We start from the raw sequence: 60948 nt of genomic DNA on the forward strand, positions 1-60948 counted from the left end.
ACCAATGTGAGAAAATGCCTAATAAAGAAATGTTACAGGGGAAGGTACATGCAGACAAGGTCAAGCCTGTAGCATTTGCATGTGTGTAGGGTCAGATCTACATTCCTTTTTGAAAGGGATAAAAGTACAAAATGATGCCCCCCATATATTATATACGTATTTTTGTTTTATATATACATATATAGTCATCGTACATAACAACTTTTTTAAATGGTAGAATAAATTATGTTAATGGATAATTACAGTGTATTGTCGAAGGCTTTCACGGCTGGAATCACTGGGGTGCTGTGTGGTTTCCGGGCTGTAAGGCCGTGTTCTAGCAGCATTCTCTCCTGATGTTTTGCCTGCATCTGTGGCTGGCATCTTCAGAGGTGTACCACAGAGGTAAGTTTGTTACACACTGTATCTAGTGAGAAGATCCTCTGAAGATGCCAGCCACAGATGCAGGCGAAACGTCAGGAGAGAATGCTGCTAGAACATGGCCATACAGCCTGGAAATCACACAGCACCCAATAATTACACTTTTACATTATTTTATCTATAATGTTTGAATATTCCCTCAAACCTTCTGCAGATATAAATACCCAATGCAAGGAGAAAGCTTTTCAGCCTAGCCGTTTCCTGGACACGTGATGGCATATAGTGCATGTGAACAGACTATCCATTCTAGTCTACCCTCCCCCTCCCCTTTTCCCAAGGTTCAAAAATAGGCTTTTGGGGGAAGGCCAAGTCTATCAGATGAACAGCCAGGTCTATTGGTGGCCTTTGGTAAAACCAAGTATAACACAACCAGATATGTACCGGGGGGAAATGGTGCCCAGGGCAACACCTGCTCAAGTGCCCCCTGCCCCCGCACCCCCCGTGCCCCACTTACCTCAGCCAGTGGAGGAGGGTGGTGGCAGTCCTGGGCAGCCTGGCGGGACTGGGCATGACAGGGCTGGGCTGGGCCAAGGGGCGCCCGGTGGGCCAGCAGCAGTGGTCCCAGGCAGCCTGGCAGGGCTGGGCTCGGCCACGCCGGGCCAGGTTAAGGGGCATCTGGCAGGCCTGTAGCAGGCTCCCGGCCTGGGTGGGGATGCCTCTTCATGGGAGAGGTGTGGGGTGATTTTGCGGGGGGGGGGACATGATATAATGGGTGGCATCTGGGTCAATTGACTCCCCATGTCCCTCTGGCAGATATGCCACTGAACCCAACTTAATTCTAAGAGGGATATTATTCTCAACTGAAACTAAGAGTTCACTGGGGTGCTGTGTGGTTTCCGGGCTGTATGGCTGTGTCCTAGCAGAGAATCTGATAGTAGGAATGGAAAGCAAGTGGAGTATATACTATCATGTTGTGGTGACCCCCAACCCTAACATTGATCCCTTTTACAGATGGAGAACACTGATGCAGAGAGTCTTAGGCGGCCCCTGTGAAAGGGTCGTTCGACCCCCAGGTTGAGAACCACTGTCTTAGCAGAAGCCTAATCCACAAAATGAGACCCATGTGCTGCAGATCAAGCCATTTGTGCTGAACGATTTACCCCGCCCCCCTAGCAGTAGCTTAATCGGGGGGGGGGGATGCATGAGCTGCAGAACACTCTATCTTTTCCATGCAATTGAGCCTCAATTTTTCCATGCAATTGAGCCTCAATTGAGCCTCCCTCACCTCCTGCAGCCTTGCAACCTCCCTCACCTCCTGCAGCCTTGACCTCTCTCTCTCTGCCACCTGGGGCTTGTCTCCTCCTTGCCCCCCATAGATCTGACCATCTGTGTGTGGGGGGGGGGGGACCCAACCTTCTGTTCAGGTATGAGTGTCATTTCCTGGGCTGTGGCTCAATGGTAGAGCTTTGCACACAGAAGCTGCAAGTTCAATCCCTGGCATTGCCAGTTTAAAATCTCAGGTAGCAGGCAACGTGAAAAACTTCTAGAAAGCCTGGAGAACCTTGAAAGACCAATGGTTTGGTCTTCTATCCATAGAATGATATCTTGAAGCTAACATGTGGAAACTTGAGCCATGTGGTTAACCCACATTAAAACTGCAGAAATGACCATCTACCGGTAAGTTCAGGCCTGGACTTTGCACACAAAGGGCCCTTGGAACAATAATTTCTTATTTATGTATTTATTTATCTGTACACTTGTTTCCTGCCCCACCCTAACCCTCCTAGAAATACATAACCATGCCTCCCTCATGGATTCTAATCTGGAGAACTGGGTTTGACACTCCTCCACCTGAGTGGCAGAGACTTATCTGGTGAACCAGATGTGTTTCCGCACTCCTGTATTCCTGCTGGGTGACCTGGGGCTTGTCACAGTTCTTCAGAACTCTCTCAACCCCCCCCCCCCACCTCACAAGGTGTCTGTGTGGGGAGAGGAAGGGAAAGGAGCTTGGAAGCCACCTTGGGTCTCCTTACAGGAGAGAAAGGTGGGATATAAATCCAAACTACTACTACTACTACTACTACTACTACTACTACTACTACTACTACTACTACTCTCCTCCTCCTCTCCTTCTTCTTCTCTTCCTCTTCTTCATAATGCCCTCCCAACACACTTCAAAAATTGGGCTGGGGTTGCATCAATAGAGTGCTGGTACAGCAATGGTAGGTAGGTACCAATCACAGGTCATGCCTGGCAGATTGGCATCTAAGGACTGAGAAGCAGGACAGATGACACTCCTTAGACAAGTTTGGTATGATTCCACTTCTCCATTCTATGTCAGCTTCATCCTAAAAGTCTCATTCAAACTATCCTGGAAAATTCTATTTACTGCCAACATTGTGACCATGACATCACTCCATAAAGCTGGTAGACCTTTCCACCTTGTTATAATCTGATTATTTCTCCGTTCTTAGCTTAATTTACATGGTTAGAGTAGTTAGGTAGGGTAATTTAGTTGTAAATTGGGGCTGTTGATTTTAGATGCTAATGTGATTGTTTAGTGGGTGGTTGAATTATTAGTTAACATTGTAAGCAATTGCTGAGCTTAGCTTGTAGGATTAGTCAATTGAATTATATCAGTGGCTGGGCTTGCAGTTTATAGTCTGGGATAGGCTTAGCTTTAGGGTTTTCTGTTGTTTATTGGCTAGGCTGTGTAGTTTGTTAATTAGGTAGAACTTATCCTAGGCTGTAGTTATGGGAGGGGACATCGGAATTACGAGGGCAGTACTATTGGGGCAGGGGATCCCAGTATTGATGGGACGGGGTGTATACGACGGTAGGCAGGGGCCATATGAGAGAAGGCGGGTGAGAGGCGGTTATGCTCACCCCCCTTCTGACCTCCGACCTATCTCGAGGAATGAGGCCTGTGGGGTTCAGGTATTCCCTGCTTCGTCCTTGGTGTTGATAAATGCCAGGTCCATTACTAATAAGACCGTGAAGCTCTAGGACTATCTTGGAGCCCAACAAATGGACCTGGCTTGCATCACCAAGACCTGGATGTGTTATGGAGAGTCGGTTGCCTTAGGCAAGTCTCACCCCCAGGTTTTGCGTGTGTCCACCAATCACGAACCCAGGGCCGGGGAGGTGGCGTGGAAATGTTCATTCGGGATTCGATCTCTTTCAAGGCTCTCCCTGTCCCAAGGATCATCGGTATTGAGTGTGCTGGCCTGGAGTGGATGGCCTCAGAGAGGTTGGCTATCTTTCTGGTGTACCGGTCGCCTAGCGCACCAGGGGATGGCCTGCCACGGCTGCTGGAGGTGGTGGAGGACTGGGCGTTGCAGTTCCCTAGACTTATTATCTTGGGTGACTTCAATGTCCATGTCGATGCTGCCTCATGTTCAGCAGCTGTGGATCTACCCTGTTTCCCCGAATATAAGACATCCCTGGAAAATAAGACTTAGTAGAGGTTTTGCTGAAGTGTGAAATATAAGACATCCCCCAAAAGTAAGACATAGCAAAGTTTTTGTTTGGAAGCATGCCGGACGAACAAAACACAGAAAAATAAGACATCCCCTGAAAATAAGACATAGCGCATCTTTGGGAGCAAAAATTAATATAAGACACTGTCTTATTTTTGGGAAAACACGGTAGTGTCATCCATGGCGATGCTAGGCCTCTCCTTGATAAATTCTGGCCCCACTCATGAGCCTGGTCACACTTTGGATTTGGTCTTTGGGTCAGGAGTTGATATGGTCGTATCCTCTATTGATAGAGTGTCATGGTCCGACCATTATGCCCTGAAAGTCCGGATGGACCTGCTGCGCCACCCCTGTCTAGGCGACGGGCAGATTTATGCCCGCCCCCGGAGACCCCACCTGTTGAATATCATCAATTGCTCCCTTGAGCAAGGAGTGTTTCCTGGTGGGTTGAAGGAGGCGGTGGTCCGCCCACTCTTGAAAAGACCATCCTTAGATCCTAGTGATCTGACCAATTACCACCCCATTTCGAATCTTTCGTTTCTGGGAAAGGTAATTGAGACAGTGGTGTTGGAGCAGCTTCAGGGTTTTCTGGAGGACACATTGGCGTTCGATCCCTTCCAGTCCGGCTTCCGTGCTGGGCATGGGAAGGAGACCGTCCTCGTTGCCGTCATAGATACACTCCACATGCAGCTTGACCAGGGCAGATCAGCACTGCTGGTATTACTAGACCTTACCGCAGCGCTTGGTGTAGTCGATCATGACCTTTTGGCCCACCGCCTGACCATCTCTGGGGCACGGGGCACTGTCCTTCAGTGGATTGCCTCGTTTCTCCAGGGCTGGAGTCAGCAAGTGTGGTGTGGGGATCAGGATTCCCGGAGGTGCCCGCTTCATTGTGGTGTTCCTCAGGGGGCCTTGTTGTCTCCGCTGTTATTTAACATCTATATGCGACCTCTTGCTCAGCTGGTGCAGAGTTTTGGGCTGATCTGTCATTAGTATGCGGAGGACACTCAGCTCATTCTGTTGGTGGAGGGGGGGACGACCTCTGTCCCTGCGGCTCTACAGCATTGTTTGGAGGCGGTCACTGGTTGGTTGAAGCACAGCAGGTTAAAACTTAATCCATCAAAGACGGAGATCCTCTGGCTGGGTCATGGCGGGGGGGGGGGGATTGGGGATTTCCAGCCGCCAGTTTTGGAAGAGGTCTCCTTGGTGCTGACCTCTTCAGTTCGCAACCTGGGGGTCCTCCTGGATTCCTCCCTCTCTATGGAGACCCAGGTGGCCCATGTTACCCAGGTGGCTTTTTTCCATCTTCGCCAGGCCCGGCAGCTGGCCCCCTACCTCTCCCAGGCTGACCTGGCCCAGTTATCCATGCAACGGTCACCTCCAGGTTAGACTATTGTAACTCACTCTACGCGGGCCTTCCTTTGTGGCTGATCCGGAAACTGAAGCTGGTCCAGCATGCGGCGGCTCATCTTCTCGCGGGTGGCTTGGCTTGGGACCATATCTCCCCCGTGTTGCGCCGCTTGCATTGGCTCCCAGTGGAATTCCAGATCATCTTCAAGGTGTTGGTGTTGACCTTTAAGGCCCTTTGTGGCCTGGGGACCTCATACCTTCGAGACCGTATTACCCCTACTCAGCCTCTGCGCACTGCAGAGGCAAATTTACTGATGGTCCCTGGCCCCACAATGATGCAGCCAGCCTCTACCTGGGCCAGGGCTTTTTTGGCCCTGGCCCCTGCCTGGTGGAACGCTCTCCCTCCAGCTGTTCGGGCTCTGCGGGACCTTGGTGAGTTCCGCAGGGCCTGTAAAATGGAGTTGTTCCACCGGGCTCCCCCTCTTGATGCTCCATGTACCATCTGGACATACCATCTGCGGCATTCTGCCGGCCCCCTCCCAAGGGGGAGTATGGAGTAGGATGTTTGTGATTCGGACGCCTCATTTAAATATGGGTTAATTAAGTATGATGGTGCTACTGTTTTAATGGATTTTAATGCACTTTTGTCTTTGCATGCTATGGCTTATTGCCGTGGTGGCGAACCTTTGGCACTCCAGATGTTATGGACTACAATTCCCATCAGCCCCTGCCAGCCTGGCCAATAGGGCAGTCTATTAAATAATAATAATAGGGCAGTCTATTAAATTATAATAGGGCAGTCTATTAAATAATAGGGCAGTCTATTAAATAATAATAATAATAATAATAATAATAATAATAATAATAATAATAATAATAATAATAATAATAATAATAATAATAATAATAATAAAGGAGAACATGATGTAATATTCCATTTTGTACCACTTTTCAACAAGGGTTGGTTGCCAACCCACAGGAAAGTCTCACTGTAAAAACATCTGCCTTTTCTGGGGCAACTTCAGCCTACCGGTCTCTAAATGCCCTTTCCTGTTTAATGTTCAACCTGTAAACTATTAACAGTTTTTCAGTAGGAGGATAGGAAGCAAAGTCTTTTGTCATCATAGATTATGCTAAGAATTGTGGGAGGCACATGGACAAAAACCACGTGAGACAGGAGGAATAGGATGAGTTCAAGAAGAACAGGAGATAGGTTTAATGGTCAAACATTATCTCCCCACTTTTCACCTTATTGCCAAATTCAGTTGACCCTTACAATGGGAGTCCAGCTCCTAGGATTACCGTGAATGGTGAAATCCTCCATACTGGAGGCAGGGTCAGCTGCCTCCAGGGGTGGACCAGGAGGCTAAAAACAGCCCTGAAAGGGCCCCACTGGTGTACAGCTTGGCTGCAGCATTGTTGTGTGAGTCATGGTGGCCATCTCTGGCTTGGGAAATGGGTTGTAAACGGGTACAGCTGAGTGAATCACCAAGCATGCTCACTTCCTCCTCTCATAGACACAATTCTGAGATAATGGAAATCATATAGAGACAGGGTGCAGGCAAGGGTGTTCATTCTTGCTTCTCTGCTCCCAACATGAAGACAGATCAAGTTCTCAGGAGATCCAGTTTGATGTAGCAGTTATGAGCAGCAGACTGTAATCTGATGAATAAGGTTTGTTTCTCCACTCCTAGCATGAAACCTGCTGGGTGACGTTGGGGCCAGACACAGTTCTCTCAGAGTTCTCTCAGCCTCACTTACCTCACAAGGTGTCTGTTGTGTGGAGAGAGAGGGAGGGGAAGAAGTTGTAAGCCACTTGTGGTAAGACGTGGCAGAGAAAAGCAAAGCATAAATCTTTCTTCTTCTTCCAACTGCACCACTTGGTTGGGCTGTAGACTGCAAATAAGCGAATGAACGAGTCGTGAATCCATGAATGGTGAGGGTCTACACAAAAGCACATGGGACTGATGCTTATATACAGGTGCAGAATTTGATATGATTGTCGTTGGGTGGGTTCAGAATGAATGTTCAGGGGAGGAAGAAAGCAGCATGAAGTGTGACTTGCATGTGTGTGAATGGGAGCAAATAGGAGAAAAGGCGCTCGGGGCAATCGGGGAGGGCTTGTTCAATAGAATTAGTTCATGGCTACAGAATTACACCTACACCCCCCATGATGCTTGAGCATGCTCATGGGGTCATGCTGCTTCAAGGAAGCATTAAGAGAAACTAGCTTGCACCTGTCTTACCAAAAAGCAACGGCCGTGTACTAAGAGCAAAAGAGCCAAACAGGTCAAAAGTCAAAGACTGTACGTTTCTGGTTAACTTTGTGTGGCCAGTTTTTCTTTAGCAAATAGACCCTCCCAGTCCCTAGCTGAACATCCTCCTCTTTCACCCACAAGACAGTGTTGCCAAATGCCTCCCTGAAAGTGATGTGCAAATGAACATTTTCATTAAAGGGAGACTCTTGCTTCTGTGCACTTGCTGTGGAAAACCCTGGAGAATCTCATCTGAAACGAAAGAAAAAAAACAGGCACAGCTGGAAAGGCACATCTGTAAAAGACAAATTTGAAATCAATGGAAATACATAAAACCAGGGGCAAGAGGGGGAGAAGGAGCAGAAGGTGATGATGATGACAATTTTGGATTTTTATCCCACCTTTTTCTCCTGTAGGAAGATGCAAGATGACCTAAAAGCTCCTTTCTCTTCATCTCCCAAGAAGAAGAAGGAGAAGAGGAGGAGGAGGAGTTTGGATTTATACCCCATCTTTCTGTCCTGTAAGGAGACTCAAGGTGGCTTACAAGCACCTTTCCCTTCCTCTCCCCACAACAGACACCTTGGGAGGTAGGTGGGGCTGAGAGGGCTCTGAAGAACTGTGACTAGCCCAAGGTCACCCAGCAGGAATGTGGGAGTGAAGAAACACACCTGGTTCACCAGATAAGCCTCTGCCACTCAGGTGGAGGAGTGGGGAATCAAACCCGGTTCTCCAGATTAGAATCCACCTGCTCTTAACCATTTCACCACGTTGGCTCTGGTATAGCTATAACAGGTATAAAAAAAATACTAAAAGCAAAGAACAAACCAAACAACCAGAACAAAACTGCATCTTCCTAAAAAAATATGATGTTTTCAGAAAATATTTAGGACAGCCCCACATTCAGCCCCACATTTAACCCTCGTTTTCTTAACCTGCCTCACAAGGTTACTGTGAGAATAAAGTGAATTAAAAATCCTGGCCTAGAAGAGATAATGGTGTTCAAAGTGTACTTGCTCTATTTACTTATTTAGTCAGGAATAGAAGAGCAAGTCAGCAAGTTCAAACTCCCTTCTGTCAATAGTTCACAGCTTGGAACCTGCTACCATAATCAATTACCTCAGTGCTGCTTGCCGTCTCCCACCAAGGAGACAAGATCACACCACTAATTTCAAACCAGCCAGCCCTGTTAGCCAGCCACGTCACCATTAATGCGAGCCTCATGATTAAGTTGCTGTTCATGCCAATCTGGTGTTAATCTTCACAGCGATTTTTGTATCAGATTGCAAATAGGACTGTAATTTTAATCAATTAGAGCTCTAATTACACAATAAAATCTCCCCTCCGTCAACCTCCAGTTAATCAAAGTGGTTGGCAACAAAGAAAGGCTCCGGGATTTGAAGGGCCGGTTCTGCTTTGCAGGCACAACGGATGGGCCGGCTGCCTAGTCCCAGAGCCAAATTAAAAAAAAAATGACTAGTCATTTGTATTGAAATGAGTTAGGTGTTTGCTTTGTTTGTATTTTCCTCAGAGCAAAACTGCAGTAGCTTTCTTTTGAGCCACAGGCCACTAAAAACAATATGGATGCTTCTTTTCTTTTTTTTTAACAAATGTGAATCTTCAATAGCACTTTTTTTTGAAGTTGCATCACCTGTACTAAGAACACTATCCAGGGAATTAACACCACAGAATAATATGGGGTTTACTTCCAAGCAGAGGCGTAGCTAGACCAGAGTGCATTCAGTGCACACTCTGGCTTCCCCGCCCCCCCACCCCCCCGCGGCACCCCACCCCACTTAAGGCAAAGGGCAAACTAAAAATGTCTAAGCTATTGAACAGCCCTAATGTAGAAATTTCTGAAGCAGTTGCTACATTTTTAATTCGTGTTCTACATGATATATAACAATGATCCTGTTATTGTACTTGGAATGTATGGTACTTCTGGTTTTATGCCTAATAAAGTTTTTTGGATTGGATTGGATATACATATGCAGCACAGCTCCTGAGCTTGTTGTGGCTTCACTGGAAAGGAGCAGGCCGGAGAAGAAGGCCAGAAGCCTGCCTGCATTGCTTGGGCCTGGTGGGAACTACATTTCCCAGGAGCCCCTGGGAAATGTAGTTCCCACCAGGCCCAGGCAACGCAGGCAGGCTTCCGGCCTGTTCCATTCCTAAAAGTAGAATGGTGCGCCGCGGAAAAGGTGGTGGCACCTCAGGGGGCACCGTGGGGGAGGGGATTTTTCCGCCCCCCACAGGACTAGAAATGGTGCGTCCGATGCGTCGTGCCCCCCCCCCCCCCCGCAGTCCCCTGATGGCTTCGCCACTGCTTCCAAGAAGAACACTGTCCAGGGAATTAACACCACAGAATAATGTGGGATTTACTTCCAAGAAGACCTGCTTAGGATTGCTCCCTCAGAATAGTCCATATTTTCCAATTTGATTAAAAGGAATGATTAAAGATGGCCTCATTAAAACCAGTTTCAAGAGGTATTGGTCTAAAGAAGAAGGGCTAGATTTGAATCCAGGAGCACTTTAGAGAACAACTTGAGTCTTGAAAGTTCACACGCCGGGAATCTTGTTGGTCTCTAAGGTTCTACTGGACTCAAACCTAGCTCATTAAAACTAGCAGCTTTTTATAACTTAATTGCCCTGCCTCCATTGTTTCCTTCCTTCAGGAACTTCTAGGAGAGCCTTCGTTGAGATCTATTTGTTATATATTTACTGTCATCCACTAATGGATGCACTAATCAGTAACAGCTAGTTAAGCAGTTAACTTTTTTAAAAAATATGTGACAGAACCCATTGCAAGCAAGAGGGTGAAACTGTGATTACTTCCACATAGAACTCCTTTTTCACACACACACACACACCCAATTAAGTAAATTTGGCAGGGTCCTGCATGACATCACCATATGGTCATCCACATTCCAGGCATTCTCCAGCTTCACACTACACTGCACTACACTTAAACCTCATGGTATTATCTTCTGGGAACATTGTGTTTAATCTTTCTGCCATCCCTTTGTTCACTGATGGCTGACTTTATTATTTTTTTAAAAAAAATCAGTGGCATTAAGTACCACCACTTCTAAACTTACGATAAGTTTTTGGGATCCCTTAAAAAATTCACATCATCCCATTTCATTGCCCAACCAAAAATGCAGAAATGTCACATTACTTAACACTAGACCTATCAGTAAGGCATTTTCCTTGTTTAGTATTTATAAAGAAATGGCATTATTTCATGGCCAGTTTGTACCTTTTACAGGGACAAACCCACATCTGACCTTTATCTTCCCAAATCCACTTCATCTTGTTCCCCCCCTACCTTCTTCCTGGTCTCGTGACCCATCTGCAAAAAAGTAACAGCCAGTGGTGGGATCCAAAAATTTTAGTAACAGGTTCCCAGGGTGGTGGGATTCAAACTGTGGCATAGTGCCAGTGGGGCTGGGCGGGGCACGACGGGGGCGTAACCGGGCATTCTGGGGGTGGGGCATTTCTGGGCGGGGCTGTGGCAAGGACGCAGCCGCTGAGCCGGTCCCTGGGCGGGAAACGAATGCACGCAGGCGCAGGCTGCCACACACGCCGGTGCACCTCCTGCTAGTCTGCTTTAAGTTCTGCACGCAACTGCTGGGAGGAGGGGTGTAACTAAGGCAAAAATCACGTGGTAAAATCACCAATTAGTAACCCCCTCTCGGCACACACAAATAATTAGTAACCTACTCTCGGGAACCTGTGAGAACCTGCTGGATTCCACCTCTGCTAACAGCCCAATTTTGGAAGCTGGTCCACAGCCTGAGAACTAGGGCTGCCACCCAAATATCTGCAGATATCTAGGTATGTTTAGAGAAAATGGTGCCACATTCCTGGCATCACTTTTCAACTGCATTACTGCAGAAAACAAACTTCCGGAAGCTTGGACTAACCCTCTCAAGGGTAATACAGCCCAAGAAGAAGAAGAAGATCCGGCTATGTTTTCTACAGGGACAAAGTCAAGGTGGGGCCAGTGAGGCATTGATTCACACCTTTTTTTGCCCTGAAACAGGCATTCTAATTTGTGTCATTTTCATTTAAAGAATAAGATTTTATTTTTTTAAAAAAACAGTCAAATTTCCAGTCACAACAACTGCCACCCCAAAAGGAAAAAATAGTCCAAAATGTCACCCATCAGATCTGCCCACACAAGCTTCCCTCCGGTGGATTTTCCCCAGACCACTATCACCTTTATGCTTAAAGAATCCTGGGAGAAAAAAACCCCATCTGTTTTTAGCATAGCAGGCCGTTAAAAGAAGAACCTTGAGGTAAGAAAGGCCTTCACGGTTGGTAAATACTTCTGTACCTTCCCATTTAACAGGTTGCAGGAGGAGGACCCATGGCTCAGCGGCAGAGCATTTGCTTCGCATGCAGAAGGTCTCATGTTCAGTCCCCAACTTCTTCAGCTAAAAGGGTCAGGTTGTAGGTGATGAGAAAGACTTCTGAGATCCTGGAGAGTCGTTCCTAGTCTGAGAGGGCAGCACTGATTGTGAGTGACCAAAGGCCTGATTCAGTATAATCTATATATATAAAAATCTAACAGTGTGTTTGTCCCTGATGGTCTCCCTCAGAAGCTGCTGGACGGATCACCCCCAAATTTTCACAGGACGCCCCTCCCTGTTGCGGGCAGGTAATGGGACCTTCAAATCGCCGAAAGTCCATTCCTGAGCCAGGTAAAACGTCTTTTTCCTGGCGCACCAGGCCATGAAGCTGCCTCTGTTTAACTGTCACCCTTAGAATGTTCGTGCAGCCTGTCTGTCTGTGGCCTGAGGGCTTGGTATGAGGGCTTAGAATGTTCGTGCAGATGGGCAGAGAGGAGCAGTGGAAACAGTAAATAGGTAATACTGGTAGGTAATACGAGTGGAAGTGAAACACATACATACTTTGCTGTGTGAGATATCAGGTGGGGTCCCCCCCCTTACACGCAGGTAACTTTCATTCTCTGTGCCTCACCCACTGCTACCACACAATACACATCCAGCTCATCCTCACACACCTCACTCTGCCCTCCCTCACATCCAACCACCACTTACCCACTTCCTCACCCATATTTGCCACAGCTCTCTTTTACTAAAAGCGCGTTGGAGTTGGCCTTTTTCCTCTAAGAAAATCCGCGGGATGGGGGCGAACCAACACTACCGGCTCCGCTTCTTTTGCACGTGGCCCTTTAAGAACCCAGGGAGCTGGCCTTGATCTGAGTGCCTCACCACCCTGCCTCTGCTGCCTGACTGGGATAGCCTGCTTGCCCCAGTTCTGCCTTACCCAAGCCAGGACTGTGCGTGTCAACCAGCCTCATGGACAGTGGGATTCACACTCTGGAAAGTTCCTCTGTGGAATGGAAAGGATTACCTTATACTAAAAAAAAAAGACACCACCATATAACGATGTGCATTGAAAAGGGAAAGAGGGATTCCATTGGACCACCCCAAAAGGCTATGCTGGGGATCATTGGACCTGCATGGACATCTGTGTGGGTTGCGGACTGTGATGAGATGGACAAATGCCACAGCAACGCGTGGCTGGGCCCGCTAGTTCAGTATAGGCTATGCTGGGGATCATTGGACCTGCATGGACATCTGTGTGGGTTGCGGACTGTGATGAGATGGACAAATGCCACAGCAACGCGTGGCTGGGCCCGCTAGTTCAGTATAAAGCCCCAAAACAGCCCCCAAAAGGCTGGCAAAAGCTTGAGCTCAGCAGATGAGTGATAGAACTCTGCAGCCTGCAAGGAAATAATTGATTGTCTATTAATGCATCAGGGCGGGGCGGGGCGGGGCGGGGCGTGATCTACCTGGAATTACAGAAGCTACAGCTATGAAGGAAGGCTGGGTATGGCCCAGGCTTTCTTGCAGTGAGTTCTCTAAGACCAGACACCAGGGTGTTGAGCAGCCCTGAACCCACAAGGGGAAGGATGGCCTAAAAATGTAATAAAATAAATAAATTCCAAAAACTATTCAAAGGTTACCTCAAGAACAACAGAAAACCCACTTATGCAAGATGCTGGTGCAAACAGATTCTTTTCAGGTGGGAATAATGGTTGTCTGATGCCAAGAAACAAGGTGATAATTCTTCTTGCCTAGTCACTAAAGCCTCTTTTTCCTTCCCCCTTTTCTAATAAAATACTTTCCCTCTTCCATGTATTTTTTTCCAATGACCCCTTCGTTCTGACCTAGATGGTTCAGGCTAGTCCTAACTCATCAGATATCAGAAGCTAAGCAGGGTTGATCCTGGTCAGTATGTGGATGGGAGATCACCACGGAATACCAAGGAATGTAGAGGAAGACAATCGCAAACCACCTCTGTTACTCTCTTGCCTTGAAAACCCTCCAGGGTGCCATAAATCGGCTGCCACTTGATATCGCTATATGCATACAACCTCTTCTGAGGGAGCAAAGATAAAGCTGAGTGAGTGCAGAGCAGGATGTAGTTCTAGCATTGGGGATACTACAGATGATTATTATTAAGTCAAGGGATTTTTAAAAATGCTATATTTAACATTTAAGACTGTGTGGAATGAGTTGGCTAGTGGAGGAGGAAACAGCTGCAGGGTAAGCAGTGCATGCATAAATGGCCCATATCTGAGCAGTGAAAACTTTGGATGCATCAGTAGAACTCTTAAAAGTGACATGCCTTTGCTTGAATCACTTTGATTTGACCAAAATCTCTAAACAGGCAGGTCTCCTTTTTATGTTTTTTAAAGCCAGGGCAGATATACAGTGTTCCCAAAGATAGAACAGGTCTTTTGACTTTGTGCCCTGCTGGAACCTGAAGAGGAAGCAGGATTCATTGCAGAGACTGCACCTTTTCCATCACATTTCATTGCTGCTGAAAAGGCTATAACTCCAGTATTGTTTCTTGCTGATCACTCATCCTCTGTAGGACATTTTGAAAGTCTGTTTTTCAGCAGACGAAGGGGTGGAATGAACAACAGGATTCAGGGAGGAATGGGGCAAGAATTATGGGTGCCAACTCCAGTTTGGGAAATTCCTGGAAATGTGAGGGCATTGTCTGGGAGCGTAACAAGAATGCCACACCGTAGAGCTTGCCTTCCAAAGTTGCCATGGCCTCCAGTGGAAACAATCTCTCTGGTCTAGAGATCAGCTGTAATTCCAAAATAATTTCCAGCAGCTCCCCAGAAATTGGCGATTTTTCAAAAGAAATGTGCAATTGCCCTGTAGGGTTATCAACTTTCAGGTGGAGCCAAAGGTCCTCCCAGAATTACCTTCTTTAGAGGTTTTTAAATAGAGGCTGGATAGCCATCTGTCAGGATTGCTTTGATTGTGTGTTCCTGCATGGCAGGAAGTTGGACTAGATGGCCCTTGTGGCCTCTTCCAACTCTATGGTCCTTTCCGCACGGGCGGTTTATGGCGCCCTGGGGACGGCAAAAATGCTGTCCCCAGGGAGCCATTTGCACAGGGGGCGCAGCTGCTGCGCAGCCGCATCGCCCTCGCTCCTCGGGCCTCGGGACTGGCTGAAGTCATGCTTCCAAACCTCGCCGCAAGTGAGGTTTACAGGAACGCCGGTTGGAGCTGCTGCCGTGCGAACGGCAGCGGCTTCCAGGCGCCTGGCGTTGCGGCCAGAGGACACGCCCCCTTTGCCCTGCAACCCTGGAGCGGTCACGCAGGGCAGGGGGCGTGTCCCCTGGCCTCGGCGACGTGCTGGAGGGCCGCAGGACTGGCGAGTCGCAGAGCTGCGCCGTCGTCTCGGCCGATTCTGGGACCATCCATGCGAATGGTCCCAGAGGGGTCGGATCGGCGTGGATTACGCCGACCCGACCCCTTCCGCCTCCGGGCAGAAACGGCCCATGATTCTATGTTTCTACAAATAAACTGCAGACTACAAAGATCTGTTTCCTTTCAGGAAATGGCAGCGATGGAGGGAAGACTTGGGAGAAATGGAAGTCCTGCAGTGACATCCTATCCCTGCTGAGCTCCCCTCCTTAGTCACTACCACCAAATCTCCAGGAACTAGGATTGCCAGGTCCCTCCCCAGCCACCAGCAAGGCATAGAGGAGCACAGTTGCCACATCCAGGTTGGGAAAACTCCATGAAATTTGGGGATGGAGCCTGGGGAGGGCAGGAATCTCAGTGGGGAACAATGCCATCCTCCACAGCCGTCATTTTCCCCAGGAGAATCAACAATCTGAAATAAAGTGATTTGATAACAAAGAGAGAATATAACTATTGGATCCCACTAGAAAATGTATATGCAGCCAATATTTTATGGCCCTTATCCATGGCAAGGTTTCTAGAGTTGTTTGGCCCATCTCTAAGCACAGCGCAGCATACGGCACACAACTAGGGAGCCCCATTAGTTTCCGAAGGAATTTGGAATGTAATAAATTAAATGATTTATTTATTGCCGAAATCCAAATGGGGGAACCATACAGTAACAAGGAACCAATCCTAGCATCAAAAACCTTCAAGGCAGCAGGAATGTATTGATTGCCTTTAATGTAGAAAAAGCGATATATTGCCATCATGTTTGTATGTGCCGAGGTAGTTACTGCTAGTCGCTGTGAGGACCATGACAAATTACACCTATAGCAAATGCCAAGATATCGGAAATATGCCACGATATCGGAACCTGCTCAATTTTGTGGCCCTTGATTTGCCAGGACATGGGCTTCCAAATCTTAGCAAAAATGAGTACTTTGGTTTTAACATAGCTAATTTCCAGTCTGTTCTCTTCACAATAATTAGCAAAACTGTACATTAGGTGTTTAAGACCAATACTGGACAAGGACAATAACACTGCATCATCTGCATACAACAGTAAAGGAACATGGGTAAGATGTAACTTAGGACTATGCCCATTCACTGACGCCAAAGCATGAGGGAATCAACAATCTGTAGTCTGAAGATGAACTGTAATTCTGAGGGATTCACTGGTTCTACCCTTCCAGGATTTTCCCAGGCCCAAATATGTGTGTTTGGGAGACAGCAAAAAAAGAGGAAGAACTGGAAGTGACTACTTGATCCAACTGGCTGAGTCAGGTGGACCTGGCCTCCTTTGATCCAAGTATCCCTCTCTCTTGGAATCCTGTTCATTTTGCCTCTGTGAACCTTCCTTCAAAAAAAAGGGGGGGTGTTACAAAAATCAACTGCAAAGCTCGTGCCCAGAGGCATCAGACATAATTTCTGACTTACTGATTAATATTTCTATTTTATGTCTTTCTCCTACATCAAATCAACTTCAGACTTGGCTTTAGTGAATAACTGCTAATGTCTTACCTGCTGCCTGAAGATAAATACTCTTCTCCAGCTACGGAGCTCTGACTTTCTCCAACATTCTTCCATTAAAGTGCAGGGACTACTTGAGAAGATTTAGTTTGAGAGCAGAATGAGAAACCATTTCCTTCAGCATGCGTGTGGTGGGATCTGGAGGGAATTGGATTACCCTTGATCAATGTTCTCTCTTGGACCCCATCCATGAGATTAGACTCTAGATCCAAGGAGACACTCAGAGCTGCCAATTCTGGGATGGGAAATACCTAGAGGTTTTGGGAGTAGAGCTTGGAGAAGGTGGGGCTTGGGGAGAGGAATATAAGGCCATGAAACCACTTTCCAAAGCAGCCATTTTCTTCAGATGTATTGATCTCTTTTGCCTAGAGATCTGTTGTAATCCCAGGATAGCTCCAGCTGCCGCACTGCCTTCTGGGGTGCTCCCCTGTTTCCCGCCCTGTGACAGGGTGGGAAAAGGGGAGCGCCCCAGAAGGCAAAATCGGGACAGTTAAAAAACCCCGCGGGACGCAGGACAGATTGGTTTAAGGCGGGACTGTCCAGCCAAAAGCGGGACGTCTGGTCACCTTAGATATAGGGCACTGCCAGAGATGACACTATATCAGGGCCTCACAACATTATTCTCCCTTCCTTCATTTTCTCCCAACAGCAACTCTATGAGGTAGGCCACGCTGAAAGAATGTGACATGTCCAAAGTCACACTGTGAGTTTTTGTGGCAGAAGTGGGATTTAATCCCAAACCACTCAGATGATAATCCAATATGCTACCTGCTATACCACATTAGCTTTCAGAAGCAAGACTGCACAGTGGCAGCCTTGGCATTATGTTACAGATCTTCTTTCCTTCCATGCTTCTTCTGGCTCCATTTTAGGGCTGTATTATCTATGAGGTTCTTCTTCAGCTGTTGGTGTAGCATGTAGATTAACCTCAGATAATCCCCAGATAGCAGAGCCGGAGTAATGGCATCCAGAGAAATGCAGGGGCACAGAGACAGAATAAGGCAGACACATAATATGTCGCCTGCACTTGGGAAACGGTTAATAAATTGTGCAGGAAGAATTAACTAAAACCACCACAGACTCCAGCACACCTCTCAATCAATCATTTCTTATAAATATGAAACATCCTGCTTTGGACCAAGGCCCAGTCAATTTTGAAACACTAAATGGCTGAATATGCTTAACAACTGATTTAATTATTCTCATTTTTAAACATGTTTATTCTGATTGATGGTCTAGGACACACGAGGAGCTAAGGATTAAAAGTATGCCCATTCAAATATTAACCTATCAAAAGCACTGAAGCATTACCCTTTTATCCTGACACCATGCACATTGGGAGCATCACGGATAATACATGACCGGACTCCTGGAGCATCCACACAACACCATGATCTAGTCACACTCCAATTGTTCTTTCCCTCTTTCCTGGTATGCTCTTTCCTAAACTGCTTTTTTCCAGTATTTTGGGGACAAAGCATGGTCTGAGTGAGTTATCTTCCATCTGGATTGGAAAATGTGCATTTTCAAAGGGCTGTTCATATTGGTGCCTTTTTCATTCTATCAGTCTCTTGTACTGGCACATTGTAATAATTGTCATTTCTTAAAATCCACCCCAGTATTTGCCACTTGGTGCAGAAGGGAAAACAGGGAGGAGGAGGAGGAGGAGGAGGAGGAGGAGAAGGAGAAGGAGAAGGAGAAGGAGAAGGAGAAGGAGAAGAAGAAGAAGAAGAAGGGCTTACAAACTCCTTTCCCTTCCCCGCTCACAACAAATACCCTGTGAGGAGGGGGGGGCTGAGAGAGCTTCAAAGAACTGTGACTAGTCCAAGGTCACCCAGCTGGCATGTGTTGGAGTGCACAAGTTTATCTAGTTCACCAGATAAGCCTCCACAGATCAAGTGGCAGAGCGTGGAATCAAACCTAGTTCTCCAGATTAGAGTGCACCTGCTCTTAACCACTACACCATGCTGGCTCCTCCCTGGGAGCACTGTTGCCATGGCACACCCTGTGAATTTTCAGTTGGGAATCCTCGCTGCGTGGACACAGCCTGCACATGCCCCATCTCATGGTCCGCTAATATCAACAATACCGTCAAATTTATCTTTGAGGTAATCCATGCCACTCCGCCATCCCGTTTGCTGCTATATTCAATCTTCACAAGAGATGGGAATCTGAGCGAGACGCCACACCTTCATTACCACGCACACTCCTGTGATTTCCAGATTTTAAAATGGTGCTTAACGTGTTAGGCTTTCTCCACACTAGGAAACGAAAAGGACCAAAGGTTCAAAGGTGACTGAATGGGTGGTGGTTGATATGGGTTATTAAGCACCTGCACGCGGGTGTTCCAGTTATGGCTTCCAGAGTATTCTATAAAGGAGCTGGACAAAACACTCATTGGTGGTTTTTTAAAAATTAAAATAGAACTGTTAATATGAATCCCGACAAGTGAAACAAAGCCCTCTTTTCATGGGAAATCCAGCCAGGCCACGGCATGCTACAACTTCCTTTTGAAAGGAGTATCAAAGAAAAAAAGAATACCTGGCAGATTGAAGGCAAGTGCGTGCCTGTTTGTGACAAACGGAGGCTGGATGTTTGCATGTTAATGAGCCCTTTCAAGAGAAGGAAAACTGAAGAACACTTGAGACATAGACACAAAAGCGGCTTTTCCCTCTAGCCCTTTTTTGCAGATCCCTCATAGAAAAAGAGTTTGGATTTATACTCCAGTTTTCTGTCCTGTAAGGAGACTCCTTTCCCTTCCTCTCCCCACAACAGACACCTTGTGAGGTGGGTGGGGCTGAGAGAGTTTCGAAGAACTGTGACTAGCCCAAGGTCACCCAGCAAGAACGTAGGAGTGCGGGAACACATCTGGTTCGCCAGATAAGCCTCTGCCACTCAGGTGGAGGAGAGGGGAATCAAACCTGGTTCTCCAGATCAGAATCTACCTACTCTTAACCACTACACCATGCTGGCTCCCATACAGCAATAAGGGCCAAACTACACCTTTGGGTCTCTAACAAATCGGACTTGAGTTTCTTGCAGCTGTGGGAAATAGGGTCACCGGTCTCCATGTAAGGCCTGAAGTTCTCCCAGAATTCCACAGATCTCCAGACTACAGAGATCAGTTCCCACATAGACAAAATGGCTACTGTGGAGGGTAGACTCTATGGCAGTGGTGGCGAACCTATGGCACGGGTGCCAGAGGTGGCACTCAGAGCCCTCTCTGTGGGCACGCACAGAGTCCCTACACACACATCTAGGCTGGCCTGGGCCGCTGGGCTCGATTATTAGCATTAAACCTAAGACCTAGTTTTGGGGAAGCAGTGTAGGTAACCCTGTTAAACCCCACTGATTTTCATGTGAAGAACTAAAGCGCAATCCTTTACCTGGGAGTACGCTTGGTTGCTGGCAATGGGGCTTGCTTCTGAGTAAACCCTCCTAGGGTCGTGATTCACCCGTTGGAAGAGTTGCACAGTTGCTTCAAAGCAAAGTCACTGACTACCACCAAGCTTACTCCTGAGTAACGCATGCCTCGGAGCCAACCGTTTTTTCTAAACTAAAATCTCAGTATTCACGTTAAATTGCCATGTTGGCACTTTGTGATAAATAAGTGGGTTTTGGGTTGCAGTTTGGGCACTCCGTCTTGAAAAGGTTCGCCATCACTGCTCTATGGTATCACATCCTGCTGAGCTCCTTCCTCTCCTTACAACCTGCTCTCCTCAGGGTCCACCTGTTTAAGTGTAGCTCTTCAGATATCGAACCTAAATATGACAGAGGCACCCATTATTCACTACACTCAGAAAACCATGACTGGTTGCTGATCTCTGTTAAATGAACACTGAACGGCACATTTGGACTTGCCTCTGCGGAATGTCGAATGACACCCAAAACAGGCCTCTCCCTCACACCTAAAACAAAACTGTCCACTATCTGATCCCCTTCTCCTTTGCTTTGAAAACATGTTTGTATTCCGTGTATAGCTTACTTCTAATGTGGACTCTATTCCCGTGGCTTAAAATGCAATTTGTCATTTATTTGTATTCTTAAATCAACTTCATTTGTATGCTATGATAAAAGGAGTTAGATCTTGGCAAACCTGTATTCTGCCTGGTGGCGCCTAAAATGCTAACAGGAGGAAATGGGGGGGAGGATTGCAGAATGCGCTGGCACGTTCACATTATTTTCGATAAAACTCACGAATCATAAGAAGGATGTTCTTGGATTTTAAAAAAAAATCAGTGCTGACTGAAAGTACTAGAGCATCTGTAAGCTCTATCTGTGGGTTCTGTGGAGCAGAACTTGGAATGAGTTTGCAACAACACATTTAAAAAAAACCCAAAATGGTTTACTTTCTTAACACATAACATATAACATCAACATTTAACATCACACTTCAAGGTCCTGTTCAGGTTGCATTTTCAAGTCCTTATATTTACAGTCTACTGATATTGCCAAGTCCAATTCTTCCTGCAAGTGGGTTGGCTCCTGAAGACTCCAAGGGCTTGATGAACAGGATTCAACATGATGAAGGTTTCCAGAACTGTTCACCCATTACAACCACAAAAAGAAACCCTGAAACAATAAACTCCAACATTTACAACATAGCAAAAATAAACAACTACCTTCCCAGTAGTTCCCAACAACATTGCATTTACCTTAACAAGGTGTTAAGGGCTTATACCAACCAAGGTCCGAGTCTGGTAGCCTTGTCTCCTCCAAACTACATGAGCTCTGCAGCCTCGTGCTGCTTTGAGTCTCCATCCCTTACTGGGTCAACCCATTCTGAGCATGGGGGTTACACATCCACCGATTTTTTAAAAACTGGAATTGACATCAGCACACCAGCATGTCAGGCCCCGCCTTCTTTTGCTATGCAACCCTAATTGGATGTAGAATTAATTTCACTATTGAAAGATAAGGTACTTTAAACAAAATTTTCCATTCTTACAGCAGCGACTTCTCATGCTACATCACCAGCAAGATATTTTGGGCTGCAGTGGGAGGCAAGGGTGTTCTGCTCCACTGAGGGAAATCCCTTCCATCAACAGAAGCACTGTGTGAGGTCTCTTGCATCCTTTGCAAAAGACATAAGAATAAAACGGCAGCACAATTTGTTTTTTTTGTTTTTTTAAAAAACAGGAACTTACTTTAATAAGTTGGTTCTTTGTGCACAACTGCAATAACAGCAACAACTTACTTTTTCTCTGTTCTTACACTCAGACTTGGAGAGTGGATTCTGATAGTCTAACACTCTGGTCACGGTTGAAGAAACAGATCTGTCACAGGGTCCAATGAAATATAAGTATTTTGAGGCGTCTCCTGCCATTAGTTTAAGTTTTCTTTGAGAAAAGCCTTTGGTTTGCTAAGAGATTGCAGGTATATCTATTTGGATATTAAGTAATCAGAACCCAAACAGAAGATACTTCATTTTGTTAATATAGTTACAATAATTAACCTTTAATGGAAAATTTAAAGGGTGGTTTCTAGTATTCAGAAATCTCCAGCTGTAGCCATTATTCCGGCACCTAGCTGTCCAGATACCAGAAAGAAATTTAATACCTTCGAGCCCTTTGGGGGTGAGGCGGCCTATAAATACAATAAAATGCAATAAATTCAGCAGATTTATAACTGGCAAGGATATTTTCCAGTCAGAAAAGTCACACATACTGTTCTTGCCACCAAAAGAGATTGTATTGATACCATCAATTTTTCCACATTGTTCTTCACACCAGTCATTGGTTCATCGGCTCAGGAAGGGCTTTAATGCCATTATTTATAAACAGCATTGGTTCTTGCTTGCAATTCCTTTCTCTTAGGTGTTGTGCTTGTGCATTTTGAAATGCCATACTAACAATAGTAAGAAAGAACCGTACAAACTTGGACCAACCAGACAAGATAATGACAGCAGCGACCATCGAAAATTGTTCCATTTTCTATATAAGCAGCCGCTAGAAAGGTTTTCCCCTGCAAGACATTTCCCGAATAAGTTACCCTCCGCAGTTGCTATTAGCCACAGCAGGGAGGGAAAGTACAATTTTACAGGAATAAAAATATTTATATTTCCCCAAAATGAGTTAAAAGTGGCCTACAATCAATATCAATTGACATACTTTAAAAGTTACTAAATATACATTCAGCTACAACCAAGAAAAGACTCAACAACCACTGAAAGCCCTCATGAACATAACAGATGGGCAGCCCCATCCAAGACTTCAGGCAACTGGCAGCAGCCCTGCCCCTCTCTGCCGAGAAATCCCTATTAGGTTTAACAGACTTACACCATCCAAAAGGGTTGTATACGTCTGAATCCCCAGCCACTGGCATAACATGCCTAATGGCCATTAGTCGGCTCCTTCTCTGGCCTACTACAACTATACCGATGGTGGCAGGGGTATTGGAATGCTGGCAGCCCTGGTGTGGGCCATGGCAGGTGCAGGCCTTTGACACCACCCCTCTGCCAGGGTGAGTCCTGGGGAGGGCAAATTCCTTCCTTTTTGAATGGGTCTCTTAGGGCGATTCCGCACACGAGTAAAATAGGTTCCACCCAGTTCCCTGAGAAGGGTACTGACCTAGGTCGAAGCCATTGTTGTTCCCCACTGCAACCAGCTTGATCCCAGCTCGGAGGACGGAATCATCCTGTGCCTCTTCGCCACTGCGTTCCGATTGGCTACTACGCCCATGTTCCGTCTATCCCCACACACGTTATTTAAAAAACTGCCACAGGAATGGAGGGACGAAGGTGGCGTTTTTTGATTGGCCAGCTGTATGCATGCCCGAAACACTCAGCTGTGATTGGCTGAATGGGGGACTCCTGGCACCAGAGCTTCTGCACTTTACTGGAATCGAGCTGAGTTCAAGCATGGTTCCCTGAAAAAGTAGTAGTTCCCAACTGGAGTCGGAAATTTGACCGTTACACCGGGCGAAGCTGGTACAAAACCACGTCGATCCCAGTGGTTGTGCAGAGCACTTAGGTCGAACGCAGCTCGAACTTAGGTTGATAACGCGAGTGCGGAATCAACCTTAGTCCTCTTTCAGAGCACTCACAATGAGGGCTACCTCCTTACATCCTCCAGTAGCTCGATATTAAGGTTGTCAAAATGCAGGTGGTAGCTGGAGATCTCCCGCTGTTGTAATTGACCTCCAGGCACAGAGATCAGTTCACCTGGGGGGAATGGTGGCTTTGGAAGGTTGGCTCTACAGCATTATACCCCATTGAAGTGCCCCCCCCAATCCTGCTCTTCTCAGGCTCTGCCCCTAAAATCTCCAGATATTTCCCAACCCGGAGCTCGCAACTCTACTCGTTACATCAGGCCTTGAACTCACCATAACTTTCTGCAAATGGAAAGGGGGGTAACTTTCACACATTCCACTTCCCAGAGCCAGAGGCATAGCTGGGGGAAATGGAGCCCAGGATGGACTCTGAGATTCCCCCCCAAGGGCTCACGTGCAACCCCCCCCATGCCCCATCACTGCACCCCACCCCCCCCACACCCCGCTTTCCTTAGCTGGTGGCGGGGCCTGGCGGGCAGCCTCCACTGGCCCTGACGGGGTGTCCCACATGTTACCGGCCCAGCTTCCCCGCAGCGGCACCTGGGCGCACAGGACAGTCCGCGATCCTATTCCCTCACCAGAGACTTTCAGCTCCCAACAGTGGCAGTCCAATGCTCCTGCCAGGCTACCCAGAGAGGCAAGAAGAAGCAAGCCTACCGCCCTTGTGCTTCCTCTGCAGGGACAAACTGATCAGGGCCACGCCTCCCCTCACCAGTGCTGGCAGAGAGAGAAAGAGGCAGGCCCTGCCGTGCCTGGTGGGGCTCTTGCGCAGCTTGAAGCCCACACCTCCGGCACACCAAAGGGAGGCTGGGGCACCTGGCAGCTGGGCCTGGCGGGGTGGAGCGAGGGGAAGCAGGAGGGGTGTAGGGGCAATTTTCCAACCCTTCGTGACCCCAACGGCTCCACCCAGTGCGCCAGTCCCCACCCCGCCCGCTGGTAGCTATGCCACTGCTCAGAGCAGAAACATCCCCCCACTCACACGATGATCCATTCATGCTGTTCCTAAGGTCCCTGTGCCCAAGCAGCAGCATTTCAAGTAATGCCTCATGCAGAGGGAGAAGCTAAGGAAGTCCTATTGGATGGAAACATTTTGGTTTGTGGAGATTTGCGGTTCCAGGATATTTGTGGATTGTGGATCCAAGGTAGGGTGGGAGCAGAAACTCTTCAGGTTTCTGTAGAAGAACCTTGGGTGGAGAAACAGTGAGGAGAGATGGATTCAAAGAACATATTGGGGGCACAGGCTTGTTTGGGAAGATCTATCCTGTCTCCACAGATAATCAACCCACCAGATAAGTGCTAAAAGACACAAAGGAAAGAAACCAATTAGTTGTGTTTTGCAAGAACAGTTACACAAACCTCTCTATGGTGGTAATTATTTTATAGTGTTTCCCCCCTTTTAATTTGCTTCTTTAAGCCTTGCCCCTCTTTAGTTTCACCTGGGTTATAGTTTCCATTAACAGTGGTGGGATCCAAAAATTTTAGTAACAGGTTCCCATGGTGGTAGGATTCAAACTGTGGTGTAGTGCCAATGGGGCTGGGCGGGGCATGATGGGGGCGTGGCCAGGCATTCTGTGAGCGGGGCCTTCCTGGGCGGGGCTGTGGCAAGGACGCAGCCGCTGCGCCGGTCCTTGGACGGGAAACGAATGCACATAGGCGCAGGCTGCCACGCACGCCGGTGCACCTCCTGCTAGACTGCTTCAAGGTCTGCGTGCTACTGCTGAGAGGAGGGGCGTAACTAAGGCAAAAATCACGTGGCAAAATCACCAATTAGTAACCCCCTCTCGGCACACACAAACAATTAGTAACCTACTCTCGGGAACCTGTGAGAACCTGCTGGATCCCACCTCTGGTTTCCAACCTATTAGGCCTCCTTAAACCTTGTTACGAACTCATACCAGCATCATCCTGTTTGACTCCTGCCCGGGACCATCTGACACATTGTCTGTCCCCATAACAGATGGCACTCAATTGCCTGTTCCCAGTCACACAGTACAAGTGTTTTTAAGATTTTCCAGTGACTCAGCAGCCTGAAAACACAGCCTGAATCAGACCTCACTGCAGAGCAGCAGACAATGGAAGCTGGGAACCAAATGGAGAATGGCAGACAATCACCACAGCAAATAGGCCGTGGCTGAAAAGGTTGCACAATTTTTGAGAAGACACACTAATCCAGAAAGCTGCCTCTTAAGGTAATGAGCTTCAGCATTACAGCTTGGGTGTAATTTTCCCAGAGATGTGTTTTTACAGCTGTGGTTAACATATAACTAATGCTTACTGTGGAGTAACCACATAACCACTCCTTAAAAAAACTGTGCAACTTCATTAGAAAGTTTTTTGGGGGGAAGGGGGAAGTAGGGAGAACGGGGTGGCCTCTGTAAGTGTAGCATCTGCTTCTTCATTACCCCCTTCGCCTCCCTGGTGTTAGCTGTGGACACACTTCCGGCAAGAGTTCCTTTATGACTAAAAAAAGGTCACCAGAGCAAGGAAACTTATATAGGCAAATGCCATCAAATATTATTAGCCGTCATAAAGCCAGCCTTGCTCCAGCCAGCATTCTTTCAAATAATTAGCATGCAGCCGAGCGCCCCAGCACTGCCAACCAACCGCCCAAATCTAATAATTTGGCCTACTTGTTTGAGCACAACAAGGTCTGAGGACAAAAATATGTGAGTTGCTTAAGGCTACCTTCCTTTTTCAGAGCTGCAGTTCATAAAAGACAGCGGAGAGGGGGGAGTCAACCTTGTGGACGACATATGGGAAAGGAAGGAAAGGTTCAGATCCAAAAGAGCTACTTGCAACTTTTTATACACTCAAAAGGTACTTGTTATGTTACCTGCATATATTTATGCACATTCAGGCTTATATACTCCACTTGCTTTCCATTCCTACCATCAGATCCTCTGAAGATGCCAGCCACAGATGCAGGCGAAACGTCAGGAGAGAATGCTGCTAGAACACGGCCATCCAGCCCGGAAACCACACAGCACCCCAGTGATTCCGGCCGTGAAAGCCTTCGACAATAAATTTAAATAATTGTTTACACACACCATTTTAACAACCGGTTCTGCCAAAGTGGTGCGAACCTGCTGAATCCCACCACTGTACGTATTTACAAGTTTCCTCACAAGGCTTGGTAGGGTCATACTCCTGTATTCTGGTCACTAACCATTAGTGTGCTTCTAAGGGATACAAGGGTAAAAGACAGTCTGAAGATGGGGTCTTGGTTCAGTGGCCAACTCTTTGGTTGTGAAGTACCTGAAGATTTTGGAGGTGCAACCTGGGGAGGGAGGGGCTTGGGGAAGGGCAGGACCTCATCATGAATGTGATGTCATGCCATAGAGTCCACCCTCCAGAGCAGCCATCTTTTCCAGGGGAACTCATATGTGCCACCTAGAGATCAATTTTAATAGTGGAGGTGGGCAGCTCTAGTGGCAGAGCGTCTCTTTAAGGTCCCACATTCTATCCCTGGCATCTCCATTTAAGTGGATCAGGTGGTAAAAGCTGTGTAAAACCTCTGGTCAGAGCAGACAAAATAGCCTTCAATAGACCAGTGGTCTGATTCTATATAAGGCTACTGTGTGTGTCTTAGATCTTTGTAGCTGTGTACAAGTCTTGCATTCAAATACGAACAATATTCCTTCAAAGAGGAATGTGACCCAGCTGTGCCACTGTACGTTTAGTCTAAATGCACATATGACCATGTGCAAAAGTCCTCTAGACAAAGTACAATGGTTGGACTTTTATGCCCCAGTAAGTACTAGATAAAAGTCAGCTTCTATATGAGGAAAATTTACCACAGTAAAGGTGAACACATTTTTCCAGGTTTTTAGCCTTTGTGTCAAAGCTTACTTTGTAAGATAATAAAGTCAGCTTTGACTCACAGGTTATATCCCGGAAAATGTTGTTGGTTCTTAAAGTCCTACTGCACTTAATTTTTTATTTCTACTGTTACACATTAACATGGGTAAACACAAGAATGCACATAAATGGTTTCCTTCCGTTCTTATCCATTGTTCAAAATTGGAATATGTTGACCAACTCTCCTGGGAAAGCTTTTGTTTTACCTGATAAATGGGTTTTCAACCAAACTTTTACTCCCATGAAGCAGAAAATAAGAAAAGTGCATTTTTACAGACAAAACAAAATGAACAAAAACACTGGAAGTCTCAGTACAGTATTCCATATTCATATCTCTGGAATGTTTTGCCCAGATCTACTATAAACTGAACTTCTCCCATCAGTATTGACTGGAATACCACCATCATTATTCTAGCTAATAGAGACCACTATAGACTGGAAGTGGGTAAAAGACCAACTTACATCAAGGAATGCAACTTAGCCAGTTTTGTCACAATAAGCAATTTTGTTTGCAACCCACTACCACTATCTAGAAAAGATGATGCTTCAATTACTGTACTTAGAACCCAAACAGACAACAGAAATGGTTAAACTTTACCATTTGTCTTCCTTAGACCCAAAATTGCTTTTGCTGGCTGCTCTGTAAGATTCCATTTTCAAAAGTCTACTCAAAAGTGGGAGAACATTTGTCTTCTGAGCTAAAGCCCTCTAAGATGCTTCAAAGGGAAATTAGAATGTGAGATTGCTGAACTTGAGTTCATTCACAAGTTCAGAACAACGGATCCTCCCAGGCTGAAAAGGATAATAGGATTCTTATTTCTGCTAATTTTCTGTCCCCAAGAATTTCCCCTCTATGCTAATTTAGCTTTACAATACATATTGTACCTTTGTATCACAGTCGGAAGGTAGAAGTGATGCTGTAAAGGATGCAGACTCATATCCCCATTCCTACTTGTATCTGAAAAAGAGGGCTTTGATTTCTCAAAAGCTTAGGCCAGAAAAATCTGGTTGGTCTCTTAAAGTGCTACTGGATTCAAATTTAATTGATTTACATTAGACCAACATGCTACCTTCTAAAACTTTTTAAAATTAAAGTCAGTCAGTTTTATTGCTTTGTCCCAGAAGGACCTTTGGGTGATTTAGAAAAGAAACAAGAACGGCATGTTTGAAACCAGAGATTGTAATTCTACATCCACTTATAAGCCAGTCCAACTGAAAGCAGAGCATACTTCCAAGTAATTACAACTATAATTGCCATAGAATGAGCACCTTATTTCCCTTTATCGTGACTCTAAACATCTGCTCAACTCAGTCGATAATGATCAAGAACCTGTTGATCTGTTCCACTTTCTCTGGTGTAAGGAGGTTTCTGCTGACACAACAGGCTCCTTGTTATTTAAGAAAAGTGTAGGTCATGGAAAAGATCCACAATCCTTGTTTTCTGCTGTTCCAGAGAGTAGAACAAGGAGTAATGGATTCAAAGTACAGGAAAAGAGATTTCACTTAAACAGTAGGAAGAACTTCCTGACAGTAAGGGCTGTTCGACAGTGGAATCTATTTGGCTCCGAGTGTGGTGGAGTCTCTTCAGAGATTTTTAGAGAGGCTGGATGGCCATCTGCCAAAGGTACTTTGATTGTGTTTTCCTGCATGGCAGGGAGTTAGACTTGATGGTCCTAGTCGTCTCTTCCAACTGTATGATTCTACAATGTGCAGCTGTCGCTTCACATAGTTCTGTGTTTCTGCACAGTTTGCCATCTTTGATTCTTATGCTGACAAAACCCGTTTCATCAGTGAGCCGCTAAAATCCTCCACAAGCTTATTGGTCACTACAGATGTAAAACTGGTGGAAATTTCAAAGCCACAGGGGCTTATAAAACAGAATGGAAATTTGTGGAATCAAACCAAAACTTTTAACTTATTTAACATGAAATTAATTACTTATAACTTCGTCAACATACACAGTTGTATTGTTTGGCACATTTATGAAATTCAGAAGTATAAATATCTTCATTTTCTAAGAGAAATTGAAAGCGTATGCAATAGTTGACAAAGAACTGCAAACTGCTACACCCTATGCTATTATAGCAAGTGTATCTTTAATTTCTGCTATCCGAGAGGTAGGGGGGAAAAGATGAAAGTAGAATACTATATTAAAAGAAAATACATTTATTTGAGCAGCAACTCTCAGAGCCATAATTGGCAGGGCTGCCTGCATGCTTAGATACTAAGCTAAAATTTGCAACATTGAACTCCGTAATAATGTGTCATTAAACACATGCTAATTATTGTCAATTGACATTTAAACAAAACCATCTTGTAAACTGTGTAGATGTCTACACTGTATGTTTTTCCCCACGAGTTTTTTCCTCAGAGTATCTCAGGCTCTACATTCCAAATGTGAAAAACCTCACCTTGAGTGTTTTTACTTATTGTTTGAATAGAAAACAAGTCATAGAAGGGGTTTTCCCCCATTGCCCCATATTTTGCACTAGAAAAATGCCTCAGATGAACAGAGAAGAGCTTCTTCCAGAATTTTTGGACACAGGCTTTCATTTGCCATATCTCACTTCAGAGCAGAAGTGACCCAAATGCTGGACACCATGAAAAATTTCTAGGCATGCAATAGCATTAAATACTGTATTAAAGAAGTAGCATTGCTATATTAAGAAGTAGCATTAAAACTACCCCTCGCTGTCTTTGCGCTAGCACAAAGGAACTGAGCACACCATGTAGCACAAAATTATTCTTCTGATACGAAACTAAATAAATGTGCTCTCTTGTACTTCAACAAAACGTTCAGTGAAGTGCTGTGCTGATGCAGCTTTTACGCTATTGCGTGTGCAAGAAGAACTGTGCTAAATACATTTCCTTTTCCACTCATGCAACCCTAAGGAAGGATGCGCTTGGGTTAAATTGCACTGAAATTTAAACCAGGTGAACTAAGCACAACCATTCTGACAGAATTCCACATTAGCCTCTTAAATCTAGTGGATTGCTCCAAGAAGTATCCTTGGAGGGGAGGGAAAAGAAACAATAATGAAACAGCAGTAATGAAACAAAAGGAAGAAAACATACAGGCAATGACATGAGGCAATTAAATTTGGCAGAGTGTCTTTTTATTGCATGTGTATGGTTGTGGGATACAAAAAAAGAGAGAACCAAACTTAAGTACTTGCATTTGGAAATTAGTAGTTCATTTGCACCGTTTACAGTTCTAGGATTCCAGTTTCCACTTGACCGTTAAAAAATTAGTTTTATTGTCAGTCTTCCCAAACACAAGCCACTTCCTATGCCCAAGAATGTCAATGTCATATTTTCACAACATGAAAGGACACACCAACACTTAAAAGAAAATTGTAAAAAGGTAATAATGGGTATTGGTGCTGATTAGATCAAGTTTGAAAGCCACATCTTACACACTGAAACAAGTGTTTAGTCCATCAGCGGAAGAAAGATGAAGGTCTTCGGGGCAGGGGGGACTCAGAAGGCATTGCACATTGTTAGGCTGGCCTTGAAAAAAAAGTTCTTACTGTGGCCTTCCCCCACCGGCTCCCTCACCTTACACACAGAATACCTCAGTGTATTTGCAGGCTTTCTGTCTACAGCCTTTGCCTACAAGCAAAAGTGTGTTGCAAGCCAACAAGTGTAAATAGTGAAATGAAAAGAAAGCCTGTGGTGGTTTGCTATACATATTTTCTGTCTTTTAAAAAAAATCCCCAAATCCCAAAGCCTTTACAAAAAAACCCCACCTGTTTTAGCATAAATCATTTTACATCCATGTCATCCTGTACATGACAGAAATCATACATCTAGACCTATTCTACATCAGCCACTATTTTCAAGAGACAGCCCCTCTCCTAGGCTTAAGCACACAGTGTTCTTAAAATGTTTAAATACTGCTTTGGAAGTGCTGACATTCATGGGCAGGGTCCCACCAATAGACATCCCAACAAGACCCTGTTTTACAGTTTGGGCACACACAGGAGACGAAGGCACATGATTCATCATTCACTCTCTTCTACATAGGATAGCTTGCGAGGACGTTTGCTCTTCGAACCGTATGTTAATGCTCCAGCACAAGTTGGACTGAGATAAAAGCCAAGAATTTACATAACAGATGCTAACTCCCCTAGGCTCTGCATGCTGAGCCTATACTCAGAGAAACTTACTATATAAAATACACTTATTTGCCAATCTAATATGATTCTAGTCCCTGGGTGTTGGCAGCAGAAACAGTTCCTCATTACCTCTTAGCATGCTTGGTCCTGTACGGCTCTGAGCCACACCCCTGCGTTCTAGGGTGAGCTTGGAGTTCTAGTTGAGAAGTAGCCATTATCGCGAAGAGACAATGCAGAAGAGGTAGATAGCCAAGTGGTAGCCCAACAGGGCCACCATGGACTTTATAAACTGCAAACAGGGATAACACCGTCATTAAGACCAGAAGGAACTGGAAAAATGTGCACATTTCAAATTACCCGCTCCCCAGGAGTTGGTGTTGCTTCAGATTCTAAAGCACAGTGTATAAATTTCTCCTCTTGATCTCTCTCTCTCCCTCTCCCTGCCAAGGCATTCTAGAAAAATGCACCCTTGCCTAGCAAGGGCCAAGGGTTAGCAATCTCACCACTTTGGACAATTGTTTCAGCTTTCTGGAGGGACTTTCCTCTTCTCACCCGATTCTCGTGTTGAGCTGCAAGGTAAGTGACTTGGCAATATAACCATTCCACAGTTTTTTCCTTTTCAAGCCACATAGCAGCTTTTCTGATGCATAAAAGAATATTCACTTGTGGCCAATAAAGGTTGAAGAGTGGAGGTCTTTAATATACACAAGTTATACGGTACTAATTTCTTAGCATTTTCTAAGACAACAAGGCTATATACAATCTGGTCTTGATCTCCCCCCAGGAGTCCTCAGATAAGACAAAGATAGCCCCCCCCCTCCCCTCTGTCCAATTTTACAGGTGATCTCTGTGCAAGAAAGCAGGTAAGGGTCTTATTCATCCAGATTGACTTTGGAAAAATATAGTCGTTCTCAGTGGCAAGGGGGCAGAGGTTTTCACTCAGTCTTATGGCTTTTTGTTTCTTTTCCCCCTTTAAAATGCAGCGAGAACGCGCGATGTCCAGAGACAGAAGAGAAATCCAAGCGACAAACAAAGTGTCCTTAAATTCAGTTCATTCATGCATAAAATTCTTCTTGTTTGTGTGGTTTTTGATAGCCTCCATTTGATTGTTTTGGTTCGTCCAGTGAATAGCTTCCTTCATCTTTTTTCTTCATTCGGTACAACATGAACCCCACTAGGAAACCAGCAAACAGTAGGCCTACCAGCCCACCAGCAATGACTCCTGTGGAAAAAGGACAGGATGAAGAGTTGGGGTTTTCTTCCCAAAGTAGCAATAATGAAACAAAGATCCATACTATCCCGGTCATTTACGATCAGCTGGAACTGTGCATAGCAGAGGGATGCTACCAATCAACATGGAGAAGTTCTACAATCCAGGTAAAGCAACCCGCACAGTCATCCTTTGGGAATGACACCCCTTTGGCCTATAGCCAAAAACTCTTAAGGAGTTGTAGAGTGCAACTGAGTTAAGACATTTTTATTCAGTGGCACAATGGAGAGTGGCAAGGTCCCATAAGAGTAAAGATCTCATGTGGATTTTTATTTCAAAAGAAAAATACTGCCACCTTAACACAGCAAACAAAGGAACATGGTGTCCACAGAGCCTGCTCTTAGCTACATCATACTATTGATGCTGAGGTATACTAGCTGCTCTTGGAATTCCCTGTATGCTAAGAACCAGAAAGACTTGAGGATTGCATAGAGCATCTTGATGTCACTTCTGGGTACAACCAGAAGTGATGTGCCCCCATCAACATTTTTGCTATTGCTGGAACAAACCCAATGGAGCTTGGAGAACAGGGCTGGTACTTTGCCTGATACCCCTACGGTGCAAAACCTAAGTCATTACCAGATTCCAGCTGTCAGATTGTTAAAAAAAAAAAGACCAGCTTGCTCCAAGAAGGGTTAACGGTACCCTATGGTCAATAGCCACTGTAAATAACAGCTTTCAGTATTATGAGTTGAGTTTCCTCAGTTATCACAATTATTTTTTCTAGAGCAGGGGTAGGGAACCTGCGGCTCTCCAGATGTTCAGGAACTACAATTCCCATCAGCCCCTACCAGCATGGCCAATTGGCCATGCTGACAGAGGCTGATGGGAATTGTAGTTCCTGAACATCTGGAGAGCCGCAGGTTCCCTACCCCTGTTCTAGAACAATGCTGATGCTTAATCTAATTGCAGACCTGTAACACTACCTCAGCTATTGTGGCACATGTAAACTGCACGGAGAAGAACAATTCTTCGCCACCACCAAGTACTTTTGCATACCTGCTAGAACATCTTTTCTGTCCATAAGTCCTTGGGAGGCCCCTGCAGATTTGGAATCTGGTGTTCCAGGAGCGAATGCTCTGCTTTCTGTTCCACGGTCTTCCACCATCCTGTTTTCTATTCCAAATTCTGTTTTTTCATCAGGTACACTAAACATGAAATCTTCCTGAAAAGAGAGCAAACACATCACATTTCTCTTCATTGTTTTATTCACAGTCTGCCTTTCTTACAGAGACCCAAGGCAGGTTAAAAAACCAGAGTAAAATGTAATCAATAAAAACATTATACCAAACACACTAAACAGTACAGCAACTGAAATTTGAGACATTTAACAGTTTTAAAATCACAGAATAAACCATTGGGAAGAACTAAAACCTGATAACATTAAGTTGCTTGGATAACTGAATTCTTACCTCAACTCCAGATCCATCTTCAGGTGACAAAACCTCTTCTTCAGGCTGAGAGGATATATCCTTGATGAGAACCAGTGATGTTGTGGTAGAACTGGTAGAATTCAGACTGTTAACTGTTGGCAGAATATCACTGGCAGGTGCTCCTTTCTCATTGCTACTTATATCATGGTGGACATCAGGGTGGACTTCAGGCTCAAGAATACCAACAGTACTATAAGTGTGTGAAGTAGTGACTGTGTGCATGGAAGGACTATGAGTTACTGGGACTCTTGCTGTTACAACTGCAGAGCTTGTTGTGGCTTGTTTGGTGAATATGTCCGCTTCCTCTTCTACAAACATCACTGGCTTATCAGTCACCAGATCATTCACAAGGAATACATGCATGTTTGTTGGGGATACAGGTACTCTTTGATGGTCTTCTGAAGGTCTCTCTGTTCCTTGGCCTTCAGGTCCATGATAGCCCACATCAGTAGCCACTGAAGGGATCAACGATACGTTTATGCTTTCCTGCGGTGGAAGATCCCAGGCATTCATAGACAGCAGAGAACCTAAAGCATCAAGATTTGTTTTAGCCAGTATTCTGGAGACCCACCACCATGGAGATAATACAAACAAGACTTAGCAGATAACTTTTGTAGGACTTGCACTCCACAGCTCAACTCTACTTCCCCCAAGGCCAGATTATAACAATTACTTAACTTATTTTCTTATTTTCCCCCAATGATGAAGAGAGGGTGAACTGCACCTGGGGCATGAACTGCCCGTGTGTGCCATCCCTGCCCCTGAAATGCCCCAACATGCCCCCCGCCCCTGACACACACACACCTGTGACTGCAATGGTGACGCCCGTGACAAGCTGCTCCGGATGTCCCCATTGCAGCTACGCACCTGTTTCCCCCTCTTTAGAATTTGACAAACTCTGTGTGCAAAGAATCACCAGATTCGATGATGTTAACATGAATTAGGTAGAGGAAGAAGAGGAAGAGTTTGGATTTATATCCCCCCTTTCTCTCCTGTAGGAAACTCAAAGGGGCTGACAATCTCCTTGCCCTTCCCCCCTCACAACAAACACCCTGTGAGGTGGGTGGGGCTGAGAGAGCTCAGAAGAACTGTGACTAGCCCAAGGTCACCCAGCTAGCCAACAGCAGCTTGGGATCCAAAGAACTGCAATCATAGCTCGGTTTTTCCTGCCACCTTTTACTCTCTCTTGAAGCCCCAAGCTTTATTGCCCCCACCCTTAAAGCTCTTCTCTGTGCTGGAAGACTCTTAGGAATGCTACAGATGGAACCCAGAGTTGGAAATTCATAAAAACCAGGTTGTTTGAGTGACTAGAAATGTTTTCCATTTTCACAACAGCACCTTAAGGATACAGCCCTCAATGAAAACCTTCCTTTAGAGCAAGGGTCTGCAATCTGCAGCTCTCCAGATGTTCATGGACTACAATTCCCATTTGCCATGCTTGCAGGGGCTGATGGGAATTGTAGTCCATGAACATCTGGAGAGCCGCAGGTTGCAGACCCCTGCTCTAGAGGGAGATTAACAGAAACTCGGAACGTAACTCCTTTATGCCCAAACAGATCAGGATTTTTTCAAAGACCCAGGCCCCCGCCTTCATACCTACCCTGTTTCCCCGAAAATAAGACATCCCCTGAAAATAAGATGTAGTAGAGGTTTTGCTGAAGTGCTAAATATAAAGCATCCCCTGAAAGTAAGACGTAGCAAAGTTTTTGTTTGGAAGCATGCCTGTCCACCAGAGCATGCAGCTGTGGAGTGGAAAAATAAGACATCCCCTGAAAATAAGACATAGTGCATCTTTGGGAGCAAAAATTAATATAAGACACTGTCTTATTTTTGGGGAAACAGGGTAGCAAAACATTTATTCTTCTCTAACTCCTTTCAGCAATCAGACCCTTGGAAATATTCCACTACTGACAGGAGTCTTGCAAAAGTGGATAATGCAGATTAAACATGTCTTTCGGGCCCTGTTCTTAATAAACAGTGTCCAGAAAAAAGTGTGTTGGTCACAACTAATCAAGACCATTTATGAAGTATACATACCTGCCCCAGAACCAGAGAAAGAATCGTCGTCATCACCTGATGAGTCCTGATCTTCGGGGGGTAGATTGAAGTCTGTGGTTTGCTGTAAAACAGAAAGTAGAGGAAATTTTAAGAACTTGTTCAGGGACCATTTTTCTGCAAAGGATGTTCTGCTAATGAAGTAACACTTGAATCGACACACATGGTCGAATGCTGATAAATTGTCCATCATTGAGCTTTGTGGGATGGAGGCACTGTGCATGCTTATGGGTTCTGTCAAATATTTTGCATACATTTATTTCCTTGTCAGGTAAGAGCCGGGTCTTGCCCCACAGAAGGCGGCAAAGCTGCCCTGAAACCGGACAAAGTAGCCAAACCACAGTGCTTTCACTTGCCCTGTAAGTGTATAAAAAGCTCTCACATATATGAGGAATGCTCATTACAGGTTAGCAGCCTAAATAGCCCAGTTCAACCTCAGCTTGTCAAGGCTTAGAGCACTGTCCATGGTTAGTACTTGAATAGGGGACCAGAAGAAGAAAGAACATTTATTTATTCTATGCTGCCCTATTCCAAAGGGCTCAGGGCGGGTTACAACTGTTAAAAACACAATAAAACATCCAGACACAACGTTAAATATTAAAACTATAAAAACGCCTAAAGCAGTTGCATTTATACCTTGCTTTACTCAACCTACGGAGTCTCAAAGCAGCTTACAATTGCATTCCTTCCCCTGTACACTACAGACGCCTTGTGAAGTAGGTGAGAGTTCTGAGATAGCTGTGACTGGCCCAAGGTCATATGGCAGGCTGCATGTGGAAGAGCAAGGAAACAAAACCCGGTTCACCAGATTAGAGTCCGCCACTCATGTAAAGGAGTGGGAAATCCAACCTAGTTCTCCAGATTAGAGTCGGCCACTTTTTAACTACTATACCACGCTAGCTCAGCAAGAAAGACTGGAAATGGAAACCCTCCCCTGCTCGCTTCTTGCCTTGAACACCTCTGGGGTTATCATGCGTGAGTTACCACTCTTCTTTTTCTGAATTATAGGCTAACCATGAGTCTCTGCCTTAGATAAGGCTGCCACTGAGAACCATTATGGGCTATAGCTTCATTATTTGAGAATATATCAATTGTCCAGCTTTTGAACAGACAGATTACAAGCATTTATATTGAATTCACTGTGCCTGTGTATCAAATCTGATCTGTAGAACTACAGGAGGATCCATACAGTTGGATCCAGTGTTCAGAGGAAAGCACTGATGGCCTGTTTTCCCCTCCCCCCAGCAGTTATACGCTAACATAGGAACCAGCTTTCTCAGGTCAGAAGGGAGGTGGGTCAGAAAGTGGAGATGAACCATGGCTCTCATTTGAGTGAATTGCTGGAACCAGACTATAGCACACATTTTTTACACAGTGAAAAACACCAGATTTAAACTTAGGATGGCCTCAATGCCAGTTCCCTCCTGGAAGTAATTGAGTTAGTCTTCCAAGGGGAAAATTTTTACAACACCAATGAAACCAGTCCACACAGAGAAACTGCTGTATGAATGCAATGCTAGAGTAGATCGCTGCCATTTCTGCAGCTTGTGTGAGGTTGCTCTCATGTAGAATAGCTGAGGTTGCATTCACATGGGCCATTGAAAGCTCTCTGTCTCTGCAGCCCTTCTCCTAGTGCGGTGGTACCTGCGTGCAATGCTAACACACACTGAAAAGGGCCTACCATTTCTGAACCAACTCCTGAACTTTACAGTTCTGTATGACTTCAGCCTTTAAGTCTCCTCGTCAGTTCTACTGCATAAGTTACCAAAGACCACATCCAATACATGCTGAACTGCACCTCTGACATCATAAAAGGCAGACATCCACCAACAAACTACATACCGGTACATTAAAATAGCCTCACAATGCCACTTCTCCCTGTCATGAATTAAAAAGAAGCTATTTTCTACCAGTGCTCTAAGCTCTGAAGATCTTTTATATGGGTCTAATTTGATATAACGCTGACCTACTTCTACACATGCTCACACACACTTGGGCTTTCTCGAGAGAAAGCAGGCTACGGAATACTGCTCTGAGAAGTGAGGATGTGTTTACTTTTCCCAGAAGGGTTGTACAGAAATCTGCTTTCACATAGTCCTATGTGATGTTCAGTAGTTATTGATTCCTAGCAAGCCATGCATAACAAATCCTTAAAATCTAAAACAGCTTCTAACTAGTTGCTGGTTGGAAGAGTTTACAGCCGACCCTTGTAGCCATACCAACCATCACGTGCTGATTCTAATTGGAACCCTGTTGTAGAAGCTTGTTCTGTGCAGGTGCACGATTAGCTGAAATACAATTCTCAATACTAGAGGTAGCTAGATGGGTGGAAAGGTTTAATCTTATGAGCCAGCCAGGAGTGCTTGTTATTTTGCACCCTCCAGACAATTTTGACTATACATTATGAGTTATCAAGTCGAATGTCAGAGGCTGATGCAAGTGAAACCTTCCCCTTTGCAGTCCGAATAGCTGCCAATTTTCAACTGACAACTTGATTTCCAGCCCTTGGCCATCCGACAGAGGTCTGCGTTTAACTTTTGCACCCTCTTGCAATCCCATCTGGCCCCTGTCACCCAGACAGCTGAACTATATAGCATTCACAAAGGGTGACAAATAAATGATTTGCCACCTGCAGGAAACAGGAACCTTTATAAAAAAAGCACAAACAACTGTTGGCCTCTAGCTTGGTTTCAATAAGCACCTACAGAATGAAGAACTGGCAGCTCAAGTCGTTTTTGAACGGCTGCTGGTTGTGCCACCCTGGACCTACCTCTTTGCTAACATGTCCTTCTTTAACAGCAACATGGCGAGCTGTGTTTGGGGGGTGGGGGTGTGTGCTTCAGTCGGCTCACAAGCCTGATAAGCTCTCCCAAGGGGCTTTGATCAGGGCCGGCGAGCCTTCTGAGATGTTGCTAGCTGAGGCAAATACCCCCTCGCTCAGTGCTGGGTCTGCTGGGGGCTCACCACCCGTGGCAGTCTGCCCTCTCCCCCTGGCCCAGCCTGACCAAGTGACATTCATGTCATATTCGGCCCTTGTAACAAATGAATTGAACACCCCCGATTTACAGGAGGTGGTGATGGCCACTAACCTGGATAGCTTTAAAAGGGGCTTGGACAGATTTATGGAGGAGAAGTCAATTTATGGCTACCAATCTTGATCCTCTTTGATCTGAGATTGCAAATGCCTTAACAGTCCAGGTGCTCGGGAGCAACAGCCGCAGAAGGCCATTGCTTTCACATCCTGCATGTGAGTTCCCAAAGGCACCTGGTGGGCCACTGCGAGTAGCAGAGAGCTGGACTAGATGGACTCTGGTCTGATCCAGCAGGCTAGTTCTTATGTTCTTATGTACAGGATTCATAAAACACCTTCCTGGCGAAAATAAATTTCTGACAATGTTGTTAGGATTGTACGTGTGTTTGACCTCTAAGGAAGACCAACTCTGGTTGTAACGTGTTACGTCCTTCTGTTACGAGCTATGTGTAACCATTTATGTGATCTATATGATTGTTTTTTCACACAGTTTTTAATGACTATAAAGCGCTTTTTAACTTAAAGACTGTGTGCACTCTGTAGTAAACACTGATTATATATTTCACTTTATTGTCTTCTTGGTTCCTTAACCTTGTTGGTTCCTGGCTTGTTTGTCAGGCTCGGTTTTTATTTTTCCACCTTTTCATAGGTATTGCCTGATACAAGGCAGCCAGAAATGAGGGTCAAAGTTTCCTGAGAAGAAGCAGTTTGGAGAGTTCAGGTACTGGTACATGCAACTGGTTCTTTTAAGAACGTCTGAGGAGGAAAAAAGGATCACTGTTTCTTCCAGCTCCCCATGTGGGGACCAGGGATGGAATGGAACCCCTTCCCCCTCCAAATCCATTAATTTTAAAGTGGGACATTTAGGGATCAGGGCACCCTATCCTACAGAGAGGAAAATCGTACACGTTAAACCTTCTGGACAAATCATGATGATAGAATTCCTAACAGTATACTAGTGGTCTTCAAGTAAAGGGTTTGGAGGTATGTCCAGAGTTACCAGATGTTCATGGACTACAATTCCCATCAGCCAATTGGCCATGCTGGCAGGGGCTGAAGGGAATTTTAGTCCATGAACATCTGGAGAGCTGGAGGATGCAGACCCCTGATTTAGACAGATAACCACAGCCTTGGACTAAATGTGAATAAGGTTACAATCCTGGTTCGTCCTCTTCCTGTAATACAGTTCTGATACATGTAATACACGCTTGCTGCTCAGTGAGACTTCGGTCTGCAAAAGTTTGAAGACCACAATCCTCCACTGTGCCTACATCTTAAAAATACCCCTAAAGATGCATACCACACACTATTAGAGATTACGGCAGCTGGCCAGTACTATACTGCTGCTGGAAGACTGATTTATGGACTAGGCCTGTACACAAAAATAAATGTCTCTTTAAGACAATTGATTCTAGCAGCAAGTACTGTAGCATAAGTTAGAGATGACCAACTATTTATGAACTCCGGCTACGGACAGCTTTATAAGACAGGGAGAGGCAAAACTTACAACCTTGAAATTTGAAGAAACGCCTTGAAGAACTCCAACTGTATTATTATCCATTCTATATGCTTTTCAGCTGCCGCCAATTATTCTGTTTCAAGCAGTTTTTCAACTGCTTATATAAATCCCCAGACCTTGGTTTAAGTTGCTTATAAAGCAGTAGCAGACCTCCAAGTAAAAAGGATCTATTGCCAGACGGGGCTCTGCAGAAATAAGCATCTAGACCAAGGGTCTATAACCTGCGGCTCTCCAGATGTTCATGGACTACAATTCCCATCAGCCCCTGCCAGCATGGCCAATTAATCATGTTGGCAGAGGCTGATGGGAATTGTAGTCCATGAACATCTGGAGAGCCGCAGGTTGCAGACCCCTGATCCAGACCAATTCTTGTCCATCCTGAGCTACATGCTGATACCCATTACAGAAGAATGCTGGAACAATAAATACTTTATGACAGTTATAGTTCCCATTCACAGTATGACATTGTTCAATACAGTGTCAGCCTAGGGTCTGGGAAACTCACACCAAATGTCCACTGCCCTGGAAGTTTGCTGGGTGACCTAATGGACCTCACAGGGTTGTTGTCATAAGGATACAATAGGGCAGAGAAATTATGTAAGCTTTGGGTCCCCATTGGGGAGAAAGGCAAGATATAAATGAAATAAATATTGATATCTACCTTGAACATATGTAATAAAAAGGCAGAACAAAGGTTCTTCTCTGTGCCACAGACAGAAGCACATCTTGCCGTAACATACCTCTGAAGATGTCAGCCATAGGTGCGTGCAAAACATTAGGGGAAAAAGTGCCCAGGCCACAGCTGCCTAGCCGGGAAAACCCACAACAGCCAGTTTCACACAAGGTTTGTGTATGATCACACATGATAGTCAGTAGTGTGGAGCCTCACTTTATAGTACGGGGTAGGACTGCATGATGGGACTGCCCTCCTTCAGAAAATCCCTGAATATGCAACCACTAGTGTGTAATTCCCTAACCTTCCTTCCCCCCCTCCCCCCCAAAGAATAACCAGTATTCTGGCTACAAGAATCGTTCATACATTTTTTGCACCTGTACTGTGGAACCTCGGTTTTCGTCAGCAATCTGTTTGGCAGGCGCTGGCAAAAACCAAAACCAACGAAAACCGAGGCACCATAGGGCCACCCGCCTTGCAGTCCTGGATCGCTCTTTATTGGCGCGGTTTTGATGGATAGCAGGCGACGGAAACCAACAAAAACCAAGGCGATAGATGAAAACTGCGTCAACTTTTTTGCCCAGGCAATCGACAAAAAACTAAAAGAACGGAAAGCGAGGGCGACAAAATGCAAGGTTCCACTGTAGTTTGAAATTGTACCATTCAAACAGTTTTCTCTCAAGAGATGCTAGAGCGAAGACCACCAAGGGTACCAAACGGAAGTTCGTGAGCTGTTTAGCTGATAGCTTCATTTTTTGGTGCCTTTCTTAGTCCTTGATCTGTTTCTAGGACAGAACAAACCTTGGTGGGGAGCAATTTTAATACATTCAAAGGCGATGCTTTAGCAGCTGAAGATTTTCTCATTACTCAGAAATAGCTCATTAAAGAGAAGGCTCATGACCCTCAAACCAGACCAGTAAGACATTGTTCATTTTGTACTGCGAGGAAGCATTACCAACCGGAGGGACTAGCACTAGCTTAACGCCAATCATGCAACACAAAGCAAGCAACCCACCAAAATTGCCTTTTGTGAAAAAGCAAGCAGACAGGAAATGCTTCAGCAGCCACCAAACCACCAATTTAATTTATCAAACTCGACCGGGTTAATAAGGGAAAGTGTATGCGCAACTTGGCATGGCCGCTTTTGTAACCGGCAAATGAAAAGCGGGATTAGGCTACGCTCCAAAAGGAAACTTTCCTCTCACTGTTATCACCTTTGCTTTGTCGTAACTGCTGTACCTGCCGCCCACACCTCAGACACTTTGGCATGCACCTGATCAGACAGCAGGGATGTCCTTGGGAGGGAGAGGCAAGGTGGATTTTCCATGCTGAGTCACCCATCTCAGACACAACAAAGGTAGAAACTGGACACTGTGTGGGCAGGCAGACGGAGCACTCTGGTGCTAGATTCTGATCAAGAGGATGGATTATGGTGTCCAGACAGGGAGAACCCCTTGCAGCCAAGGGCTTTGCCGTGGCGGGGCTGGGGGGTTCCTTTTCCACCAGAAGGCTTAATCCACCCACTTATCTGGCTGCAGTACGTCACCAGCAGATGGAAGACGGTCACTGTAAGGTTTCTACTCAAGGCTAGTGAAATACTTTTGAGTTGGAACAACATTTGTTGTTATTCCTAACCATTTCACAAGCCACATCCCTCCCTTACAGATATACTGTGCCCTATAAAATAGTAATGTACTTTGCACCATTTCACTGCTAGTGGGAAGGGAAGATATGTTTTTGGAGAGGATGGTAGCCTGCCCCGTCCCCTCCATAGACAATAGCTTCTTGTGCTTCTGGGCTGGATGCAGTGGGGAAGAATCCAAAAGAACAAGCAAGGTTTATGAGACTCAGCAGCCTTTTGCCTTGATGAACTTCCATATTCAATGGATTCACAGCCTATGTGATCATTCCCGCCTCCCCTCCACATCCATCCATGCTCTGTCCACCTTTGAAGTTCAACACAGGGTGTGTTTTAAATGGACCAGCTGCAAAGAATGCAGTGTCCATAATGAAGTTTGTACAGACAGTGGCTTCACTAATAAGTATATGCCGGTTTATCACCTCCCAGTTCCCTGAATAGCCCTTTTTAAAATAACTGTAAGTTTTTCTGTTTTTAATTTGTTTATTTTATTAGATTTCTATTGTATTATTCAAGTGCTTACACTGATCCAACAAGTACCTATTAATCCACGAGCTGACTTCTAAAGATTCAACCATTCCAAGAGTTTTTCAGTAAGAATAATCTTGGGAGAGACCACAAAAATATTGATGAGCATTTCAAGCGATACATGGTTAAGACAAGGGAAAAAAAGGGGACAGGGGTAACCGTCAGTATGTTGCAGCAAAAATAGGACTCTTATGGCTATATCACTGCCCACAAGGGAACCTGGCAATCATTGCTACTATTGGTAAAGAAAGCACCATTAGAAATTTAACTTTCTTTTGCAGATTTCCATTGGGGTAAAAAGAATGCTTGGACTGAGGTGGACCTGTTCTACTACAGGTCCCTCTCTGAAAGATGTGGCATCTACATACCTACATACATCTACAACCCACTTCTAAGATAATTCAATAAAAATCTTAGCCTTCACACTTTCGTCTGTTAATATTGTTCAAAAGGCAGAATGTGTTATAAGCATACATTTCTAGACTTTCATTTTTCCACTGAGAACAGTCTGATAGTAAAGGGAGTAGTGTATAGTCCAGAGGACCTTGATGAGGCACTCGCCAAATCTTTTCCTGATGCCCACCAAGTATCTTCAGGAAATGGGTGGGTCCAGTGGGACCTTTGCCCAGAAGGGCTTCTGAATGCCTCTGCAGATTTTTAAATGGCTTCGGCCACAGCTGCTGTAACAGCACAAAGATCCTCGCAATGTGACTGAAGGTAAGCTGTGAATATGCAAGAATGTATTTTAAACAACATGCTCACTTTAAAAGGCATTCTATTAACTGAAATGCTGATGTTATTATTAGATTTATGCATAAGTTCATTCCCTGACATTTTGTGGTTGGCTCTGCTTCCTATAGCAGCCATGTTTTGGTTGTACACATGTGCCAGAATTCCAAAAGAATTAAAAGGGTGGGAAATCTTACAGTCTATTCCAGTGATGGTGAACCTTTGGCACTCCAGATGTTATGGACTACAATTCCCATCAGCCCCTGCCCGCATGGCCAATTGACCATGCTGGCAGGGGCTGATGGGAATTGTAGTCCACTGCTTATACAGAACCAAAGAACTCCGCCTACCTCTGAATCTATTCCATAGAATACAGACGAAGTAGAACAGCTACAGTTAACTGGGAACCTATTTTTTTAAAAAACACAACTGAGCAAACAATTATTTCCCACAGTGCTTGTAAAACCATTGCATGCACAGCACTAGACACAAAACATTAGCATTTCAAACAGTGAGGCCCTGCCTACACATGTAGCAGAGAACAAGGTGTTAGAAGCGCTAGAGTGTTCTCTGACTGAAGGTGGTGTTGGGGAGATAATCCATTTTGAATACTTGCGTGCAAAAAGACTACGCACATAACATGCTGCAAGTGTAGAACTGGAACAGCAAACAGCATTCCTTGACATGCCAGCTTACTCAAAAGGTAATCCTCCTTTTCTCTCCTCTAGAAATGGGAACTGTTTCCTCCACCATTTCAAATCACAGTATAAAGAAACTCAAACTACTGTAATGTTATTATTTTTTGGGTGGGGGGAGAGCTGCAAAGTTCCTATTCCATGATAAGAGTCTCCCATCATTACCTCCAGCTATTGTTTATCTTGCATGAGCTCAACAAACCGAGATTCCTCCACTCCCAAGTTTTTGTCATATTCAAAAAGTGTTAACTCAGAATCATGACATCATCACCTGCCTCATCATTTAATTGCCACACCAGTTTCACTGTGCCCTAGGTTCAAACCCGTTCCTACGTGCCTCAGTGATCACCATATAATTATCCTCAGTGACTTAAGGGCAGACACAGATGGTCAACCTGAAAATAATTACAGTAATGGGATGTTCAACTAGCCAGATTCTTATGGAGAAGACTATATATAATTTTTTATAAACACAATTCATCTGCAAACCATGTGCTATTTCGTAAGATAGGCCGACTTAGTCTGTACGTTTCAGCATATTCCGTACATTTCAGATGTTGAGAGGAGGGAAAGGCTGAAATTCAAAAGTCACGTGGCTGGGCCAAGGCAACTCCACAAATTCACAGCAGGGAGGAATTTCCAGATCACAGGCAAGAACCAAAGGTATGAAGCCAATTTTACCCTTTCCCCTGTGGTTGGGTGAGTAAATAGCAAGCATTGTGTCCATAGGCCTCGTCTACATTTGCTTGAGGCCTGCAACAAGCTTTACTGCCCCTTCAGAAGCTTCTGTTCCATCCCAGACTACACAGGTCCTACCCTTATACTTTCTCATGCAGGTGCAGGAGGAAGACTTAGACACGAGCATATCTGCGGGGTGGAGAGGAGGCATACGACCTGAGAGTCACTTTTGAATGTCATACGAGGGCGCCTTTCGAGCCTTCTCCCCCCACCTCCCCAGAGCAAGAAGCAGGGCACAGCAGCGCGCAGCCTGGCCAGCCTTCCTGTGGCCCGCCCAACAAGCAGGGCCTGGTGGGAGAGGGGTAGTGGTACTGCTGGTGAGTACTAGGCTATGACAGCAAAGGAGCCCTCCTGCTGGGATGGCAGAGTGCAGCCTGGCCAGGCCTCCCGCAGAGTAGGACCCATTAGAGGTGGGGCAATGCCAGCAGGCAGTGGGACATGGTAGCAAAGGAGTTGCCCTGATGGCCAAGTAGAGGTGGGTCCAGAGGAGTATCACTGCTGCTGCTGAGGCCACTGCCTCCTTTTCCCAGGCTGCTGAGGTGGCAAGTGAACCAGTGAGGGAGCGGGAAAAAAAGACTGAGTAGGGTCTACATCTAGGCCCGTGGTGGCGAACCTTTGGCACTCCAGATGTTATGGACTACAATTCCCATCAGCCCCTTCCAGCATGGCCAATTGGCCATGCTGGCAGGGGCTGATGGGAATTGTAGTCCATAACATCCGGAGTCCCAAAGGTTCACCACCACTGATCTAGGCCAGGGGTAGGGAACCTGCGGCTCTCCAGATGTTCAGGAACTACAATTCCCATCAGCCTCTGTCAGCATGGCCAATTGGCCATGCTGGTAAGGGCTGATGGGAATTGTAGTTACTGAACATCTGGAGAGCCGCAGGTTCCCTACCCCTGATCTAGGCTGAGGTTAACAGCCCAAGCAGCCATGAGTGTTGGGACTATGAAGCCCATGTCCCAACCTGTAGATAAGAAGGGGCTGATTCTCCCCCTCCCCCCACCATGGGGCTGCCTCCCTTGAGCCAGCAGATGGGTTGGCACATGCTCCAGTGAGCTGACTCTTACTGCAAGCACGTCCCTCTTTCCGAGCTTGCAGGTTCTTTTCTCTCCTCCCCATGTCCTAAAATGTTGCATTTGTCCAACTGTACCATTTGCTTCCTCTTTCTGCTCAAAGGGAGCTTGAATTCCCACAGTGAGAAACAGTAAACGCCTGATTGCTAGGAGGAAGCAGTGTTAGTGTAGGGTGGGGGTCTGGTCTTGGTCTCTACTGCCTTGTTTGTGGACTCTCTGGGGCAACTGGTTGGCCACAGTTTGTGTGAAACAGAAGGCTGGACCAGATAAAACCAGGGTTTGAGTACAGGAATTTGATAGTACAATTCTAATAGCACTTTCCTGGGAGTAAGACCCAATAATAACATAGGTGTTACTCCAGAGTAGACCTACTTAGAATGGCACCATTAAAGCCCCAAGTGGTTGTATCTAAGCTTGACATTACCACTCCAGCAGCTAAGAAAAATCTAACCTGGGTGTCTCAGTAAGTAGTAGAGGGCTTGTTCTGTGGTAGAGAAAGCAGATATAAAAAGAACCTTTTGTTCCTTTCCCATAATACTAGGACTGAAGTTGATGGGTGACTGATTTGGGGTGAAAAGGGAAATTCTTCTTTTACTCAATAAGTAATTAAATTGTAGCATTCACTGTCAATGGTGTAGTCAGGGCCTTAATAATAAAGGAATTTCAGGCAGGTTCATGAAGAATAGGCCTAGCAATAGCCAGAAGCCAACATGAACAAAGGGAATCCCCGTGTACAAGAAGCAATCTCTGAGGAAAGTGCCAGGAGGCAACATCAGAAAGGCCCCAACTTCTGTGACCTGTGCACTGACCCTCCAAAGCAACTGGTTGACAGCAGCATGAAACAGGATGCTAGACAAGATGATTCCTGCTCTGATCCAACAGGGCACTTTTGAATATACCTGAAATGAGATCTTCATGTTACGTTTCTAACAAGGGACACATTTTCCAGTGGGGCAACTGAGGTATATAACATTACTCTGGGTCTTAGCTTTTACTTTTTGCACCCATTTACAATAATTAGTATCAGACCGCATGGGAAACACCTGTTGAGACATGGATGTGCCCAGAGGTGGGATCCAGCAGGTTCTCACAGGTTCCCGAGAGTAGGTTACTAATTATTTGTGAGTGCCAAGAGGGGGTTACTAATTGGTGATTTTGCCACATGATTTTTGCCTTAGTTATGCCCCTCCTCTCAGCAGTAGTGCACAGAACTTGAAGCAGTCTGGCAGGAGGTGCACCAGCATGCGTGGCAGCCTGCGCCTGCGTGCATTCGTTTCCCGCCAAAGGACCGGCGCAGCGGCTGCGTCCTTGCCACAGCCCCGCCCAGGAATACCCCACCCCCGGAATGCCCGGCCATGCCCCCGTCATGCCCCGCCCAGCCCCATTGGCGCTACGCCACAGTTTGAATCCCACCACCATGGGAACCTGTTACTAAAATTTTTGGATCCCACCACTGGATGTGCCCCTTTGTTGAAAAAGAGATCCAAAGCACATGCTTAGGAAAAGATAAGGAGATTGTCTTGTATTTTTGAGCTAATATTAACGTGCAATTATTTAAAAAATGGATGTCACATGCTTGTGTGGGGGGAGGGGGGCGCAAAAATCCGTTCTTGGCTCTGACTCCATTTTCTGAAGATACACTCAGACAGATTCACACGGTTCCTAAAACTGCATGTCATTTTTCACCCTTCAAAAGGTTATCAACCCAAAGCCATGAAGGTTAGCCACTGATACTACTGATCTGCATATACTGCTAAAGGAGATAAGCCAGCTGAATGACATTGAACTGTCTGAGCTTTTTCACCTGGCTCAGACAACAGTGCGTAGGCAGAGGACCTTCCGCTGACTATCGCCATGAGCCATCCTCAAGGATTATAACAGAGAGTCTTGATGTGATTAAAATTGTAAGGGGTCATCCTCAAACTTGATGCAAGACAGAAATAGATCTAATCAATATGTTCAAACAGTAGGGAAGTTGGCACTTGGCACTCCAGACAGGTTAGAAGTAAAGTCTCCATTCAAGTTTCACTTCAGATACAAACGCTGGTTAATTGGCCTTAACAAAACCATTCTCTTTGCTTTGACCCTGTATCTGAAATGAACCAACCCTGACCTACACAGTTATTGTAAGGATCACCAAAGTTATATGAAGCACTATATAAATTCCAGGGAAGGAGTAATACACCACCAACAAAATCAAGTAGTAAAACTAGACTACGCCAGCCTAACAAGAGGAGAGTTGAGTATTTGTATAGTCATACCGAAAAAGCAGCTGATGTGGTGTAGTTGTTTAAGCATCAAACTACTAGGATCTAGGAGATCCAAATTCAAATCCGTACTTTTCATGGTACCTGCTGAGTGATCTTGTGCAGGTCATACCCATTTGCCTTACCTACCTCATATGGTAGTTGAGAGGATCAAAAAGGACAGAGCAGAGCTGTAGCGAGGTGAACTGAGCCCGAGGCATGCGTGCCGCCTGCGCCCCTGCCACATCCGCCCCAGAATGCCCTTGCCACGCCTTCATCACGAACACACACCCCTTGGGGCTACACCACTGGGACAGAGCCACCAAATACACCACCCTAAGATGCTTGGAGAAAGGGCATATACCCGTGGGGGCGAACCTTTGGCACTCCAGATGTTATGCACTACAGTTCCCATCAGCCCCTGCCAGCATGGTCAATTGGCTATGCTGGCAGGGGCTGATGGGAATTGTAGTGCATAACATCTGGAGTGCCAAAGGTTCACCACCACTGGTATATACTAAGAAGTGTACAGTAGATTGGGAGCTGCTGAATCCCTTCACAAAGATGCTTAGCATGTCGGATTTAGACTATTCTTTCTGGCATATTATTTGTTATATGCAGGGAAGTCTGTGGTTGAAAGATTACATATTATCCAAGCCTTCCCATCCCAATCATATATCTTCAATCCCAATCATAGATCTTAGTTTTCCACCCAATTCAGATGGCATTGATGGATCGTTAACCCATGTCAGATGACTCCCCGTTACCAGAAAAACTGTCATGGTTCCATCTGAATTCATAAACCTGATCTCAGAAGTTTCCAACAGAGTGGAACTCACTAGTTTTTATAGTTTATCCCACCTATCTCCTACACCAAAATCTGGATGAAATCAGCATGTTTACCAGTAAGACGCAGATCTAACTGCAAAACTTGCAGAGCCTGGTAAGGAACTGCTCTCCCTGATGAGGCATGAACTAAACTGGAGTCCAAGAGGGGCGTCCAAGCAGTTCCCAGGAAGTGACGAAAATCAAGTCCTGCCTCCCTGAGAACTGGCTGGGAAACACCCATTCAGATGTCCTCCCCCTCCAGTAGAAGAGTTGGATTTATATCCCCCCTTTCTCTCCTGTAAGGAGGCTCGAAGGGGCTTACAAACTCCTTTCCCTTCCCACCTCACAACAAACACCCTGTGAGGTAGGTGGGGCTGAGAGAGCTCAGAAGAACTGTGACTAGCCTAAGCTCATTCAGCTGGTTTGTGTTAGAGTGCACAGGCTAATCTGAATTTTCCAGATAAGCCTCCACACTCAGGTGGCAAAGCAGGGAATCAAACCTGGTTCCTCCAGATTAGAGTACACCTGCTCATAACCACTACACCCCTGCTGCTCCTTAGCCTATTGATAGTACCTTCAGTGGCAACACTGCTTCAGACCCAAGCATACCCTCATACTTTGGGCTGCTTGACCCCAATAACATCAGTAGGAAAAAGCTCATATAAGCATACCAAATTCTGTACAATAGGGACCCTTGTGTGATGAAGTGTGATTTTACGAGAATGTGCAAGTGTAACACTTATATACTTATCATAGCAGAACGATTAAGTCTACTACCTAAGGTTCTAAAGACACAGTACAAACTAATGCAACATTAATTATTTTTATTTATTTATTAAATTTATATCCTGCCCTTCCCAATAGGGATCTTGCAAGATCAACAGAAAAGTAGGAGAATGTATTGTAAGTTTGTACAATGCCACATTTTTTGTGAAAGGATATCATGAGAATGTTAACACTAGTTCTACAATCCCAGCCTATATTCTGCTATAAAGTTCTCTCTCACACACACACACACAAAACACCCGTCTTACTGAGGATCCCTTTGTGACATACTTCAGATTTAATTCCCTAACCAAGCAAATCGCCTTCATAAGATAATGTAGTGCTTCATTTCCAATAATGATCTCACAATTCCAGCCATATTACACTCCTAAATTTTCCCTACTTAAAGGGAAGTATTAATAAAATTATCCAACTGGGGGTATAGAAAAAAATTCTGTCTGAGCTCTGATTTTAAAGATATGTGTATATTCCTAATAAGGTCAGATTTCTGTTGGAGGTCCAGTCTACAAAGAGAAGCAGACATTTTGTTTCCTCACACACTGTACTATCAAGCAAGCATTTTTGACATCATACATGATTTCAGCACCATGAAAGATGTAGCCACTACAAATTAGCTATTTAACTGTATGTTGTTTCTTTTGGTGCTTGTTTAAGGATAGTGTTACAGAAGCACAGTTCTTTTTTCTGTTCTTCTGACTGCAACAGTTCAGTCACCACTGTGAGCAACGCAACAAAAGATGAACATGGCAATACCACGGAGTCACCTTTGCAGCTAAACCGTGTAGCCATGTCTAACATTCGTTTTCAAATTCTGCATTTTGTCTGAGGCACATCACAGATATTTGAGACAAATCTCAAATAAAGATGCTTTTGCACTACAGTACAAATGTATTTTTAAAGAAACGACAACTATTCATTTGGGACCAAGATTCAAAAGATGGAAATTGTTTTTTTTCTTAAACTTGGTGAGAAATTCCTCTGTGGAGACATCATTCACATATCTCTGTTATGTTGATGTATGATGGCAGAGGAGGCATTTTTTTTACTTCAGCTTAAAAACAGCTGTTCACAAAGCAGCAAGAAGTGTCCTGCACCTTTATCAGAAGTTGTTACATTAAAGTGGGGAAAGAGCATACAAGATAACCTGACAGGGTCTGGAGACTCTCAAGAATTACAGGCACATTGAAGTTAGCACAAGAGGTTACCGAAATGTCTAAAAAGCCACACATCTAAACACAAAAATGCATACGGCTAACATTTTTCAGGAAGAAACCTTCACACTTTAAGATCTTAACTTAGCAAATACATCATTACTGAAAAGTACAGGTCTTGCTATCCTATTCTTTCCTAGCAAACTCATTAATGGCCACTCTGCCATTATCCAAAAGGTCCCCAGATATGCACAGAAAACGCTTAGTCATCAAGTCTAAACAGGCCCCAGAAGAACCAGTACTGCCTGCTAGCCGGTGTTTTTAAGATCATACAATATCACCTTGGGCTTTATATCATGCCAAACAAGATCAGCTGAGCTCACACAATGCCTCACTACCCCAACCGTGGGCATCTTGCAGCCTAGAGCACGGAGTCATGTTTTTTGGCTATTGGTAGGGGAAAAAAAATTAGCGTATCAGTTTGATCAGCACACTTGCGTAAACAGTTGACACGCCATTTCATTCAACATTCAAGACAGGTGCTCCAACTGTAAGGTTTCCCAACATTCTCCCTGGAGAAGTCATACTCGTTTTAAGAGTTGGTGTTTTTTTTCCCCCCTGCAGCAAGTATTCCATTTTATTACAGAGGTACAGAAAGGGATACTCCACACAACTACAGTGCACTCACTACTAACACTGGAGACATAGGTGTTCCATTTCCCTCCTATCTACATCATGAATACCTCCATCTAAGTAGGTTTTGCTTATGCAGTCACAACACAAAGACAAACATTACTGGCTAAGCCTATCATGGTTAGAGGCTCACTGAGCCTTAATTTTCTATAATCTTCAGGAAATACACATTTTCCTTACGACGAGTACAATGCCTTTAAGGAATCATCAAATCTTGTGTGGATGTTGATGGAGATTTAGCATCTCTACACATGGAAGAGTCACTCCATAGCATTGTTGATACTTTCTACCGTTTTAAGTAATCTAACAGCTAGTACACTATTTGATTGCATTTATTTCCTTGCTATCAAGTCACAACTGACTTATGGTGACTCGGCAGGATTTTCAAGGCAAGAGAGGTTCAGAGGGGGTTTGCTACTGCCGGCCTCCATGTCAGGTCCCTGATATTGCTTGAAGGTCTCCCATCCAAAAACTTTGCATGGTCAAGGCTGAGTGGGTGTATCTGGCCCAAGGCAACAGCAAGTCCCCACGGCAGAGTGGGGATTTGAAACTGGTTTTCCCAGATGCTAGTCTGACACCTTAAACATTACTCTGGCTCTCTGCCTTATGTTAGAAGAAGTTCAATACCCCAAATTCCTTTGTCAGAACTAGAAATGTTTCTAACGCAAGGTGAGTGGCTACACAAAGATAAGCTACAATCATTGGGAGTGATTTTCATCTAGTTCAAGTAGTTTAATTACTCTTGATTAAATATTGTTTAACTGGCTCCTCTAACATTTCCCTTCATCAACCACCTTTTTACTGTCTGCAGATCTTAGCATACAGATGAACACATGAAAGTTTATCTTAATTTTAAAGATACAGGTGGACTCTTATTTTATACAAGACGGGAAGGTCGAAATTCCAATAGTTCTAGAACATGGGGTAATAATGCTCCTAATCATATTACAGATTCTGAAGTCAGTTACTCTTGGGCAACATAAAAGTAACAAGAAAATGCTAGCTCATGCCCGAACTTCCCAGAAGAAGGCACAACAAGGCAACATGACCTCCTTGTTAGACTGGTAAGTATGTGTTCATATGCCAACATGACAATGATATACTTATGTTATTTTCTTAGCTGGATGACAGCAAGTCTTGTGCAACCTTTCTGAACATGCTGGATCTTGTGCAACCTTTCTGATCTACATAAACACCTTCAAGAGTAATCCTCATTGGAAATCAGTTTCCATCAAGCATTCTCGAGGCGACTGGACACCCCAAACAAGAACTACACTTTCAGGACATGGTACAGCTGGCCCAACAATCAGGACAGCTGGCATATGCAACTCATGTTGCCAAGACAAGCACCTTAACTAGAACGTAGTTCGTAACCAAACTACTCGATCAACTTGCTTAGGAGTACCCAATGGGGGCAAAACTGAAGTCTCAGATCTCTCTCACCTTCTGCACGACAATGACTTTCCACCATTTGGGCACCACAGTTTAATAATCCAAGAATGTTTCTAACTATACTAATTCTACAGTCCATCAGAAGCATACATAGTAGCTCATTTTATTCTGCATCATTAAACATCAGTTGTGTGAAACACATAATACTCCCCAAACAACTACTTTCCCAATTAAGTTAAGGCGGTCCAATCCCTTCTCTAATTAACAGCTGACAAAGCCAAGCTCCATCTAACTCATGGGAAATTAAATAACTGGGTCTATTTCACAGAAGAGATAACAGTCGTGTTTATTACTCTGATTTCAGGTTGTTCAATGTTGAGAAAGTTAGAGAAACATACTGCCAGACTCTGGTATGCAGTATCAAGACCCAATTCCATAACCACTAATATTTTGTGATTGAAAGTTATCAAAAAGTTGCAAAAACAGTGTGCAGAGTTCACAGTTGTGTTTAGAAAAAGGAGTAAACAGATGGAACAAAATACAAAGGCCACTGACAATGTGAGAATACTTAGCCAATCAGCTAAGTAACAGATCATTTGTCTACAAGAGGCCTTCGAATGAAACACTTGCCAAAATGTTACCAACTTTTTCTCTTTGAAATCTCCTGGGCACTAAACATTCCCCCCTCCCATTTTCTAAAGTTCAGTTGAAGTTGCTAGATTCCATTAGATCCACAAAGATTCAGAAATGCACAATATTATTCAGAGACTGGCTTTGTAACCAGGATTGATTCCCCACTCCTACACATGGAGCCTGCTGGGTCACCTTGAGCTAGTCACAGTTCTTTGGAACTCTCTCAGGCCCACCTACCTCACAAGCGCTGGTTATAGGGAGAGGAAGGGAAGGAGTTTGTAAGCCGCTTTGAGACTTGTTACGGTTGAGAAAATCAGGGTATAAATCCAAACATTTCTCGTCTTCTTCTTCATTAACACTGCAGACAGTATAGTAGATACAAATGGAAACCTTTAACGCAGTTTGCTTTTCCAATAGACATGAGACATACTATCTTTGCTGATTTCCACTAGAGGTAGAATCATACAGGTCTCTCTTAGTAATGACTTGAATAAGTATACCCATATCTGTATCCAGAATACAAACTCTTAGAAAATAAGAGATGGCACACTTTTCAGTATCTTAGCATCCACTGTACAGCCCTTAGACAGGATGCTGAACTACTGCAGACTTCATTTTGTCTTGATAGCAACACTGAGGGTTAAACAGCAGAGTGAGCAGTTTACTTTGACTTGGTTGAGCGTTGAAACCAGCATTGCTGGCAATATGTGAGGGCAAAGAATTACATGTTACAACTGAGTTGTTTCAAATGGCAGATCTGCCTTCCACTACAATAGCTGGTAACTTCCAAAGACAAAACTCAGGATGCATGGCTAGATGGTACTAAGTCAGCAGGAGGGAACAGACATGTTGGAATGTTTTCTTCAGCCCCGGATTCCCACCATGGTGCAATAGAGAACTTGCCTGCCTGCTGTCTAAAATGGTACTGATCAGACAAATGCCAAAGGAGCAACTCTGACTTTGTAAACATTTTAGATACCCTGATAGCCCACTGAGTGCTTTGTTACATAAGATAATAGTTGGATTTTACAGCACCAACTGCTATGAGATTTAAGTCGCCTATAGTCAGTTTGAGACTACACAGCCTAACCCTGACATGGAGAGTCTAAGGACACCGTTAGAAACCTCCCCTAGTTTAGAAAATATGAGACTGTGCCGGAAGAAGCTTTGCGATTTTGCCACAATTTAAACTCTGATCTGTAATGTAGTTTCACGTGATAAGCTGCCTTATCAGAGCTACAGTAACACATCTTCTAAGTGCAGAAGTGTGGCAAAGTATCTTCCATGCCCAACTGTCTATTGGTCACCACCATTATAGAGAAAGTTATAGGTTCTAAAACTTACATAGGCATAAGTTGAGATAGAGAGAGATGATTAGGTCTATGGTAACAAACCTAACAAATTCTGTTCAAAACTCAGTTCCCGTTATATTGAATGGGACTTACTCCCAAAAAAGCATTCCACCAGAAGAGCTCAAAACCTTTTCTGTACTCCACCACAGGGATGAGAATGCCTATAATAAAATCTAAGGCACTAATTGTCAGCAAATTGTAATTTCTTTATTACAGACACAGAGATCCGAAAGAGGTTCACTTCAGAGCAAGTCACAATGATTTACTTTTAAGTAAGCATGCTTTGAAGTTCAGTATCAGAATGCCACTTAGATTAAAAAAAAACATGGTTGCAGCAGAGTTGACTAATCTAATCTAGAATTCAGTGGATTCCAAGATTGAAGCTTGCATATAAAAACAATGCAAAAAGCAGAAGAAGAACCAGTTGGAGCATTATCTTGCTCACTGTAAACGTGGCAGGTTTGTTGCTCAATTCCCAGAAGGGAGCCAGCGGTGCCCTTGGGAATTGTACTGGCTACTTTCTGTATTATTAACAGCTCCCTAGCACCCACATCTGCACATACTTTGCAAAAAAAAAAAAAACAACCCTTGACAGGCATTTCCCCAGGATCTTTCTATGAGCAGCACTACAGCCAAAAGGACTCTGCATGTATACTCTGACATTTCCACTGTGGGATATTTTAAGTGAGCCAAATGATCAGGGTCCTCCAACACTATGCCAGCCAGTATGTTCTGTGGTACTCCCTTGCTGCTTCCTAAAAGCAAGAAGTCAGATTTGACATGTGTTGCTTGTACTAAGAAATGCTTCAAAAGTGTCAGTGGAAAGAACTCATCTGGATACAGCATTTTCATGATAGGAGAGGGTGCTTGGCTTAAAACAGTGGTTCTCAGCCTTCCTAATGCCACGACCCTTTAATACAGTTCCTCATGTTGTGGTGACCCCCAACCCTAACATTTATCCATTTTACAGATGGAGAACACCGATGCAGAGAGTCTTAGGGGACACCTGTGAAAGGGTTGTTCGACCCCCAAGTTGAGAACCACTGGCTTAAAACCTCCTAACATTTGCTGGGAGAACTCCCCAATGCTTTGTAATTGGAACTAGCTCCTGTGGCAGCCATTTTGTTGGGGAACCCACCCCCTGGTCTCAAATTTCCAGAGATGTCCAAAGATTTAACAAGTTTTTACGGATCCTTGCAATGGTTCCAGATGTGAATTAATCTGTCCCTGAAGTTTAACCCCCGAAGAATATGATATACTTCTTAATTACGCATGACTAAGCCATGACCACAAGAAATATAACTTGGAGGCAATTACACTGACATCAACAGGGCGTAGAGTCAGTTGATATACGCCTACCCATCACATGAACACCTGCATGTGGGAAAGAACCAGAGCCATATCAACTAACCTGGTATCACCTCTCTCATTATCTCCAGAACAACGATGTGCAGAAGGCAGTTTGTACATTCATCTGCAAGTTACCAGCATCTGCACAAGCACCATGAAATGACACAATTAACTCTTCCTGAAATGTGGTTACAATGATCACACACAAAAAAACAGGTGTCGCCTGATACATAAGACATAGCTGAGATTTTGCAGCTCAAACTCTCCAGTGGAGAAATGTGCACTGTAGCAGTTATTCCAACAGCCTGCTACATTAATCCCAATGCAGAGCTTTCGTCAAGCTAAAAGATGCTGGGAGTGGCAGTTAAAAGATCCAGAATGGATTATTCAGTAGCGACATCTGCTGGTGGCAATGTTGAGGTGAAAAAACCTAGCAGTCACTCCCTCTTAACAATGAAGTTCATGGTCAAGTACCTATCAGGAAGGTAGTAAAACAGAGCCAAGGTCAGTCCTTCTGTGTAATCAATGGAATTCCCTAGGCATCCAGAATAATAGTTCTACGTAGCTTGCACCAAAATAGCCCACTGAGAAGTCTTGGACTAGTGAGGGTAAATGAGCAGCATTCAAGGAAAGGTAATTGACCTTGAAAAATTTGGACACCGTGATTTTTCCAAATCATTCTGTCCTCCACAGTTCATCCACGATCCCTGCACGCCCCTAAGCTTGCAAGAGATCCTATAGCCAAATTTTGGCAGCTGTAGCGTACAGCTTACTGTTTCAGTTTTTTTTATCACGGAGTAAAAGTTGTGGAGTGGGAAGGGAGGGGGAAGTCTTGGGAATACATAAGCATCTCATGACTGAGCTTGCCAAAATGAAGGCACCGGTTCTGCTATTCAGTGCTGAAACTCTATACAACCCTGCCCAGGGAACTTTCTCCCGAGTCAACATGCCTAGCCTTTGTGAATGTCTCCCATGATTGTCAAGCAACAAGTATTATGCAGGGAGGAGAAGTCAGAGAGAAAATGTTTGCATCCAGACTTCAAGGATGCATCCAGTATTTCATCTGTCAGGAAGCACTGATACAAAAAAGCTGTAGTCATCTTACCAGCCACCTATGCTCTCTCCTGATGATACACTGGGGGATCAAGTTAATCATTATGTTTAATTTGGGGGGGGGGGGGCATCAAGAAAGCAAGCACTCTTGAGAAGTTTCCTGTCTGCATTCTAGTCCTTAAGTGTCAGTTTTACAGCTGGTATTTGAAATATTTAATTAAACAAGCATGAGAAAGAAAGGGGGGGGGAGGAACACAAACCAAATCAAATGCACAGGACACACAATTCTTGCTTGTGCAAGCAAAGGGTGGGGAAGGCATAATTAGTGCTCCACGTTGTTGAGTTCTGTGGTTTATATTTTTTTCCCCTTAAGACGAAAATCTCATTCTACTTATTTGGAGCCAATATAGAACAAGACGTTCTGCTTTACAGATCCATACATCCAGTAAAGGACTGGTACTATTGCCTACTCCTGCCTTGATTTCATGTTATTGCATGTTTCTATAATACTGGGGAGGGAAACCATCAACACTCGAGCCTAGAAGTGCTTTTTGGTCTCTTCCTTTCACCAGCCCAACACTGCCATAGAAGACACAACAGGCTTTCGCAGCTACTGGGGCACCCACTCAGTTAACACTCTCCCCCAGCACTTAATGGCATCCACAATATCCGAACAACTTTGATCTGTGCCAGTAGCCTCCTCCGGGAAGTCATCCCAAGGCAAGCCACTTATATGACTCATCTGCATGTATCAGGGCTTCGTATATTGTGAAAGTGCATGCGTAGAGCAGCCCCACACAGAGCTCATTCGCACTTATCTCCAACCTGGAAAAACACCTTCCCTATAGAAGTTTTGCTACCTGGGACTGGAGTGGCCACTGGTTTTGGGGGGCTGAGGGTTGCCTGGTTCTCCCTGGCCACCAGTGGGGGAAGGAGGCTGGGGTGCCAACTCCAGGTTGGGAAGGTGCTGGAGGATCGCGGGTGGAGCTAAGGAGGGCAGGCACCTCAATGGGGTACAATGCCACGGCATCCCCTTTCCAAAGCATCGATTCCCCCCAGGGCAATGGATTACTGTAGTCTGAGCTGTAATTCCAGGGGATTCTCCTCCGGACACCCTGTTGGCTGGCGCAGGCATCCCTAGGCCGCCAGCCTACCTCAAGGGATTGTTGTTGCACCGGGGCAAACTCTAAGAGCCACACTGGAAAAACGCAAAGGGAAGGGGGCGCTGCGTTGAAGGGGCAAACGGGGACGCTGCCTCCATTTCCACTGTTCTGTGAGAGTTCAACCCCGGGGATAATAGGAAGGGCGCCCCACCTCACACAAGGCAAACATCCGGCTGGCTCCACAGAGGTGGGGAGAGAGAAAAGGAGAGACGCCGCGGAAAGAAAAGGCTTTGAGGCTGAGGGGAGACGAATTCCAGTCAGGTTACGAGAGCCGACGGTCTGGTTTGAATTAAGCCTTGAGGGGCTGGATTACACACACACACCCAATACAACACACAAACAACCAACACAATAGGCCATTGATCCCCCCCCCCGGCCCAACTAGGGGGGATTTAAGCCTCCACAAGTCGGAGAAGCCCCTTTGAAAGGGAGGGGCGCCGTCCGTGAGAAAGGCGAGCCGGGGGGAGGAAAGCGCCTTCACGTGCCCTCGGCTCCAGCTGCAGCCGCTTTGTAGGCGGAGAAGAGACGGGACCGACGGGCTTTCTTCTCGCTTCTCTCCCTCCCAACTCCACCGGGGGGGGGATGGAACTAGCGGGGTTTGGAAAACTTCCCAATTGCTGCAAAGGGGCAGAAGGCGAGAAAAGAGAGCGAGCAAGTCTCGGGTGCTGCAACCTCGCGGCCCGGGGAGCGCACAGATCCGGCTGGCGCCTCCTCGCTGGCCACGTGTAGCCAGAAGGGGCCACCGGAGCAGCGCTGCTTTTCCCCCCGACCCTCTCCCGACTCACCGCCAAGACTGCGTGGAAGCCGAAGAGCAGCGCGCACCACACCCCAGCGCGGATCAGCTTGGCCATTTTGCAGCACGAGCGTCGCCTCTGCTCCGAATCGCGGGTGGAAGGAAAAGGGAAACCCCGGGACCGAGCTCGAGCACCGTGCGCCTTCTGGCATAAATCCAACCCTACCCGCCTCACCTAGCCCGCAGGCCACGCCCCCCCGCGGGACGCCGCCACGCCCCCTGCCCGGTCCGCCTCCCCTCCTCTCCTTTCCCTCCCATCTGCCCATAAGGAGCACTTCCTCCCCCCCCCTCCCCCGGCGGGGCTCTTTCCGAGGCTGACGAAACGCCTGGCCTCGCCCGCTCACCCCATCGTACCTTGCTCACCTCCGCGAGAGGTAGCTCAGC

General features: G+C 45.3%; 1 protein-coding gene across 1 annotated transcript; it reads right to left on the bottom strand.

Moving 5' to 3' along the window:
• Nucleotides 1-30715: 30715 nt before the first annotated feature.
• Nucleotides 30716-60748, bottom strand: SDC1 (syndecan 1). Its single transcript, XM_048499078.1, has 5 exons — nucleotides 60557-60748; nucleotides 36480-36561; nucleotides 34422-34969; nucleotides 34009-34174; nucleotides 30716-32961 (listed from the first exon to the last, which is right to left on the bottom strand). The coding sequence occupies exons 1-5, from the start codon at nucleotides 60620-60622 to the stop codon at nucleotides 32795-32797; spliced, it is 1029 nt and encodes a 342-aa protein (XP_048355035.1). The 5' UTR covers nucleotides 60623-60748; the 3' UTR covers nucleotides 30716-32794.
• Between the last annotated feature and the right edge of the window lie 200 nt (nucleotides 60749-60948).

Source organism: Sphaerodactylus townsendi, linkage group LG01, assembly GCF_021028975.2.
Source record: "Sphaerodactylus townsendi isolate TG3544 linkage group LG01, MPM_Stown_v2.3, whole genome shotgun sequence".
Classification (NCBI taxonomy): domain Eukaryota; kingdom Metazoa; phylum Chordata; class Lepidosauria; order Squamata; family Sphaerodactylidae; genus Sphaerodactylus; species Sphaerodactylus townsendi.

What these genes read in the sequence shown, in the direction of transcription:
- SDC1 (XM_048499078.1), bottom strand. Translation starts at nt 60,622, where the DNA reads ATGGCCAAGCTGATCCGCGCTGGGGTGTGGTGCGCGCTGCTCTTCGGC. An exon ending in GCTTCCACGCAGTCTTGGCG is followed by an intron (nt 36,562 to 60,556) that starts GTGAGTCGGGAG and finishes TCTGTTTTACAG; the next exon opens with CAAACCACAGACTTCAATCT. An exon ending in CAGAAAAGATGTTCTAGCAG is followed by an intron (nt 32,962 to 34,008) that starts GTATGCAAAAGT and finishes CTTTTTCCACAG; the next exon opens with GAGTCATTGCTGGTGGGCTG.